The sequence below is a fragment of the Sturnira hondurensis genome, unplaced genomic scaffold (genome assembly GCF_014824575.4).
Source record: "Sturnira hondurensis isolate 20B ecotype Veracruz unplaced genomic scaffold, ASM1482457v3 Scaffold0007865, whole genome shotgun sequence".
Classification (NCBI taxonomy): Eukaryota; Metazoa; Chordata; class Mammalia; order Chiroptera; family Phyllostomidae; genus Sturnira; species Sturnira hondurensis.
In genome coordinates this window covers 3712533-3778171 of record NW_028080496.1, presented here as the reverse complement: position 1 = coordinate 3778171, position 65639 = coordinate 3712533, and the positions used below count along the sequence as shown (strand labels likewise).

The 65639-nt window shown below is 57.8% G+C and overlaps 5 protein-coding genes and 1 long non-coding RNA gene across 10 annotated transcripts; 2 read left to right on the top strand and 4 right to left on the bottom strand.

Annotated features, from left to right (window-relative positions):
• Positions 1–1382: 1382 nt before the first annotated feature.
• On the bottom strand, positions 1383–6670 carry PEX11A (peroxisomal biogenesis factor 11 alpha). 4 transcript variants are annotated; one of them, XM_037053629.1, is made up of 4 exons: positions 4376–4802; positions 3572–3687; positions 2994–3471; positions 1383–2054 (listed from the first exon to the last, which is right to left on the bottom strand). In XM_037053629.1, exon 4 carries the CDS (start codon positions 2002–2004, stop codon positions 1483–1485), a length of 522 nt encoding a protein of 173 aa, XP_036909524.1. In that variant the 5' UTR covers positions 2005–2054; positions 2994–3471; positions 3572–3687; positions 4376–4802; the 3' UTR covers positions 1383–1482. The 4 variants fall into 4 exon arrangements, with proteins under 4 accessions (XP_036909524.1, XP_036909522.1, XP_036909523.1 ...); XM_037053627.1 differs by lacking the exons at positions 2994–3471; positions 4376–4802 and adding an exon at positions 6521–6670; XM_037053628.1 differs by lacking the exon at positions 2994–3471 and having other exon boundaries at positions 1383–2183.
• Positions 6671–6976: 306 nt separating this feature from the next.
• WDR93 (WD repeat domain 93) lies at positions 6977–26075 on the top strand. 2 transcript variants are annotated; one of them, XM_037053621.1, is made up of 17 exons: positions 6977–7057; positions 8865–9204; positions 9759–9951; positions 11174–11238; positions 11553–11631; positions 13125–13240; positions 14378–14416; positions 15138–15222; positions 16633–16804; positions 17783–17853; positions 18407–18493; positions 19584–19703; positions 20602–20815; positions 22011–22074; positions 22535–22691; positions 22886–23087; positions 25740–26075. In XM_037053621.1, exons 2-17 carry the CDS (start codon positions 8905–8907, stop codon positions 25834–25836), a joined length of 2061 nt encoding a protein of 686 aa, XP_036909516.1. In that variant the 5' UTR covers positions 6977–7057; positions 8865–8904; the 3' UTR covers positions 25837–26075. The 2 variants fall into 2 exon arrangements, with proteins under 2 accessions (XP_036909516.1, XP_036909517.1); XM_037053622.1 differs by lacking the exon at positions 25740–26075 and having other exon boundaries at positions 22618–22691; positions 22886–23063.
• A 3565-nt stretch (positions 26076–29640) lies between these two features.
• MESP1 (mesoderm posterior bHLH transcription factor 1) lies at positions 29641–31093 on the bottom strand. Its single transcript, XM_037053630.1, has 2 exons — positions 30203–31093; positions 29641–29998 (listed from the first exon to the last, which is right to left on the bottom strand). Exons 1-2 carry the CDS (start codon positions 30866–30868, stop codon positions 29924–29926), a joined length of 741 nt encoding a protein of 246 aa, XP_036909525.1. The 5' UTR covers positions 30869–31093; the 3' UTR covers positions 29641–29923.
• Positions 31094–31902: 809 nt separating this feature from the next.
• Positions 31903–34745, bottom strand: LOC118991970 (uncharacterized). The gene is made up of 2 exons (XR_005067513.1): positions 34165–34745; positions 31903–32138 (listed from the first exon to the last, which is right to left on the bottom strand). It is a non-coding gene; the product is annotated as an uncharacterized LOC118991970 (long non-coding RNA).
• A 9966-nt stretch (positions 34746–44711) lies between these two features.
• Positions 44712–46728, top strand: MESP2 (mesoderm posterior bHLH transcription factor 2). Its single transcript, XM_037053620.1, has 2 exons — positions 44712–45596; positions 46115–46728. The coding sequence occupies exons 1-2, from the start codon at positions 44775–44777 to the stop codon at positions 46382–46384; spliced, it is 1092 nt and encodes a 363-aa protein (XP_036909515.1). The 5' UTR covers positions 44712–44774; the 3' UTR covers positions 46385–46728.
• A 2696-nt stretch (positions 46729–49424) lies between these two features.
• ANPEP (alanyl aminopeptidase, membrane) lies at positions 49425–65000 on the bottom strand. The gene is made up of 20 exons (XM_037053619.1): positions 64204–65000; positions 63621–63763; positions 63359–63510; positions 62828–62954; positions 62571–62725; positions 62242–62355; positions 61989–62132; positions 61768–61833; positions 61567–61632; positions 59864–60039; positions 59553–59632; positions 58267–58397; positions 58120–58175; positions 57164–57311; positions 54966–55057; positions 54416–54526; positions 54122–54289; positions 53181–53321; positions 52714–52795; positions 49425–49803 (listed from the first exon to the last, which is right to left on the bottom strand). The coding sequence occupies exons 1-20, from the start codon at positions 64800–64802 to the stop codon at positions 49654–49656; spliced, it is 2901 nt and encodes a 966-aa protein (XP_036909514.1). The 5' UTR covers positions 64803–65000; the 3' UTR covers positions 49425–49653.
• Positions 65001–65639: the final 639 nt, after the last annotated feature.

Below are 65639 nucleotides of genomic sequence, written 5' to 3'. Positions count from 1 at the left end.
GACACGCCGCTGCAGAGCCGCCTGGACTGTGTCTAGTCTGGGAAAGTGAGCCCCACCAGGCGCCTGTGGCGGACGACAGCCAACAGCTGTCGCCTCGCACCCCTCCTTGGCGACACCTCTCCTTAGCGATGGGTCAGGTGTAGCCCCGGGCTCCAGGTGTCGGGGGACCACAGCACAACCACAGTTCTCGGATGTCTGAGGAGGGCCTTTTGGTGAAAAGGGGCGGCCACAGAACAGAACTCTCTGTCCTTGCCGTGGGTGCAGATCTATCTAAGCTGAGAGCTATGGGCAATGGAGAGAGAGGCGGAGGCAGGATGGGGAGAGCAGTTTGACGACGACCCTCGGGAATCCATTCTGCGCCTGGGACACAGTAAAGCAGGAAGCACGAGGTCAGGAAGGGGAGAGAGTCCAGCAGGGAGCCTCTGACGGAAGTACAGTAATGCCCAACACATTCAGTGCTTATGGCTCCAACCTGGGCTTCCAAACGTGGGGCAGTGATGGAGAGGAAGGGGAGTCTCTGAGGGGGTGGCCTCTGCCCCGGCTCTGAGGTCCAGGACATGTGACCCATGGGGCCGTGTCTGGAGGGTGAACCTGGGCCAAAGGGCAGTGCCCCGCCTCTGGAGCCGTGGCCGAGGGCCAGACGGAGCACTGGGCTTCATGCCTGAACGCGCTGCTGCCAGGGCCGGTCCTTGGCCGAGGCGGAGGCGAGTCCAGGATGTGGGTGAGAGGGGAGCGTGGGAAAGGGCGGGCAGGGCCCCCCAGAGAAAGCCCGTCTGCTGCAGCCTCAAGGACACGGGTACCTTCCTCCCTTCCCCAGGCCCATGGGCCAGCCCCCCACCACCGCACCAGCACAGTGGACCCCAAAAGTGAGCACGGCACCCAGATATTCATTATTGAAGATCAGGTTCTCAGGCAACACCTTCAGTGGTGAGTGTGTTGGCTAGGACATCTGTTAGGAACGTCTTTGGTTTTTAAATCGCTGGTGAGTATGGAAGCTCGGAGGTGGGAAGGGATCGATTAAAAAGGAGAAAGACACCCAGGGAGGCAGGTACGGGGACACTCAAATTCTAGGTTCTTCCCACAGCTTCTAGAAGAGGCGTGTCCCCCAAATGCCCCACCACCGTCCTCTCCAAAGGCCCCCCACAGATGCCACCATCACGGACGGCCGGGGAGAGGCCAAACCCCACAGACGGGCTGCTGTAGGGGCCTCTCCCGGGCAGCAGTCTCGATGGGGTCACCTTGGGGGTCTGTCAGCCCAGGTGGTCTACCCTGAATCCTTCCTCCTCCACAGGGTGGGTCTTCTGGGCTTGCGCTACCCACTGTGCAGACTGCCTTCCTTCCAATTCTCCTCCGTTCCCACGACACATTCACAGAGACGAGAGCCAGTTTCATCTAAAAATTTAATTAGATAAAATTAATCTGTTCCAGTAGAGGATATGGAGTAAGGAAAAACAGCCCTTTAAACCTTTCATTTGCCCTGCCTCAGGGGGTCTTCAGCCTCAGGTGAGGCCAGGCCGTGGTGATGATGCCCGCTACGGAGGACACCAGCCCGCCCAGCCCGATGACGCCAGGGTTGGACTTATAGATGCCCAGCTGGTCCAAGGGAATCAGGATGTCGCCGAGGTTCTTCACCGTGTCCAGGAGCAAGGGCGGGTGCCCCCACAGGGAACGGAACAAGAGCAGGAAGAAGGACTGCAGCCATTCCGTCTCCTCGTCAGCCACGCTGTAGCCCAGGGGCTCCTGGGAGGGCGACTTCTCGCTCGCCGCCCGGTCCTGCGCCGCCTGCTCCATCCGCCAGGAGACCTCGTACAGGTCCCTGAGCAGGCTCAGCAGGAGCGAGCAGCAGTAGTGCCGCGTGGCCCACAGGTGCCACTTCTCTCGGTCGATGCCAGGGGCCAGCCCGACGCTCCTCCCCCAGAGTACGGTGTCGCAGACGAAGAAGACCACGCGGTTGAGGTGGGCGAGCGTCAGGCACACGCGGGGCACCAGGGCCGAGGCGCGCATGCTCTGCTGAGCGGCCTGCAGGGCGTGCACCGCATTGCCTAGTCTGAGCCCTGCAGGAGGAACCCACAGCGGTCGGGGGTTATTCGAGCAGCGCGCGTCAGGACGGAGGGCAGGGCCCCTGCATCAGGAATGGGGGCCGGCGGGGGTCTTCACAACAGGCTGTCACTCGAGGCTCCGTCCTCGCTCAGGAGAGGACAAAGACTCTAGGGCATGTCATGGACACCTACAATGATCCCGGAAGGCACAAAGACAGTGGCGCTTTAGCCGGGAGCCCTTAGCATTAGCATGGCCCACAGCATACTCTCCCGTGTGCACCTCGACAGCGCACCGCCCCATCTGACCATTGCGACACACACGTCTGTGGAAGAAAGGCACTATGGCCACACAAACTCCAGATGCCACATTTTTTTGGAGAGTCTGGTGCCTTACATTTTATTTATTGTACTTTCAACACACAAGATTGCTTAAAAAAAAAACCATTATCCACTTGCCAATTCTCTGGTGCAAACCCCTGACTCCATACTGCAGGAAAGACGGTAGGGTTTAGGGACAGGGTGACTCATAAAATGGACCCATGTGACTCCTGTTTGAATTGAGTCAACCATGCCAAGGCATGTCCTCATCCAAGCTGTAATTCAGTTCATCAGGGACGTATCGGCCAACTATTTATACACTGATCACACACTCAGAGTGAGCGGCACCCACCCAGAGTGAGGTGACAACTTAAGTCTCCTCTTGTCAAGCTAGGTTTCTGACTAATCCTCCAATACCACACTGGCTCACTTCTGAGCCTTCACTAGAGGAAACCGCCCTTCGGGAAGGTTCTCTTTCCTCCTCTCGCATCCGCGCCTTCAGGTCCACATCCTCTGAAACACCTCTTTTTCTTCCCCTACCAACACGTCTGCACTCAGTCTGACCGCACGACTTACACCGTGTGATCTGGGCTCTCCCACAGACTCAGGACCTCGACTACAGAGGCCGGTGCTCACCAGTAACTTCAGCACCTGACTGCTACGTTCCACGGACCTGCAGGGGCAACATCCGGCTCTCCTCGAACCTCTGGGGGGCAGGCAGGTGACCACTCCTGGAAACATGGGGTTTCCCAGTGTCCCTTCCCAGGCCGAAGGACAGAATGGGCACAAAACACTGACCCCACTTGTCACCTTCAACACCAACCCGCGCCACCACTGGTCTACCAACGTGCATCCGTACATGTCCTCTAGCGACCCCAGGAGAGAAGGAAGAGAAAGGCAGGGGGCCAGGACACAGCTGCTCTGTCCTGTAGAGAACGCGAGGGACCCCCGTGCGCGTCCCACGGGCTGTGACCAACCAGAAGTTGTGCCGAGGCAGCACATGCGCACAGAGCAGGGGGGTTGGGAGGGCTCTGCAGCGAAACACTCGACCCTTTTGGCCGGTCGTCCCACGTGGACAGACTCAGTGGTTGACTTGGTCGGCAAGCCTGGCTGCCTAGGAGAGGTGAACAACCCAGGAAGTGTTTGGTGAACTATAAAGTCCGAGGGTCCGAGCCAGCAGCCGCTGTCCCTCGGAGGGCAGGCAGGGTACTTACATTTCCGGCCAGTGCTCACACTGGACTCCAGTGTCTTGAGTTTCGTGACCACCTCCTCTTTGCCAGCTTTAGGCTCTAACAAATATCTAAGCAACATGCATGTGTACTGAGCGGCTCTGAAATGGAAAAAAAAAAAAGGAGGACAATGATTTACAAACCAAATAAAACGGGCTCACGAGGTAAGAAAAGGAGAAACCTGTCCTGCTGAAGGTGGGGTTTCCAAGGCAACGTCTCGTGCAAGCAGCTCTTGCGAGAGCAAACTCCTGCAACAGGCCCTCCACGGGGCCAAAGGGGACAGCCTGGGATGGAAATGCACACAAACGTGGCGAAGGAAAGCCGGGGGACGGGTGGAAAGCAGCCCCCGGGAGGCCTTCTGCTGGCACCGAGCAGCGGACACCGTCCCGGGGGACACACGGCACGGAAACCCCGCATGTTAAGTCAGCAAAGATTCACAGGCTTTATTTTCTCAAGTGCAGGATGATTCTGCTGGTTTCTAAAATGAACTTTCCCCCCATGGAGTTAACCAAGTGCTAATGTGACGGGAGCCACGAATGACAACCAAAGGAAAAGTCTGCGGTTGGAACACCGCTTCATGTTTCATAAGGCCCAACCACACACCGTGTCATGACGAAGTTTAGGTCGTTGTCTTCCCAAACCAACCAGTACTTTATATAAAAGGCAGACTCCTGTTTAAGAACGCTGAATGTCCTAGAAAGTGGTTATTGCCACAACTACAGATTACGAGGCCCGAACAGCAGAAACATAAGAAATGAGAGGTTTTACGTCCCCAAAGTAAACATCTACATGCATCTATAAAGCAGGTGCCAGTCTCCTACTGTCCTGTGGCTGCGTTTGACTTCTTTCACACTACAAGTATTACTCTTGTGGGGAGCAAGACCCTCTCCTCTGCCCTCAAGGTTCTTTTGGCTTCTTTGATACATCTGTACGAGACAGAGGAAACAACCACATTTAATTGCATATGTTCACTCGGGAGCTCCACAGACATGAAAGGTTCGGGCACAGAAAGGGAAACTAAGGCATATTTGGCCCTCTGAGCTGAGGATGAGGGAAGGCGCCTTGGGGCTTCAGAGGGGAGGAAGGGTGTTCTCAGGACAGTAAGATGCACAGATGGTCAAGAATTAGAAGTTTGCCCTGCCCTATAGGTTATCAAAAGTTATTCTGGTGACAACCCCCCCTTTTTTTTGAAGATTTTATTTATTTAATTTTAGAGAGAGGGGAAGGGAAGAAGAAAGAGAGGGAGAAAAACATCAATACATGGATGCCTCTTGCTTGGCCCCTCCTGGGGTCCTGGCCCATAATCCAGGCAGGTACCCTAACCGAGAATTGAACCAGGGATCCTTTGGTTCGAAGACTATTGCTCAATCCACTGGGCCATGCCAGCCAGGACTCTGGTGACAACTCTTATTAAGCACAAGGCCCCTAATTTAAATTCTTCCAGGTAGTTAACGGGGACGGGACAGAAATTCTTCTTGAGCCTGCAGGGCACTGGTTGCCTTTAGCTCAAAATCACCCACATATCACAGAGGCCCATCTTGGGGTGACTCATTCTGGACCCCTACACTCTCAATGAAAATGTAGCACATTTTCCCAAATGGTGAACTTGTTATCGGGGATGAAGTAAAAAAAATCCCCCACTTCAGAGCATGCCTGCTGGCCGGAGAGCTCAAGCTGGCCACACTCCCAGTTTGGACAAATACAAGGGATGTGTCCCAACACAAGGCCTCCTTTCCCCGAGGCCAGTCTGTTGGAGGAGCGGCAGCTTTCCCAGAGAACTGGGCTAGGGGCATGAGAGCTTTCAGATCTTGCTTCATCAGTAGATCCTAAACAACTGTTTTACTAACCAGCCTCGCTGGTAACCTTGCAGGGTAGTCTGGGTCCACTGGAATCAGAGGCTTCTGTCTGAATGAAGCTTGTACATAATGCAACCATTTTTTACACCTTTCAAATTAAGGAGAAAGGTCGCTTGGCTCGGCAGTTAAAGGTGTGGGCCCTGGAGCCAAGTGTGAACATGGAAATCTCTTAGTTCTGCTGCTTAAACCTTCTGCTTCAGTTTCTCTCTCTGTGAAACGGGGGTGGTTTGAGCAGCCTCCCCACAGGGCGGGATGGCAGGTCATGACCCACTGAAAATGTCACTGGGCCTGGGGTCAATTCCTAAAGTCTCATTACTGGCGCTATTCTCACTGGTCCGTTTGCATTAGCACTTTACACCCAGAACAGGAGGAAAGGCTGCTAAATCAAACTGTAATTTTTTTTAAAAAAAATTATTGAGCAAGAATCATCCAAAAGGAACATCGTGAACTACTTAGCATTAATGTAGCATAGTGTGTGCCTGTTGTTCATCCTGGGCTCTCACAGCGCATTTGTTTTGCATTTCGTTTTCAGGGTCACAACACCTCCTCGGAGGCAGGCAGGGTAACAACGCAACATGAGGGATGTAATTCGGTTCCGTCTCTCCATTTGCATGTCACTCCATTTGCATGTCACACGGTATTTGAAAATTGGCTTCCCAGCCACAAATGCCAATCCAAAGTGTGTTTGTTTATTTATTTATTTTCACCGAGAACATGCTTCTTTGTTGATTTTTGGAAAGGAAACATCCATCGGTTGCCTCTTGCAGGCGCCCACACCGGGGATCGAACCCGGGACCTTTCGGTTTAGGGGACGACACTCCAACTAACTGAGCTACACCTGGCCAGGGCCCGAAGTTACTTGAAAAAAGCCAAAAAAACCCTCGCTTGCAGCACGCTGGGCTGAGAATCCAGTGTCCCCGTGTTCGGTGAAGGGGACTCCGACTCGTGTGACAGGCAGTGGGCTCGCGGCGGTGGGGGCTCCCGAGCCACCCCCACCGAATTCGGGGTGAGAGGGCTGGACCCAAAGTCCTCCGGTCGGCAGACGGGAATTGCTGGGCGCCACGGGCACCCGACTCACCTGAAGAGCCGATCCCGGCCCTGGGTCTGGTTGGTGAAGCGGATGAAGGCCTCCATGGCACCCGGCCCGCCGGCAAGCGACCCACCGGGCTCGGTCGCGAGTCCTCTGGGACACCGCGGGCTCCCCGCGGGGAGGGCTGGGCTCGGGCGGCCGGAGGGGCTGGGTCTCTCTGCGGTCGCACTTCCTGGAGATCGACTTCATGGTCTTCCGGTCCGGGCCGGAAGTTGTGGTTACTGAGGCAACGCCACGCCACGCTCCGGGTGAGCAAAACCACCGCTTCCGCTCCTCAGTGCCGCCGCTACCCACGTGCCCTTGGACTCTCCCTTCATCCAGAGACTCCTAGAGGGGGTCTGCGGGGGCCGTCTCCCGGCCTCGGGAGTCCTCCGGACGTGCCGCGCCTCCCCGCAGATCCTGTGTCCCCGAGAACCCCAGGTGGGATCCTGAATGGAGATTCCCTGAAACTTCTGCTTGGGGACTGAAGGGCCTAATTATTTCCCAGGGCTGTGCCTCGTCTTCCTGGAGCTACACCAGCTGCAGGTATGGGGAAGCACGTGGTTAGAGCAGGGATAAGCCAATCCGAGGGGTGTATTTCTACCTTGGGAGCCGGGTGAAGCGGGAGAACTTCCTGTTCGGATTACGGAACACCAAATGAAGACTGTTGCTTGAGGAGATACTATATGAACAGAGTGGGGGCAAAAATAGATTACCGTGACCCTGCGCGACTGAACGTCTCCCCTGTGGGGCTAGCAGACATGGAACCCCGTCCATTCCACAGTGGCAATTTTATAACATGTACCCCCTATAGTCACAAACTAAGGTCGCCTATTTTTGTAATTGTGAGTCCCTTTGCTTAGGCCCACCCCTGACACTTGCAGGACCCGGAGGAAGCAGTACAAATAGAGGCCCACATACCGTATATTTGAATATTTAAAAGTTTCAAATCAAAATAACACATTGTTAAAAAAAAATATGTTCTGTTCTCCTACCTTGACAAATACTTTCACAATGATCTAGGAGCTGTTTCACCAAATACTGGGCCGTGGGGAGAGCTGTCCATGGTCCTTCCCCACCCCACTCTCTTCCCCTTCCTGGCTCCCTGGTATGTCACTAAGAGGGACCTGGCATACCGTTGTGGGTCCTCCAAGCCACACCCACGTTCTGCCCAGAGCCCGGCAAACAGCCACAGCCCAGGTCATCTTTCAGGTCCTGGGGTGCACACACTGGCAGCTATGGAAAAAGCTGGGAAAGAGACTTGCAAGCATCATTTGGGCAGTAAATTTCAGGGCTGTAGGTCCCCTAAACGTGTGGTCTAGACTCCAAAAGGAGGCATCTAGACTTTGGGGTGGTGGAATCTCTGGGCCCCACAAATTCACTCAACCTTTGCACGGGGAGTGCCTGGAAGACAGCCGGAAGTACTCTCCAAGTTCATATCCCAAGGCAGGGCAGTACGGCAAAAAAATAAAGAAATTGTTGAAGGCTGGCCCTGTACCCCACACCGCAGTGCTAAGCTCTGGGCCTCAGGTATTAGGTTACTGGGGGACATGAGTAAATAGGTAAGCTCAGCACAAATCAGACAGCAGTTATTGGAAGGGCTTGAAGTGCCTCTGGTTGCAGGTAAGGGAAAGGAAAAGGAGAATCAGGTCTCACTCCTCACCTGGCTGGGGCAGAGCCGTCTGCAGACAAGAACTAGGAGAAGACATGAGCAGGGGGACAGAGGGTGCATTCCTTTTGGGACAGAAAGACCATCTCTCCCTCCTCAGGAGGTGAGGACAGGCAGCAGGCTGCCAGGTTTCTTTGCTTCCATTTGTTCCTTTGTTCCTGTGCCACCACCCCCCCCCCCAGAGAAGGACTGGTCCAAGGATGAGGAAAGGCATTATGTCTTCAAGGATCTGGACCAGCAGCGGCATTCCCTGCCTTAGCCTTAGCACATCTCATCTTGGGCTGGCCAGGAAGATGTGAATGGTCAATACCTGTCTCTGCTGATGTCCTCACTAACATGAAGAGCTTATTGCAGGGCTCTGGCTGGGTAGCTCAGCTGGTTAGAGCATCGTCCTGATATGCCAAGGTTTCGGGTTTGATCCCCAGTCAGGGCACCTATACAAGAATCAACCAATGAAAACATAAATGCATGGAACGACAAATTGGTGTTTCTCTCTCTCTAATACCATGTTTTTAATTCAAAAGAAAAAAAAGTGTCTTACTAATGTGGTAACAATCCTGTCATAAATACGGAAAGCGTGAGTCTCTGGAATAAATAATCCCCATATATTATAGTGCCAGAGAAGATGATACTGTTTTCACTTCCCCATCTTCTCCAAGTACCTTTGCTTCCTTCCTTCGTCAGCTCTTCAGAGTCGCGGAGCCCATCCCGGTGCCGCCTTGTGATGTCAACCCCCCTGGCAAGTCGAGCCCAGAGGCTGAGGCTGCCCCTTCTTACACAAAAGGGACTGGAGGTGCCCCCCCCCACAGAGAAGGACTGGTCCAAGGATGAGGAAAGGCATTATGTCTTCAAGGATCCGGACCAGCAGCGGCATTCTCTGCCTCAGCCTTATCGAATGATCAACAAGCTGGTGGACCTTGTGTTTGACCGGTCGTGGGAGATCATCGAGGAGAGGGACAGGCTGCGGGAGGCCAAGCTCAGCCAGATCCAGCCCACCGTCTACCCTCCGGTTTCCCAGAGCAAGGTAGGGAGCAGCCGACCAGGAATCCCCGTGCTCACGGTTGAGTGTGAATAAATGAGAACACCTAACCCAGGAAAGGACCTCCTGCCAGGAACCTTCAGTCAATATGACAGCTGCGCTTTTGAAAGATTCTAGGCAGTCTGGGGAACATGGGTGTCCTGCCTATAACTGAGGATTATACAGAAAGTCTTATAGTCAGCAGCTGTTTGAAAGTCTTTCTGCGAGTTGTAATCACGCTCCGACTGGAGGGCGGAGACTCTCCCAGAGCCTGGGCTACAGCTCGTTTGGCCGTGCTTAGTGCAGCGAATCCACTCCTCCTTGCTCCCTGGTCCCCTTCCCCTACAAGTGGAGCGTTATGACTTCTTGATCGGTGGGCAAGACGTGTAGCTGAGCCCCGGGTCTGGGGACGGCACCGCGTCGAGGAAGGCCCCCTACACCCGTAATCCCTCTTTGAGATGTCGGCTTCTATTACTTGCAGACGGTGACCGCTGAAAAATCATTCCTTTTTCCTTTGTGGTTTTTTTTTTGTTGTTGTTCTTTGTTTGTTGTTCTCCCAGCTCGGCAGCGTACCGAATTGTATGGCTATTTCCCAAGACTATGTGTTTATTGGAGGAGCCAAAGGGTTCTCCATTTATAACCTGTACAACACCAAGCGCATGTGCGTCTGGGATAAACTGAAGGTTGGAGTCACGTCCATCTGGACTGCAGATTTGGGGAACGACATCCTTATTGCTCCTGTGGATGAAATGGGTACTTGTTCCTCATCTTCCTTTGGGCCTAATTTACATGCACCTGTAGAACTGCTGTTCAATGTCATGTCCTTCCCTGGTGTGGGCGGGGCCAGACGTGGCAAGCTCTCCCTGGTCTCGAAGTATCGTAGTAACAAGCACCCACAGAACAGTGCAATGTGCCAGGCCCTCTCCCAGCATGTCCCATAGTTGGCCCATTTAACCCTCCCAACAGCCCCAGGGTCTGAGTGCAATTCATTATCCCTGCCTCTCAGAAGAGGCAACTGAGGCGTGGAGGTTCAGTAACTCGAGGTAACACGGGAAGTAAATGGCGAAGACCATCCTGCTGCTCACATACACCAGGGCCTGCTTCTTTCCCTCGGCCTGAGGATGAACTGGGCCCCCCAGCACGCGGACGACACCACAGGGAGGGGCAGACTGTTTCCTGGACGGCACTGTCTCTGCGGAAGTGACCTGGCCTGAATGACACTTTCGGAAGGCACACTGGCAGGAGTTCAAAAAAGCCAAACAAGGGCCAGAGCGCCTCGGAAGCACCCTGCAGTCATTAAGGAGAGAGGGGAGGCCGGTCTGGGCCCAGGCAGGGGCAGCTGGGGGGCAGAGAGTGGGCGTCCCAAGGGTGTTACTGGGCTCAGTTAGACTCTCAGCCTGAAGGACCAGCTGCCTTTGTAAAGTCTGTATTATGGGGGGGGGGGGCAGGTTATGAGCATCAGGCACCTGGAGAAAGAGGCAAGAGGTCATGGTGGGTGAGGATCCCAAAGGGGAGCCTGCAGGTTCAACGGGAATTAGAATGACTGGGATTACTTACCGAATCAACAAAATCAACTGCCTGAGAAGCTTCTTGGGGACTGAGAGGTGTGGTACATAGACGAGCGAGGCCGGATCCTGTCCCTCAGAGTGTTTGAGAACTCGCTAGGGGAACAGAAAACACCCACAGGGCACAGACGACATGTGAGGCAGTGGGCTGGTGACTGAATCGGGGGCCAGAAGTCAAGGAGGGGACTGGTGTGGCCAGAGGGCTGCCAGGAGGGCCCTAGGAGGAGAGGGCAGGGCCGGGTGGCCCGAGGGGGCCAGAAGGCAGAACCGCCTGCATGTCCGAGTGTGGGCGGAGGAGGGCCCAGGGAAGAGGCCTCAGGAGGCATGAACTTGGAGGACAACATCACAAAGTCCAGTCCTCCTTCGGCTCACTTCTCCGCCTCATGCTCTTCCTCCCTTTCCCGTTTCAGGTATCATTAGACTGTTCTATATTTACAAAGACAGTCTTTTCTTCGTCAAGACTGTCAATGATGTGGTGAGTTCCTAAAGCTGGGCTCCAAGCTGTGGCAAGTCAAGTTTATGTTTTTTATGTTATTTATTTATTTTTTACTGATTTTGTTTTTTAAAGAGAGAGGAAAAAAATCCACCTATTTGTTCCTCTTATTGACCCACTCACTGGTTAATTCATGTGCCCTGACCACGCATCGAACCCACAGCCTTGGGGTATCAAGATGATGCGCTAGCCAACTGAGCTACCTGGCCAGAGCCCTTATGTCTCAGGTTTTGAAGGGATTTATGTGCCTGCATGGGAGCCACACCTTGCTCCAGCAGCCTCTGTCTCCTTTTCAGGATGACACCAACAAGCCAACACCCTGTGTCAAGATGGAGATCTCTCAGGGAGGGGACTTCGCGGCCTTCCTGCTCCAAGGCAAGGTTATCCAGAGGCTGTTACGCAAGTCCAGACCTTCAGTCTCTTCTAGATAAGAGCTCTTCCCCACCACCCCCAGCCTCTTTTGTGGAAGTAATGTGCAGAGTCGCCCTGCCTTCCCTGGGCGTCCCCAGCACCAGCACTGAGCATGGCCGTGGTGCCTCTGTCAAACTCAAGCAAATAACACTGGTACACTACTATTAACTACAGATTTTTTTTTCTTCAGATGCCAGTTTTTCTCCTAAGTTTTTGGCTCCAGGGCCCAATCCAGGATACCATACTGCATTTAGGCGCCACGTCAGCTTATCCTACTCCTGTCTGAGACCATGTCTTGGTCTTTCCTTGTTTTTCATGACCTTGAACGTCGGAAGAGCACCGGCCAGATATGTCCTGCAGTGTCCCTCAGTTTCAGTTTGTCTGAACTTTTCTCATGCCACTGGGGATAAGGACGTGGGGGGTGGCGAGACACAGAGGTAAAGGAAGGGCTCTTTTCACTGCATCACGTCAGGGGTATGTGATAGCCACGGGGCTCACCACTGCTGATGGTGACCTTGAACTTGAAGTGGCGTCTGCCAGGTTCCCCGGCTGCTGAGCCACTGTCTTTCCCTGTCCCAGCTCTGTTAGAAGCAAGCCACTGCGTCCCGACCACACTGAAGGGCAGAGGATTGAAAGGCCGCTTCCTGCAGGCCAGAGGACCACAGGATTTGGGGATCTATGTTGAGACCACCGCAGTAACTGATAAACACTTGGGGGGAGATGCTTAGAGGCTGCAAACCCCCTGTTTCGCCTCCACCTTGTGCCCACCAAGGTCAGCACGTGCCATGGGGTCTTGCCTGCTGCGGTTATCACTACGGTGACAGAACATATTTTTTTCCCAAATGCTAGCTTGATATTTAACTTTTAAATATTTAGACAAATGGTTTATGGGCCTCTATTTATGTTCTTGTCCAGGGACCTCCACTGTTAAGGGCCTGAGGAAAGAGGTGTATTTCGAAATGCTCTCTGCACCAGGGGGAGCTTTCATTCCGTAGTGGTTTCCTGGGGCTGCCTACACACAGCACCACAATCGGGTGGCCTAAAACACATATGTACATTCTCGAGGTACTGGAGGCCTGAAGTCTGAGGTCGAGGGCTCCGGGTGACCACTTGTTTTAGGAAACTTTTAGCCAGGAACCCACCCTGTGGGCAAGCAGCCCTCCTCTGGTTGTCAGGTATTCGGCATAGAAGCTGAGCATACTTCTACGACAGGATAAAGTCCCACTTTGGGCCCCTGGACCACATGGGGACTGGGCCGCTGAGTCTGGCTAGACACTGGTGGGTCAATGCAGGCAGGGGGGCTTCGGGGAGGGGCCCCGCTCTCCGGAGTGAGGCCCTGCTGCTTGGAGGTGTCTGCTGGTCTCCGTGTCAGGGGTTCTGAGAAGCCAGGCCGTTTCCCTGGGGCCCCTTGGCGCCTGCCTGCCATTGCTCAACGGTCCCTTGGTTTCCCAATGCAGGTGCTGGAGACACTTGGCTGGATGTGTACAGATTGCCCAAGGAGTCTTGGCTCAAGGAGGTGGAGCACCCCCAAGTCACCACGAATCCAAAGAAGAAAGTCAGACAGCCGCAACTGGTAGGAAGCGCCGGGGTTTTAAGTGCTACATTTCTCCCTGCCCCGGCCCCACGTCCATCCCGAACCCTCCCTCGGATTCCAAGAAGACAGGGCCTTCTGGAGGCTGTGAGAGAGGGCACACTGGCCCCCGTCTCCCAAATCGATTTGCGTTGGTTAAAATCAGGAGTTAGAACGCAGAGTCTTTGGTGGTGGGGCTCTCAGTATCTCCCACGCCTGCCCGGATTCGCCTGCCCACCCAGAGCCACAGGCAGGCAGTTCCCTGGGAGGCAGGCCGTCCAGCCCGACTTCCGAGGGCTCGCAGGCCCCTCTCTTCCCGTCCGGGCTGAAACCGTGCTGCCTCCGTCCCCCTCAGCTCCCCAGACCACGCTACGCGCAGGTTGTTTGACACACAGACATGCAGGCACTTCTCCATCGCTCTCAGAAAGCGGGAAGAAGCGCCCATCTCCCCAGCAGATGTCCTCATGGGGTGCAGTCCGGGGTCACCGGATCATTCTCCTTGGAGCTCCCACAGAATCCATTCTTTGTGCCTTTTGGGGCACCCCTCACGCACTACCTTGGTTTCAGCTGTCATGTCATGCACTAAAGCCGTCTTTTCTTAACCGCCGGATAAGTTTCTGGGTTGGTAAGACCACACCCTCCACTTCTGTTTATGAGCCAGCCCCCTGCTGTCACACTCGAGGGGTGTTTTTGGGGGGTTCACTGACGATCCAACTGAGAAGGCACCTTGGATGGGGGGTGCGTTCTCATCATAATTCAGTCTCTGTTCACCAAGGAGCAGCCAGCTCCTGCCGGTCACAGTGGTACTGTGAGTTCAGGGTTAAATCAGAGTGTCAGCATCGCAGTAGATTTTGCCAATCAGAAATAGTCGCGTCACCTTAGATTTTTGCAGTGGTCTCCCATGCAATCTTACCTCTGTTCACTCACTATTTCCCGTTCCCCCAACTACATTTTAGCATCCTAGAGAATAGGGATCATGTGTTAAAATCCTGCTGACCCGGGGACCGCCTGAGTACCGCTCCTCTGTGGCTACTCACAGGAGTATGGGGGGAGCGGGGAGAGAGAGCACCTCAGCAGACTGCAAGGGGAGGGGCATGCACACCAAGCCCACTGTGAATTAATATTTTTTTTCCTCTTCAGAACACTCTTGAGCCCACATCTCCGGATAATTCAGAAATGGTAAGAAAATTTAAAGGAAATTCCCAGATAGATTTATGTTACATGTTAGATTTTTTACTTTGACCTGAAATTTACCTGAAATATCAAATATGCTGGCAACATGTTCCACCATGGCACTGTTTTCAGATTCCCTGGCACGAAATCCTGTGCCTCGTGTCCCTGAAGATGGCTCCCACTCTTGAGGATTAGTGACCCAAGTCACGTGCCCAGCGGCGGGTGGCCAGCGGAAGGGAGGCGGGAACACAGGGTCCTCCCTGTCTGGCCCCTCCCGAAGCCCCGGGAGGGGCCCTGGCAATGTGTTCATGTGGTTGTGTATTTTTGTAAAACTGGCAAAAGTTAACATTTCTTGGCAAAAGCCCACGGTCTCTTTTTACTCACACTTCTGATGAGTTTTGCAAGATACATCCTTCCTGACCCTTTTATTCTTAATATACCTGTGCGTTTGTGTCTCACACGAGTTTCTTTTTGAGAGCATGTGCTGGGGCCCTGCCTGTTTACACGCTGACACCCTGCCTTCTAATCGGGCTGTTCTGGCCACTCACAGTTCGTGTGGTCACTGGTGTGTTCGGTGGAAATCTCCCACTGTGCTCTTCACTCTCCCTTGCCCCACGAGTTCTTCCTCCTTGTCCCTTTTTTCCTGCCTTCCTTGGAGGAAGAGTTTTAAATGGCTCGGCTTCCCCTCCTTTGTCGCCTTCCCAGAGGTGCCTTTTCCGCCTTGCAGGACCTAAGCATCGGTTTGAAGGGAGAGGTGAAGCTGAGCCCTCCGATTCCCATAGTGAAGATCAAACCGCCCAAGCCCATCACAGGTCAGTGCGGCCGAGGCCACTCTTTGTCCTTTCGCCGGCGATTCCTCCTCTCGCTCTTCCTTCGCCTTCCCCCGCACCGCCCAGCCTTTCTGTTGAGTAGCAGCCCTATCTAAATGACAAGTACAGTTCTGAAGAGGCAGGTTTGCTTTTTTTTTTTTTTAAGTCATAAGCTCTGGGACCTCATGGTACAAATTCTAGACGTTACAAGGCCGCAGGTAACGTCATTGAATTGGGAGACCAGGAGAGAGAGCCCTTTCCCGGGCGCTGGCTGGAGCCCATTCACTCCTGCTTCCCTGCCTCGGGGCGGTCCTCCCTCGCGCCACCGGGGGCTCTGCAGCTGGAAGCGACACAATGCACTGAATACAAGGACGCCCTGTTTAACCAAACACTCACTGATAGAACAAGAGCCCAGTTCCTGCAGCATCTTGTCACTGCGCTACGGAAACCACGTTTAATAAGAGAAACGGGAGTTGGCCAAGGGGCGCGGGGAACGCCCTGGGGGCGGAGCTTGCGGAGGGTCCCCTTTCAGTACTCCCGGGCGCTGGGCCGCAAAGACGCAGCGACATAGCTGTTCCTTCTGTCTAAGTAGCATAGACGGTAGGTTAAAAATAGATAGGGGGGGGGAGGGCAAGAATAGTAGGGGAAATATAGAATCTGAAGAACTTGAGACACATGGGCATAAACTAAAGGGGGGAAGGGTGGGGGAGTGGTGTGTAGGGTGGAGGGGAATGAAGGGAGGAAGAGAACAACTGTAATGGTATAATCAATAAAATATATTTTTTAAAAAAGATGCAGCTGTGAGTGCCGCACTGCGGAGTCATTTCAGGAGGCAAACAGCTGGTTACGTCCAGTCTGGTGCACTTGTAGGAAGGAACACTTTGCAACCATCAAAAATAAAGCGGGAGAGGCAAGAGACCAAGAAGAGCCCGCTCACTCCTGTCAAAGAGCCTGACGATAAGATTGGCTCCATCAAGATGTGTTATAAAGCCTTAGATATAGAGAGATTGAGTCATTGATACTGACAGAACTACAGAAATTACGACCAGATATAACCATAAATGCGTGAATAACACATAGACAGAAATATATATGTAAAATACAGAAAGATGGCTGGAGGTAGCAGACAGAAATGCAGACGAATGAAACATTTCCTTGGCCGCCTTTGCAAAGAGGAGGTGATAGGGTGGAGGGTGGGGGTTGCCGCAGGCAGCCTGTGCATCCTGAACAGGGTTGGGGGGGGGCGGAGAGGATAGAAGAGAGGCCAGCAAAGGCAAGGCGGGGCTCCCGGAAGGGTCTGGGCCTCTGGGCCAGAGTTCTGGGCAGGAGGGGGAAGGAAGAGTGGGGGAGGGAGCACCAGGCAAGAAGGGGGGACCCGATGGTTTGAGCAATTCCGGAATACTGTCAACCTAGGTACCACATTTAAGAGCCCCCTGGAAGTCTTCGCGAAGATTGAGGGCTGCTTCGGGCTGGGCTCGGGGCAGAACCACTTCATCAAGGACAGCCAGTGGGAACAGCAGGCCGCCACCTTCCACGCCAAGTACCAGAAGTTCCTGGACGGGGGCAGCGAGGAGGAGCTGGTCAGGTGTGCAGGCCTGGGTCGGCCGAGGGGCTGAGAGCTCCTTCTGGCTGGGGACGTTTTTCTGAGAACTCCCCCAGATCTTTTGAGGAGCCGTGTGGAGACTGTGTGAACCCAGCACAAAGGCTGCGTGGGTGGGTTTCGTAGGGAAGGGGGAGCGATGGTGATGACATACAGTAACAGGACAGTATCAGGCTGTCTTCTGTACGATACCAGCTCTGACAACTTTTTCCTGACCCTCTAGATGACAGAGAAGATCCCAGACTCAGAGCCACGAGTCCCTGCTAGTAACACTCACATATTCCTGCCCCGGGGTGCGCGTCATGGAGATGCTCAGTCTCACCCCGGGCGGGGGCAGGCCTGGCTCAGCCCACACTGCCAAGGCAACACCTGAGCCCCGGCCTTGGCCCTGTCTGCTGAGCCCTCAGGGCTGCCCTGCCTCCCAGGACGGCCCTGCCCCAAAGCTCTCACCCTGCTCTCAAGTGGGCCCAGTGGGTTCTGGCGCAAAGCCCTAGCAGCAGCCTCGGGCTGCGAGCTGGGTGCAGGTGGCTGTTACACCGCTGGTGACTGTCCCTCATGAGAGCGTTCATGCCACACAAAGCTACAAACCCCACACATCAGGACCCTGGGGCTTTTAAAAAGAGAAAGAGAGAGAAAGCCAATTTTTCCGCACAGCACTGGTTGTACTGACCCCGCAATAGATAGTGTCTGGCAAATGGCCCGACTTGGTCATTATGGGGTCTTCCCCAAGGCCAGGTGTGGCTCCTCCCGGCCTGGAGAGACCCCTGCAGCTCCACCCGCCCTGGCCTCACGCCCCAGGGCTGGCACACAGAATGCCATTCGCGTCGTGGCCCCACACCCACTGGTGGGTAGTCCACACCCACTGGTGGACTACCCACTTCTGGTCCTAGTCCCAGGCAGCCAGCCCCACCCCCCGGCCCGGGGGTCTGACAGGGCTCTGACCAGGGTCCCTTTCTCCCCTAGTATGGCCACGTTCCACTTCCTCCTTCCCAGCTGTGTCATTATGATGCCAGCGGAGCTCAAGGGCCCCTCAGGTAAGTGAATGTGAGCAGGCGGCTGTCCTGTCCTGGGCCCCTGTCCAGCCACCTTGGGGGACGGCCTCAGCAAGCCCTCCTAGAGGTGCTCTGCACAGCGAACCCTTGAGCCCTTGTGCGGGGTGGGGGGTGGTGGCAAGGAGGACACCCGCAGCACCAGCTGAATCCCAGATGCCCTTGAGAATGGGCGCTGGCTCCATCTCCAGGGAGTGACCTGCCGCAGAGGAGAGGTGGTCCCTGTCCCACCAGGCTGCTCCGAGACATGCATCCATTTGGAAGAAGATGTCACTCAGAACACATGCACACACCCAATCTAGAAGCTGTGAAAGTGGCCGAGGGCAGTTGTGACAAGGGTTCCTTCCCAGGAAGGTGACTGGGCCTCCTGGGGGTGCCCAGCACCCCCTCCCCGGGAAGCTCACCCTTGCATTGGGTGCTGCCCATTCGAACAAACCACTTTTTTATTTCGAACCCACTTCCCATGGGCGCACACTGTCTGCACAAACCGAAGGCCACCTCGACTCCTACATGATGGCCTTCCCCCCCCTGTCCCCAGGGATACCCTGTGTCCTTGGCGTGCACTGGACAGGCCATCACAACTTCTTCTTCTACTCACTGAACAGGACCCAGAGGGACAAAGTTGGTAGGTGTCCTTCCCCAGGCAGCTGAGAGCCCGTGGCTGACACATCAGTGTGGCTTTAAGGGACCCCAGTCGTGTGTGGTGGCGGTGCTGTGACCCAGGTCTCTGTCCCCAGCTGTCGTGTCCCTTAAAGATTCCAGGTCAATAGGGACAAAGCCCAGCCAGGCCCCTAGGGTTCCTCAGGCAGCTGAGGCCGAAGGAGGTGGGCTTGGCCACAGAAGAGCAGGCCCTTTCTCCGGCCTGCGGTCTGCGTGGTCTCACGCCAGTCACCTGATGTCCCAATCCCCCCTCCCCCCGTCAGTCTCCCCCTTCCTGCCTTCTCCTCTGAAGCAGGGAGCTAATGAACTGCGCCGTCCCCACCCACTGCACGTGTCTGCTTTCATGGTGAATGGCAAACCAGAGTCCCTCTGTGTGGGAAAGCTCTTGGACGTGGAGAGGCACTTAGGAAATGTGGGTGGTGGCTGTTGGTTGGTTTTTCACAAACTTTCGGAGGCAGTTACCAGAGCAAGTTGACTTTGTGACAGCCCCTTGAGCTGCCCCCTCACAAGGCCGCCCTGCAGCGCGCACAGAGGAGGCCGCCTGGCTTCTTCCTCCGCCTCCGTCTGCTGACTTGTAAACAGGCAGCTGACAGGATGCAACTGACAGGACTCACCTCCTAGGACCCTTGTGAGAATGAAATGAAGTGACTGGAGAAAAAGTGCTCCCCGAGCGTGAACTGGGGGGACCCAANGGTTTTTCACAAACTTTCGGAGGCAGTTACCAGAGCAAGTTGACTTTGTGACAGCCCCTTGAGCTGCCCCCTCACAAGGCCGCCTGGCTTCTTCCTCCGCCTCTGTCTGCTGACTTGTAAACAGGCAGCTGACAGGATGCAACTGACAGGACTCACCTCCTAGGACCCTTGTGAGAATGAAATGAAGTGACTGGAGAAAAAGTGCTCCCCGAGCGTGAACTGGGGGGACCCAACCTGTGGGTCTGAGGCGACAGACAGCACCGCATGGGCAGATGTCCAGGGCTGTGCAGGGGGAGGTGACGCGAGGTGCGGGTTCCGGTGGTGGGGGCAGCCCCCCTCCGTGAGTGGTGTTCTCCCCGACAGAGCCCGAGAGTGTGTGGCCCTGCGCCGCGCCCATCGCCCTGTCTCAGCTCAGCGACTGCGGCTCCTACCTGGTGCTGGCCTGCGAGGACGGCGTGCTCACGCTGTGGGACCTGGCCAAAGGTGAGCCCCGCCCCGGCCCCCGTGCCCGGCAGCGCACCACCGCGCACTGGGGCTCCGGAGGCGCGAGGTTCCGCAGGCGCCAGGCTGCCTGGGAGTCACTCTGTTCTCAGGGCCTTCCAGCGCAGCCTAGCCCCTTCCTCCCCCACCCGCGCTCACAACAAGCCAGTCTCCCCCTTCCTGCTCTTCCAGCCCCACCCCGACAGCGGGAACCTCCTTGCTATTGAAGCCAAGGGACCTATCAAGTGATCGCTTTGGGACCAGCAGCTGTTCTGGGTGGGGGGCACCTTGGTGGGACCCCAGGACCCTTGGTCCAGCTTTGTGGGCACTGAAAGTCCATGGGATCCATTCACCCCAAATTGATCAGCCTCTGAGGGAGCATCTTCCGCGCACTGAGCCTCTGAAACTGCTGTGAATGAATCGGTGGATTGTCATTGGAGAACCGGTGGCCTTCCTCCCTGGTGTCACGACCAGAGAGCGGAGCTGGCCCTTCTCAGGGAGCCGCTGCCGAGTGGGCGGGGTGCCTCCCCCACCGGTGCCGTTTCCCTCTCAAGGAGTCAGCGGTTGTCTCAAACAAGGGGACCTTCTCCCCACGGCGCTAGTGGCCCCCCAGAAAATCACTGGTCCCACGCACGGCAGTTTGATAAAGTGAAAACTATTTCAAGGACAGAAGAAGGATCCTAATTCCACAACTCGTTCTCATTTTTCTGGAGAGGGATACGCTCTTGACGCAGCCCTTCCAGGGGTTTGGTTCTCCCCACCCAGCTGCTCTCCACGCCAGGAAGGGCCCCCTGAAGGGGGCGCTGGCGTCTGTGCTCCCCCGCCTCCCCCCCTCCACGTGCGCTGCACCCGGCAGCCCCCTTTCCGACCCGACCTGAGGGGTGTGTGGTGCCCCCTGCAGGGTCCCTGCTCGGCGTGGTCGCTCTTCCTGAGGGGTGTTTCTGCCAAAGCATCCATTTCCTGAAGCACTTCCTCGTCCACGGAGGACGGAACGTGTATCCCGAGGGTCCGGTGGAGTCCCAAGTGACCTGTGTGGTGCTGTGCACAGACGGCTCTCTCCACCTCGTGGCCTCCAGCGGGGCCCAGGAGCCCGCCACCCACACGCTGATTGACAGGTGGGTGGCTTTGCGGGAAAGACGGGGAAAGTGTCCGGGAGACGCTGGCCGGCTCTGTCTCCGCAGTCCCTGCTCTCCTGACCCCACCGGTCTTCGACTCCAGAGCCTGTGCAGTCCCCCTCACAAACTGGCAGCGCGGCCCAGACGCCAGCCTTCACACCCCACAGGGCCGAGAGGATGGTCATTTCTGCCAAAATAGCCTGTTACCAGCTTCCCCCTGGGCCTCTGTCTGTCTTGTTAAAACTGTGAAATAGTTTATGCATGCAAACGACCTCTACAGCAAGTGTGTATGTAGTGTCTGTGTGTGCGTATGGGCGTGTGAGGAGAGAGCTGGAGGGAGATGGGCAGAGAGACGAGACACATGCCCGAGCAGCCATCGGCAAGTTTAAGAAGCAGGTCACCTCCAACCCAGCTGAGGCCTGTGCACTTCTCCCCATCACAGCCTCCTCTCCTCTTCCAAGGGGACCACCACCTGCCCCAGGGTGACACGGGTTAAGAGAACAGTCACTGCTTAGCCCTGATTCTGCAGGTCTGCGATGGGGGCTGGATGGTTGGCACTGGCCTCACTCACGTGGCTGGTGGCCCGCGGCCCAGGCACTGGTTTGCATCCTGGTGGCCTTGCCTACAGGGTGTGGCAGCCGCCTTGCCTTCCCAGCCTGTGCCATAGCCACACCTGCATGGCCACACCTGCGTGGCCACACCTGCATTTCAGCAGTGCAAAGACAGACTCTACCTTCTGGTGGGAGGTACTGCCAAGCAGCTATTTTTTTTCAAACCCACAACACTGTCTTCCTGAATTCATTCCTCGGCTTTGCTTGAAGAAGGAGCACGTCCACAGGCCTGCGTCTCCTAGCAGCACGCTGTCCGCTTTGACGTGGAGAGAGCAGGCGAGCCACGTGGTCGTCTCTGCACTCTCCGTGTTTTAAAGCGGTTCATCTCGCCATGTGCTTTGTGACACTGTTCCACAGAGTCCCCTGTGGAGACGTCCTCTACTCCGGCCCTCATCTCTCTGTTGCGCTGGGTTCTGTTTGGCCCCGAGCGCTCACATCCACTCTCTGATGACGGAGGTTTGGGCCACGGCAGCTGCAAACAGCCTTCTGAACACCTCCTGGTGCTCGTGTACCAGAGTTCACCCGGGGTGAGTGCCGGGAGAGGACAGCACTGGGTGGACATCTGTGGGTCTTGTTTCCTGCAGGCCGGCGAAGCACCCAGATGAAGCCGTCTGTGCCGTGGCCCCGGTCCCACCCTTACCTGGCATGGTAGGCTCCCCGTGCTCTCCTGATGGGGCGGCGTGAGCAGGGGGTGTAGGTGTGGCAGGGAGGAAGTCTGACAGAGGGAGGGAGGGGAACAGCGTGGCAGCTGGAGGGGTATGTGGGGCTAGGGAGGGTATTTGAGATTGGGGTGAGTTCCAATGTGCGTCTGCAGCAGGGGGTTAGGAGGGGCCGAGCACTGAGCAGGGCCCCTCAGGAGGTGGAGGAAGGGCATGGGCCCAAATGTAGACCCTGGCCACCAGACGGCCAGCCCTGCAGGAGAGGAGCTGGGGGGACGGGACGGAGTCACCAGGGCAGACGCCACACCCCTGCCACTGTCCCAGACAGGGTCCAGGGTCTGGGCGCTCAAGAGCACCCAAGTTTCACTTCCAATGGCCAGCTGCTGCTCTGATTCCACACCGGGCGGTGACCAGGTAGCGAAGTGCCCCCTCGCCATCTGTGTTCCCAGGTGCTGGTCTTCTCCAAGAACGGCTCCGTGCACCTGCTGGACGTGGCTAGGCCCCAGATGGTCTGTGCCTTTGCTCCCCTCAGGCCCTTCCACCTGGAGGCGCCCTGGAGGCCGGTGTTCGTCGTGTCTGCGCACCACCCGTACTTCCTGCTCCGAGGTAGGGAATGCTTCCCTGCCTTACTTCCTCAGTCCCCTCGGCCAGGCAGGCTTCTCCCTGCTCCTGCAGACCCAGTGGGCCCCTCCCAGCTCGGCCCTGGGATCCAGCCTTGATTAGCAGAGAGCAGCCCCCAGGGCCGAGCAACCACAGGCCAGAACCCTCAGACAGAACTTGGTGCTCTCGTCTCATCTCAGGAGACCGTCCGAATCAGACGGAGGCCACCCACGAGGCCAAGGACATCCCCAAATCTGTCTTCTATTTTCATTTCACTGCCTACCCGCTCCTGGAGGACATCATTAGGAACAGCAGTGTTCCTCAGGCTGACCAGCCGGACACCGTGGCCTTGCCCCAGGCGCTGCCCTTGGAGGAGAGATGCGAGAGCTTCCTCCGGAAGAGGTGGGTCCTGGGTCTCTTTAATGCCCCCCTCACACTCCGGTTCCCCTTCCGACTGGCAGAAAAGGAGGAATGAGTTCAGGCGGCTGGCCGAGGAGAGCCTCATCTGGGTTGTCACACACAACCGTCTGTAGCAGGGGCTGACAAGCCAGGGCCTGCGGACCACATCCAGCCCCAGCCCACGGCCTGTGTGGGCGAAGGAAGCTTCCCCGGAATGCAGTCGGGCCTGGCCCCTCCCCAGTTCACACAGCCTGCCCCCCACCCCACGCACTGCTGCACGCTGAGCCACAGAGGGAACAGCCGCACCAGAGCCCACAGGACCCACGGAGCCCGTGTCCAAGCACATTTCCTTTCCTCCACCCTCCATGCATTCCGAGTGTCAGGCACTTGCTTCCTCCCCGCTGAGCACGGTGCCGGTGATGCGAGTACTCAGGCCCCTGCGCAAGGCTTCGAGGGCAGGACTGCCCCTGTAACAGAGTGATTCCCCGCTAGAAAAAGTGATGTTCATTATTGCTGATACATTCTACCTACGCTCTCAGGCATTTGGAGAACAGGGTGATACAACACAGCAAATTTACTTACCCCGTAATCCCAGCACCACCATTAATGAGTCAGTGCCTGTCCTGGTAGGTGTCTTCCTCGGGTGGCTACATAGTTGAGATCATGCCTCGTGTTCACTTTTGAGGAGGAGACAGTCCCTTCTGCTGTGACTGTCTGCAGTCTCTCGCACCACCCTGCTCCCAAGTGTCTCTCCTCCCTCGCACCCCAGCTTAGCACCCAGGTCCCCGACCCAGCCTTCCTGGAGGCACCCAGTGCCAGCAGGGTGGGAAAACTGGCCCCTGGGAACACTGCAGGGAGGAGGGCTGGAGCCAGCGGGGCTGAGCAGGTGGGCACCTGGGGACAGGGGCACGGCTCGGGGTTACCCGCACGGCGGGTGTTCAGGGAAGTGCTCCTGGGTCCTGGGACACAGCAGGAGCTGGGGGCGGCGGGACGGGGAGGCACTGTGTGGTTGCAGCAGCTGTGCCTGAATCAGACCTAATCACGGTGTTCCAATCACAGCCCTGGCTGAGACCCACCTTCCGAATGGGCCCCTGGGGATAAGCCAGGAAACACCACGATTCGAAGGCTTTCCTGTTTCAGTGGCACGGAGGCTGCGGTCTGGGGCTTTGCAACAGAGTTCAGCGAACCCCCCACACTCACAGCCTAGACCTGTCATTACCATCTGCCTCTCCCCGCTGACCACACGCCTCCATGTGGACCCCAAAGATGTCAGTCCTGCCTTACTTTTTTCTAGTTATAGCCTGAGGCTGAAATCTCTCCACTGGCCCTAAAATGAGGTGGTAACATTTCGTCACCGTTAAACCAGGCGATGGGTCCGTGTGCCAGTGGAGCCCGAGGCACAGGCCTGCAGCCGGAGCCTGCCCCGGGCTTTCGTAAGCAGCAGCCTGAAACGAAGCCCAAAGGAGGCGGGCTGGTGTCAAGGGTGCCGACACCCTCCTGCCGCCCCCCCCCCTACCCCCCGCCTGGCTTCTGCTCCATCCCGCCTGGGCCTCTAGGGCACCATTTCCATCTGGTGCTACGCCCCGTCTGTTTTAGCATTGGCTGTCTCTGGCCAGACCAAACTTTGACCATGAGCGAGAAGTCTCAGGACACTAGGAAGCACACAGAAACAGTTGCCTGTCTGTCTGTCTGTCTCCCTTTGTTCCCTGTAGGACACGGGCCAAGCACAGTCCAGGTTCTACCTGCCCAGCTTTTGGCCATAAGCAGGCTTCTCGGTGGGGCAATAGACTTGGGGCTCCCAGGTCACATGGCCCCCCAGGCGAGGGGCTGTGTGGACACCCCTTTGTTACTGTCCTTGGGGAGGAGACAGTGGGCACCGCCTAACTTGCCATTGCTTCCCTGAGAAACAAAGGGGCGGCTCCCTAAACACCACCTGCAGATGCGCAGACCCCAAACACGCTAACAGCAGGTTCCTGGAAATCTAAGGTTGTGTGGGGGTGCCGGGGAGCGTGGACGGGGTGGTCTGCAGCTGTCTCGTGCATGTGAGGTGGAGGTGAGCATGCATTCGTTTGTTACTCAAACAAACAAAAAAATTCACCTTCTTACATTTTCCCCCACTCCCTTATTTTTTAAAAGACCTCATCCCCTGGGAGCCCTCCCTCCCCAGGCGACGGGTGTAACCTGCCCTCCTGCAGTTGGTCTCTGTGGCACTGAGAAGCTGCCCGTCCCAAATGCACTCTCTCTCTTTCTGTGTCACCCGTGCCCACTGGGGACAGGGGCAGGCTGCTGTGGTCACGTAGGTGTTCTTGCGCCACAGCCTGTCACTGGCAGATGCTCAAGAGACACTTGTGAAAGGGCGAGCTGGCTCCCTGACACGGGCTCCTCGCACAGGCTTCAGCCCCTGAGTTCCCTGTGCCGGCTGCCGCTCTGTGACCCGTGGTGGGGAATGCCCCCCATTCCCTCAGTCCGGGTGTTTGGGGGCCTGCTGTGCCCCCGGCTGAATCCCGAGGACACAGACGAAGCACACCTGTGTCATTTGGAGAGTTCCTGCTACATAGAGCACAGGGTGGTGGAGGTCCGCCCCGGGGACCTGGGGGCCGGGTGGCGGGCGCCGCACAGAGCAGGCTCTTCTCACCTCCAACCGCGCGGCCCCAGGTCTCAGAAGCTGGAGCACCAGGCGAAGGAGCAGGAGCACTGGACCCGGCTGCGGAGGTACTCCTTGCTCCTCCAGAGAGAGAACCTCAAGAAGTGAGGCGGCCACTGCCCCGGGCTCCCCAGGAGGTCTCCGCTGCAGGCAGGCCCCGCCCCAGGACGCCCCGAGGTGAAGAGACGCGGCGACCAAGGGCTGCGGCTCAGGAGGTCCCCGGGCCTGGAATTGCAGACAGTGACCCCCACAGACAGGCACTGTTTGGGGGGTTCAACCGCTCTGCCCCTTGTCTGAGCCCCCAGCTGGACAGATGGGTCACCCAGATAAACAGCGAGATTGTTTCCCGACCCCAGGGTGGCTGTGCTGTGTAACCGGCTGGGTGTGGGCGAAGCATCCCTCAACGTCCCGGGCCTTGTGAGGAGGACCTCCTACCTGACGGGCCCGCGACGGCCACTTTGTTCGGAGGAGCAGGACACCAGCCCACCCCGGCCGCTGTGTGGCCCCTTCTCTCTCCGCTCACTTCGCCTCCCTCTCTGCGCGGCCCCACAACCTTTACGGAATCGCTCTGGAGAGGCTGCGGCCCAGACTGGTTGAGGGGCTCCCTGAGGTCACACAGGTGTGCGAGGCAGAGGTGCCAGGTGAGGTGGCAGGTGCCGCACCACTACTGCCCCGGCCCGCTGCCCCGGGAACCCTAGAGAAGACCCAGGAGAGGGGCAGAGAGAGACGTCTTTCTCTTCTCCGGAAACTGCCCTTCCCAGGAAAACCAGGCTGGATGGAGGGTCCCAGCAGCTCAAGGGCTACGCCCGCCTCTCTGAGGACACCGTGTGGCGCGTTCGAGAACTGCAGGGCTTTGATGGATCCCAGCCTCCAGGATAACCTGCCCACGGACAGCTGGCTGCACACAGAGTTTGTGATGGCAGCTGCTTTTGTGTCTCTTCTCCTGGGTCACACATTTGCTCCTTGTTGGCGGGGCACCGCCCTCATGGCGCTGGCACCGACTAGCTGGATGCCCCCTGGATGAACGTCCACAACTGAGACGTTCCCATTCCTCTGATTCCCACCCAGGTTTACAGTGTGACCCTGGCACATCCTTGAGTTCGAGCAGCTTAGCTGCCCCCCCCAGGCGCCGCCCCATCCCCCAGCGCCAGCGTCTACCCAGCACAGCTGTCTCAACCCAAATGCGTACAGTTGAGGCGCAGAAGCACGACCCCTGCCCGCATGCACACGGAGCCATACTGTACACCTGAGACACGCCACGCGCGTACACGCGTGCCTGTCTGCCAGGGTTGTCCTCCAGGGCAGAGCGGTCACCTCCCACCCACAGCTGTCCCCGACCCCATGGCCGTGTACTGGTTCTGTGAAAATCTCGATTCCCACATCCTGGTTGGGAAGAGAGCGCGCACCTCCCCACCTCGTCCCGACAACTTGAACTTAGATGGGGAATTTTGTGTCCTAGGCCCATAGTGACTGCTCGAACGAAGCGCGTCTGTTTCTCCCTCACGTGAGCTCACACCCGTGCAGTCCGGCAGTGACCAGAGTCAGCAGGCTGGCCCCGTGGGTGCCCGGAGTGCTGAGCTGTCCCTCTCTCCCACCGTCCACCCCTCTGCAGACCAGGGCACCCTGCTAGGGCTGCAAGGGAGGTGACATGCCAGGCAGGACCCTCTGTCCTTGGGACAGGCTGGTGTTCAGCTGCCCTGAGTGGCCGTGCACCGGGGAGTGAGCACAGGGGCTCGGGGTCACACCTGGGCCCAGTCCCCAGGCTGCCTCTGAGCATTTATACAAGCGCACACCAGTCACCCTCCTCCTTACTCCACGTGGCCATCCTGAAGATGGTGCGTTAGCTGGGGCTCACCACACAGGTTAGCGGAGAGGTGAGAGGGAGCACGTGTCCCTGGCTCACCTACCTGGACACTGGTGACTCTCCTGTCCCTTTGAGTGGCCATGCAGAGTTTCCACTGAGAACCATGGGGCTGGCCCAGGAAGGGGTGGGGACGAGGAGCAGTGGGAGGTGACTCTTCTCATCTCCAGTCCTCCTTATTAGCAGAGACCTGTTAATGGAAATCACACCCAAGTGCTAATAAACGGTGGGAGGCCCCAGCTCTGACATGGAGGGGGGGCCCTCCGAAGAGGAGGGGCTGGCCAACAAGCCCCACTTACCTGTGAAAAGACTTGCTAATCACTTTAATTCCCCCCCCTAAACCACGGGGCCTTTGCCATGCAAACAGATTTTCTAACCCTGCTTAGGTTCCTGGAGAAAACTTCCCATCTACCCGCTTCAGGGTCCTGGGAGGGGAGAGTGACAATGGGGTGGAGGCCCAGGAAAGTGGGGCCATCAGTGAAGGTGCAAGGTCCCACCTCCACCCCAGGGCCTCTGCTTTGGGACCCCACTCTCCAAAGCTGAAGGTGGCCAGGGTGCACCTGAAGCGCAGGGCAGCGAGGCCCATCCCACTATGAACTACCGCCCCTCCCTGGGAAGGATCCTGGAGGTGGGTTCAAAACACACCCATTGGCGTGAACCGAGAAATAAACTGTGGTCTATAAATACAATGGAATACTCCTGGGGAAAAAAGATAGAAGAAACCAATGCACTGATATACAGACAATATGAATGAACCTTGAAAACCTTATGCTAAGTGGAAAAAGCCAAACACAAAAGGCCCCATATACATGGTATGAACTTTTCACATGAAATATTTGTAACAGGCAAATGTATAGCCAGGAAGTAGGAGAGTGAGCTGGGGTTGGGGGTGCAGGAGTAGAGTGGTGGGGAGTGACTGCCAATGAAAATGGCTTCCTTTGATTTTACTGGGGTAACATTGCTTCATTAAATTCTATTAAGTTTCAGAGGGTTTCCTTTTGGGAGGCGACAAAAATGCTCTAAAATGAGTAGTGATGGTTGTATGACTGTATGAACCTACGAAAACCATGCAAATATACTTTAAAGGGCTGTACATTTTATCTCCATAAACTTATTAAAACAAAACAAAACAAATACAAGCAAGGCCTGTGTTTCAAGCAGCCCAGGGGGACTAGGGGGCAGAACTAGGAATCCCCAGAGGCCGACCACCCTTGGACAGAAAGAATATGTCCCCTTGCCCACCTCACCCACCAGGCCTGGGTGCTCACAAGGGCCCCCCCAAACTCAGGCCAGGCTCCTGGGCTCAAGGCCCCTCTCCCCACACATCCCTCTCCTAATCTGAGCCCAGTCAGTGTAGACAGGAGTGTGCAGCTGGGCCTGGTTCTAGGTCAGCAGTGCGGACCTGGTTGCAGCCCCAGGGGCCTGTCACTTCCTCTGGGCCTCCGGGAGTCTCATTTCTGTAAACTCAGGATTGCTGCACTGACGTTATTTGATGTCCTTAAACCACCTGGGAGGGAACCCTGAGGGAAGGGAGATGGGACAACCCTAGGGTGCAGGCCAGGATGCACCAGCACAAGGGGAACCAGGACTCGGGACAGAGAAATGGCCCCTTGGAGGTGGTGGTGTCTCTTCCACCTCAGAACGAATGGAGCTGATGAATCCTACCAGGGCCAGAGTGTTGGTCCTTGGCTTAGGCTTCTGCAACATGGTTATTTGGGTATAAAATATGTAAAGGATCCGATACAATAAGTATCGATGGAGATGTACTTTCTGGAGATACTTTGATTTTTTTCCAGCCCCACAACAGGTTCAAAGAAAGGAGAGACAGACTCCATTTTCTGCCACTTTCCCCCATGAAGCACCTTCTGGTTCCAGGCTGACCCAGCTGAACAGGCGGTGCTGGCCGGGTGAGGTGGAGCCTGGGGGCAAAGTGAAAACTAGCCTTGTGCTCCGGGGACTGGAGACTGCAAGAAGCCCTCCCAACTCCCCTATAGCCTTCTCTGGAGGAGAGGGAGGGCGCTTCGCGTCCCCGCAAAGAAGGAAGAACTTGCCAATCGACACAGCAGTTTATTCACAAATAAATAAATACATACTAAACAGAGCTTCCTGACTGACTCAAAGTGTCTGCTCTGTGGGTCCCACGGCGGGAGGGGCTGGGGTGGGTCGTCCTGGGGGCATAGGTTCTCATCCGAGGGGAGGCCCGAGTCAGGTTAGCTGGTGCCCGCGGCCACTGCAGGGGGTCTCAGAGGAACCCCTTCGAAGGTGCTGAGGTCAACAAGAACGCAGTGCTCACAGACCAGGCACTCCTTGTTCGTCAGGCATCACATCAACTACTCAGGCCAGTGGCCACTCCAAGGGCGCGAGGGGCATCCAGGTGTCCAGTTGGGGCAGCACGTGGCCCGGAAAGAGCTGAGGGGAAGAGGGAACAGCGTGGCTCTCAGCGCTCGTGGGCTCCACTCTTGGGGCGGAGGGCTGTCGCCTGTGCATCCTCTCCCTCCCCGCACCGCTTCGGGACCCCGGGCACACCGGCTGTAAGGCTCTGGAGAGCGCTGGGGAGGCTAGGGCGCAGACAGTGGGGACGCCCCCACGACGGCGGAGGCAGGAGATACTAACCGGAGACGAGGGGTCCGGCCCCGACGCCAACCCTTCTGGGCATGCCGCCTGGTCGTAAAGCACCGGCGCGGGCACCGCTGGGGCTCCGGGGCAAGCGGGCGGGGACCCCCAGGACCCCGACGCGGGGACAGCTGAGCCGGAGCCCGGCCCGCGCGCCTGCGCCTGCGCAGGACCGCAGTCGAGGCAGAGGGGGCAGCCCCGAGGGAGCGCCGCGTCGCCGCGTCCCCGGCGCTGCAGGCTCTCCTCGCTGAGGCCCAGCACGGCCGACAGGTGGCCAATGTAGCGGATGGCCAGGCGCAGCGTCTCGATCTTGGTCAGGCTCTGGCCGGCGGGCGCCACGGACGGGGGCAGGAAGCGGCGCAGCTCGTGCAGCGCGCGGGCGAGCGTGCGCATGCGCAGCTTCTCGCGCTCACTGGCGCTCTGCCGCTGCCCGACGCCCAGGCGGCTGCTCCGGGCGCCGCGCCTCCTGGCGCGAGGGGCTGCGTGGGCGCCGGGCTGCCCGGGGCTTGGCCCTGGGCTGCCGACCGGGGCGCTGCCCCAGGAGTTCGGGGACGAGGCAGGGGAGCAGCTGCAGCCGATGTCGGAAGGCGGAGGCGGCTGAGCTGCGCTCCAGCACGCGGGCAGCACCCAGGGCTCGGAGAGCGGTGGGCACAGGGACTGGGCCATGGCAGCGGCGGTGCGTCTCGAGACTGGCAGCGCGACAGCTTTATCCCCGAAGCCACAGCTTTATCCCAAGCCCGAGGTGTGAAGTGGCCTCTTCCAGGCCACATCAGCACTTCAAAGCGCCTAGGGGCCTGGAGGGGGCGGGGCCTGACCCTTTGAACCAACGCAGTGGTGTTGGGGGAAGAAGGTGCTGACCGGTTGCCCGCACCAGGTTGGTCTCACCTGAGCCGTTGCATGGGCACCTGGGCACCATCAGTGCCTGTGCGCAGACCTGGGTGTTGGGCCAGCTCAGCAGGTAAAGGAAGAGGGGTCACAGACCCCTAAGGCCAGTGCCTAGGTTTGGGGCTGCCTTCACCTGTTGGGGGCCTTATGCAAATAATTGGATTTTCTTGCACCTTCATTTCTAATTTGTATAATGGGATCCTCCGGCCCTGCTGCAGCAGATCTGTGGAATCAACTAGAGCCCAGGAGGGAAGTCCTGGTTCCCGACAGAGGTGAGGGGAACAGTAATCTGTCCGCTGAGGCAGGCTGGTCCTGGACACACCCTGCCAATGGGTGGTGAGCTGGAGGAACCGAGGTGAGCAGGCTATCTCAGGGCCCTCAAAAGCTGGCCGGATCTGGTCAGGCTGCTGGACCACCTGAGCTGAGTGAGGGGTGAGCCTGCTGGCCTCCAGGACACCCACAGCCTGGCAGCATCAGGGGCTTGGCCTGTTGCCACCACTGGCCTCTAGCTGGTGTTTGTCTCTTTGGGGCAGGCTTTCCCAACAAAATGGAAATGACACAGAAAGAGCATTTGACAACATTCAACACCTCCTTCATGAAAAAATTCTCAGCAAACTAGGAATAGAGGGGAACGTTTTCAACCTGGTAAAAGGCACCTACAAAGAACTTACAGCTGACATGTGACATAGGAAAAGACTGAAAGACCTAATATTGAGGAATGGGCAAGGATGTCCGCTGCTACCCATACCTTCCTATTCAGCATTGTCCTGGAGGGTCTGGCTTATGCACTAAGAAAAAACAAAAGGCATATGGACTGAAAAGGAAGAAATAAAATTGTCTCTATTTACAGACCATATGACTGTCACAGAGAATTTCTATTGCCTGCCTGGCCCCTCACGGTGGAGCTTGGGCCCCATCCTAACAGCTACTTCACATGTGATGCTCTCTAGCCGGACTGTGCAGCACCTGGTGTCTGGCTTTGGGTCTTCAGAAGTGCCAGGGTCTGATGTGCATCTTCCATGCTTCCAGTCCCGTGAGACTGAGGGGTGAGCTGGTGGGAAAGAAAGTAAAACAGCCTGACCCCTCTCCGCTGGCATCTCTGCCACAACCGCCCCTCCCCTGTTTCTTTTATCTTGTGTGCACAGGACCTCCTCTAAGTCCATCTGCACCCCGTCCTCAGAGTCTGTCCCAGCAGCCCCAGGGCGCTCATGCCCACAGTCACACTGAGGACAGGCAGTGCCAACCCACCCTGGGTGCACAGCGTAGGACCCACCCGCTCCCACGAGAGCCTGGGCTCCCAGCCTGCGGCTGCAGCAGGGTCTCCCTCTTGCCGGCCCTGGCTGGTGGATGCCTTCTTGGGGCTGCAGATTGAAGCCAAGAATCTGGCACTGGAGCCCAGTGATGGCCCCTTCATTCCTACTGGACTCAGGAGAACAAGTGATTGGGGCTTGGCGGATGGTGCTGTGCTCGGCAAGGGAGGGCGTGCCGGGTAAAGGCCGCACAGGCAGAAATGGGGTCTCTGAGGGTCTGGGCACCATGTTGCCAACCCAAGTATCAAAAAGCCCCTCCATTCCCACAGACTAGTGGTCGTGCCCTCCACTAGTTTGTTGGCAACAATGCTCCGAAGTGAATTGTATTTTGTTGTGTACAAAACCAACCAGACTTGCTTGGACAGGACCACCCTGCAAGCGCAGCTCTGGCCCCTGAGGGTCTCAGGTCTGGGACCAAACAGCTAACATTCGCTGAGCCCTTACAGGGGAGGCACCGAGAGCTCCATCTGGAGCAGGAGCGGGCACCCTGAACAATGTGTCACAAGAGGGCCTCTGGTGTCAGGGCTCAGGGAAAGTTAAAAAGACCAGGAGCAAGTGTAGAGACAAAGAGCCCATAAGAATGGCATGAAAGAGGCGGGGTTTTCAACCCTAAAGGCTGACAAATTGGAGATGCGGCTGGGAGTCCCTCCCTCCCCTGGTGCCCCAGGGGTCTCTGGACCCAGACTGCACAAAGGCTATAGTTGGTGGGCCTGAAGCAGCCAAGTCGGGGCAGAGGAGGAACCTCAACCTGGAGCCTGGGTTCTACCACCTCCTGCCCACCAGCCTCCCTCTTCCTTTTCCCCAGCCTCCCTCAGCTTTGATCTCCTTATCGCAGGACTCTCTGGTGGCTTCATCTGGGCGCTGAGTTAATGAGTTCTCCAGGCAGCAGGGCTCGCACACCCTCCTGCTGGGGGGAGGCCTTCACACCTAGGGGCCTGTGTTTTGACAAGTGCCGAGCCGGTGGCCGCTGCTCCCCTGCCCGAGCCGCTGCCTTCGCCTGCCAGAGTGTAAGGCTGGGAAACGAGGCCTGGGGGCAGCCCCACTGAGCAGAGGTGCGAGTTCAGTGGGGTCCTTGGCCAGCAAGGTGCGGGGAGGCAGGCTGGCAGGACTGGGCAGCACCCCAGAAGGCTGGGGAATAGGCCTCAGTCTTCCCTCGAGGAACCAGCCGGTCTCCTCGGGCCAAGCTTGGGTCTGGGGTGCTGCCCCCTCCCACTTCCAAGCCCCAGTGCCCTCATTTCCCACCAGCCTCTCTGACACAGGAGTGCTAATCAAAGGTGCTATGTCAATACGCCCCTAGCAGCCCTAAGCCCTGTGTCTGCTGGAGCCAGGGCCCCGGGGGAAGGAAGCGGCTCCTGCACTGCCAGCCTGCTTAGCATCAGCAGTCATGTCTCCTGGGAAGCCCCTAATTTGGGGGTCCCCTATTGCCAGGGGTCTTCCCACCACCCCTGCACCAGCCTGAGAGGCAAGCCCATTCAGGGGGTGATTGTTATTTATGAAGCCCCCATCTTCAAACAGCCTAGGACACTCCCTGGAGTGTGGAGTCCCTGTCTTGCCATGTCCTGCCTGGGTCACTCACTCTTGTCTCTGGGCCCCAGGGTGAGTGACACTGACCTTGCTGGCATGGTGAGGACCAAATCACACCCCCAGACACACTTGGTGCATGCCCACCCGCAGGCCCACGGCTGCCACCTGGGGCCTGGCGCTGTGCTGGCACTCGGCTGGGTCACAGCGCACAGCCATGCTGTGATGCAGGTGTTCTCGACTCACTTGGTAGCTGAGGACACAGAGTGGAGAGAGGCCGCCCCGTGTCATATGGCTGGAAGGGGCTGAGCTGGGTCCACCCGGCTCTGTCTGGGGAGGACTCCAGTGGCTCCCATCCTGCAGGAGGGCAGCCCCGAGAGTGAGGGTGCCGGGCTGGGGGTCCGCAAGCCCCCATGGAACCTTGCTCCATGTCCAAGGGACCCGCACAGATGGAAAAAGAAAAAGGTCCCCAGGTCCACCCTGCACCCAAGGACGCAGCCGCAGAGCCTGGGTCTGAAAAGGACAATGTCCCGGAATCAGGACACTTGGCCACGTCTGAGAGACTGTAGCTATGGCGAACACCCCAGTGCCAATAGTGAAAGAGGCCCTGGGAGTGCCTGCCCCTCCCCCAGATCCTAAGCACCCCCTGGGTCGCAGACAGATGAGGAGGAGCTTGGGCTGGAGAGGGGGCTGCAGCTGTCTGGAGCCCAGAGCAGTCAGGGGCCCAGCACTGAGGACCCCACCGCCTCCATCACCTGCCCCCCTCCCCAGCAGCCTCCCAGTTACAGCCTGAGGCTCCCAGGGAGTCCCTGCTCTTGGGGCTCAGCCCCTCTTCTCACACCTCTGGCTCCAGGAGCCACTGAGTTGGCAAGCCATATGGAATAGATTATTCTGGAACCACGATAATCTGATTATCTTGGCCATGGATCAGCTGGATATGCAGCCAGTGGAAGTCACAGGCGGCAGAGGGGTGCCTGGGAGGGAGGGGCTGGGGAGGAAGGAGGGAGATTGGGCGGATTCTGGGAAAGGATCAAGAGAAGTGCCAAGCCCTGGGAGGCCCCGGAGTGGGGCTGAGAAGCAGGGCCGGCAGGCCGCACCACTCTCCTTAGGGAGCCCTGCGCTGCCCCTCTGCTTCATCTGGGTGCGTGGAGGGCGTCTACGCTTTTATGGTGAAAGGCGGGGAAACGGAGGCATCAACTGGACTTCGGTTTCTCCAACTGCAACATGGAGCAGGGACTCCCGACTGCCTGCTGAGATGTCCTGGGGTCTCTGCACGCCTCGCTGAGAAGACGTCTGTGCTGAGAAGGCGTCTGTCTCCAGCCACGGTGCTGACCCAAGTTATGCACAGAGGATACAGTGGAGATGGGTACGGGATACACCCAGTGCCCTTGCATTCCCAGCCACAGACAGCAGAGGGCGCTGCCCAGCCGCCTGGGATCTTGGGATCTGAAAAGGGGCAGCCCTACCTCTAACCGGACAGAGGCCTTTGCCTGCAGCCAGGGGTGGGAGTGGTGGGCACAGGCGCCAAGTGCATGTGTCAGAGACGCTGGGCCGGCTTAAGAAGTGGGTGAAGCTGGCTCAGTGACCCCGACAGGCCACTTGCCTTCTCTGGACCCCAGCTTGCTCCTCTGTCCACTGGGAAAAACACACTTCTGTGTGCAGGGAGGCGGAGCGAGGCGGAGCCTAGCCTTGCCCAGTGTGGCTCGGTTGGTTGGAGTGTCATCCTGCAAACCAAAAGGTTGTGGGTTCGATTCCTGGTCAGTGTGTACAAGGAGGCAACCAATCGATGTATCTCTCTCACATCGATGTTTCTCACTCTCTTTCTCTTGCTAAAAGGTGTGAAAAAATGTCCTCAGATGAGGATAAAACAATTTTTTAAACGAAAAAGATGGAGTCTAGAGGAGTGGGGAGGAGGGGGCTGGCTCAGGAGGGCTGGGGACGAGCAGGGTGCAGGTCCCTCTCCCCTGCCCTATACACGGCCGTGGGAGGAAGGCTGAACACAGGCAAACCACAGGCTGTCCGAAACTCTAGGCAGGGGACACCTTGAGGCCTGTGCCCCTGCCAGCTCCCTGGTGAGGATCTGCAGGCCCAGCTGAGCTGCCAGCTTGGGGGGCATCCAGCACCGTGGCCACACACACACACACACACACACAGCCGCCCCGGGCCACTCCGGGAAGCACAGGCAGGACACACAGGTTTCGGCCCCTCCCACCCCCGCCCCTGCACTCCTCGTGACTGCTGGCCACAGCTTGACTAGTCCTGCAGGAGGGGGAGGTGGTGTGCAGGGCCAGCCCAGGGTACTGGCTCAAAACCCTAGCCTGGGCTCCCACACTACGTCACCGAGTGGGTGAGTCAGGCCCTCAGCCAGCCCCAGGCCTTCCTTCCCAAGGGCAGGGGGAGGAGGGCACCCCTCCCCATCTGCCCAGATGTACCTGACTTCAGACCGAACGAAGAGCAGAGCGGGGCCCCTAGACTGAGCTGGAATGCTCGGGCAGGGCCTAGGGGAGCAAGGAGCCTCTGGGCGGCCTCCTTTGCCAGAGGCTGGGGACGGGGCTGTGCCTGGACTACGTGGGGAACAGCTAGAGGAAGTAGTTGCCCAGATAATAAATCGAACAGGAGAGGGTCTTACATGATCAGTACCGACCATGGGCCGGAAACTGAGGACCGGATGAACTCAGTCCTTGGCTCGGGAGGGCCCCCCACCAGGGGAAATCCGGGGTGCAGCCCTTGGCCTGAGACGAGGGAGTTTTCTGCCCCTTGGAGGGCGTGCCCCAGGCCAGGCCCTGGGCACGCCTGGTCAGCGCCTGGCACAAATGGTCACACTCGTGAGGCACCCTAGGTGGACCATGCTGCTCGCTGCCCACAACCAGGGCCCCACCTCCAGGGCTCCCTGCGGCTGGCCTGAGGCCTCCACACACCCTCCGCCCAGCTGCCCCCCTGGCGGGAATTCATCCCCAGCAGAAAAGACTGAAGGCCCAGAAGACATGCTGCTGAATGACAGAACCAGCTGCAGAGAAAGCCACGCGGCATGACACCACTGATGTCAGCAGAGACATGAGAAAACAGTCGCACAAGAAACTGGCAGAGCCATCAAATGACATCCTGCACCCTGTCAAAGCTCAGACTGAGTCCTCGACACTCACCGAATCCACAGGAGTGTACCTGGGCTCATTCAGGAGGGGGCAGCTCTGGGTTCCAGGGGTGGTCAAGGAGGACTTTAATCTTAGTTTTACCTATAATGTTTATATATTTTTTAAAAGATTTTATTTATTTATCTTTAAAGGGGAAGAGAAGGAGAGAAGGAGAGAAATATCAATGTATGGTTGCCTCTCTGAGTCCCCTACTGGGAACTGGCCTGCAACCCAGGCATGTGCCCTGACCGGGAATCGAACCGGCGACCTTTCGGTTTGTGGGACGATACCCAACCCACTGAGCCACACCAGTCAGGAGGAACTTTTTCATGAATTACAAGTATAAGGATGTGCCTGTGTGGGAAACTTTACGGCACGTCAGTGTATACTAGAGAACCTATTACTAAACTGTTACTTCCACAGCACAGGGTACGAGGCAGACCTTCAAAACCTCATTCAGGTGCACAGTGACTGACACAGAAAAGAACCTTAGCATGTCAGAGAGAGAAACTGGTCGTGTGCTCTTTAACTACCCAAAGGAATTGAACACACGGTCGAGAAGAGACACCTACAAGACAACGTTCGTATCAGCCTTAGTCCCTGGTGGTCAGCAGTAACCGAAAGGTGGAAACAACCCAGGTGTTCATGGACAGATGAACGGATGAACCAATGTGGCCTGCCAGCACAGTGGAATATTACTCAGCTGTGAAAAGGGACGCCGTGTGGACACAGCTGCACCACGGACAAAACACAAAAACATCACTCTAAATGAAACAAGCCGGATGGTGGACAAACACTGCATGCTCCACTCACGGGAAGCACCTGCAAGTCAGATTCATGACACGGAAGCCGTAGAGGTTCCCAGGGGCTGGGGGAGGTGGGGAAGGGGGAGCCGTTTAATGGGGTACCGAGCTTCTACTGGAGGTGATCACAAATTTTGGAAATACAAGTGGTGATGGTCACACCCATTGAGAATGTAATTAATGCCACCAAATCGCACACTTAAAATGGTTAAGATGGGAAGTTTTAACGATTCATATGCCTATAAAAGCACAGTTTTAAGAACTATAGATGCAATACACAAAAACGGAATTGTACTGCAATAGGAGTGGGTGCCACTCCCCCCTCCTTCCTGGGGGCTGCAGGACTGCTGATGGTCCCCGCTCCCCAGCAGGGCAGCAGGCAGGACGTGTGGGATCCCACGTGCTGAACACGCGGTGCTAAACCTAGCCATCTGGGCAAGGAGACCCATTTCGCAGATGCCACGGCTGAGGCCCGGGGGACTGAGCCCAGGCATGCTGGCTCCAGGCCTGAGCAGCCCCTCCCAGGCCCATGGGGCCCGTGCAGCCCCTCGCACACCAGCCTCCTCAGCCCAGCCTCCTTGTCAGAGGGAGAGCAGGGTCCCTCTCCACACCCTGGCTTGCTGGGCAGCTTTCTGGGTGCCTGTGGCCACCGCCCACCCCCCAGTGCTTCCAGTGGCCACAGCCCTCCCACCTTCCTCCACATTCTCTCCCCTCCCACCACGCAGCCAGGCCTCCAGTCGCCCTTGCCCTGATGTGACCACCTTCTTCTGGCCCCAGCCCCTCACCTTCCACCCCCTTGCCCTCCTCAGAATCCCTGTGGGCTTGCTGCCTCCCTGAGGCCACGCCCCTCACCCAGCTGAGTGTCCTGCTCCCACCTGCTGGTCCACAGGCTCTCCACCCCTCCCTACCCCCGCCTGGGGCCACAGCCTGCTGGCATCACCCTGGGCCTCCCCACTTCCAGCCTTGGGCTCACACCTTTGCCCACTGCCAGGAATGTCACACCTGCACCTCAGCCTGGAGGAAAACCCACACTTTCAGGTTCCTCCTTTGTCCCTGCAACCTGCCCTGAAGACTAGTCAGGGGGCACCTCTGTGGCCCATGGGCTCCCACCCACTATGGACTCCAGCCAATCTGCTTCCCCTTCTCCTCCTCCAGCTCCAGCTCCCTGAGGGCAGCGAACTTGTGCCCCTGGGGCTGTGGCCCCAGGTTCAGGTGGCATTTCCCAGTGCTGTGGTACTTGGCCTTTGTGGGTTCAAATCCTGGCTCCGAGGGGCTTTAGGCAAAGGCCTAGACCTCTTTGGGCCTGGCTTCCCCACCTTGGCGAGGGGGAGAACAGCAGGCTGAGGCCCAGATTCGAGCCCTGCATGGCCACGCAGGGATGCACGGGGCACTCACGCTGTGGAAGGGCTGGAAGGCCAGGTCAGGGAGCCCCAGTTCCAGCAGCAACTCTGTGACCTTGTGCTGCTGGCCGTCAGTCTCTGGGCCTCTCAGCCTGTGCCCAGAGTCCGGCGCCAGTGCCTGGGCCAGGACAGGACTGTCCACGCAAGCCGACTCAGGGCTTTGGGAGTGAAGAGCCGTGAGGGACCCTTCCTCCCTCGCCCTCCCAGGGACACAGAATGTGCCTTTGTCCTGGGGCCCCCAGGGCGAAGACCTGCAGCCCCCCCACCCCTACCCCAGAAGCGCATTCCAGGGAGTGGAGGGGGCCTGCTGCCCGGCTGTTTTGGAGGCCCCTGCACACCCTCGTTCCCAAGTCGACACCTTCCGCCCCAGGGGAGGCGGCCTTGTGTCAGCAGGCAGAGTGGAGGTGTGAAGGCAGCCACATTGGCCAAGGGGGTGGCTGGGCTGGCCTGCACTGCTGGCTGGTAATGAGAATACCACATGGGCCTTGCCGCCCCCCGCACTGCCGACTGCCCTCCTGCCGTCCCTCCCACGTTCCACTGCCTGCCTCCCCGCCCCCCCCCCCCCCCCCCCAGGGCCTGGAAGAAAAAGCAGACGCATGGGGCAGAGGCCAGGCTGTAACCTGGGACAGCCTTGGAGCCTTAGCCCTGCTCCCCAGGCCCTGCCCACCCGGGGTAGGAGCAGGTGCAGAACTGCAGGGGGAGGCAGCGAACAAATGGGGAGCCCACGCCAGCCCACCAAGAGCAGGCCTGGCCAGAGCCACTGCCCACCCATGGCCCCAGAGAGCACAGGGCGGGATGCCCCTCATCTGACTGCAGTCACAGGCACGTCCTGGGAAGCCGGTGGGGGGTGACAGGCCCGAGGCCCTGGCATCCCCACCTATGTAACAGGCACGGTGATGAGGGCACTGCAGGCCTCACGGTGCCAGGCTACACCTAAGGCTGGGGTGGCCTTGGGGTTCCTGCCCTGGTAGAGGCCCAGCTGGGCCACCACTTCAGGCACAGAGAGCAGAGCTGTGAGTGATCTGAGTGCAGAAGCAACTGCGAGGCCTCACTGTTGTCCCCACGTGGCCCCCTCAGCAAGACCACCTGGAGCCCAGAGGCAGCGTCTCCCAGCCTCGTCCTGATTCTTGGCTGCAGTTCTGCAAGTCCCCTGGGATGGGCGGGCCCAGCTCCTTGTTCGGTGGAGCTTGTCAGGGCTGCCAGAGGCTGGGACAGCCTCTCACTGCAGTGGACACAGTGCACACCCTTGGGCACCTCCAGGAACAGGCCTCTCACTCCCGAGACAGCACCTCCGACCTTAGCAAGTTCTTCAGACTCTCCTTGGAGTGTTCTGGACATGACATCACACCTCCTAATTGTTCTCTGTTTGGACAAAACAGCCCTGAGTCCTTTAGCTATGTCTCTAGGGGCCCGGCTTCAACCCCCCGTGACTGGCCTCCCTCCCCTGAGTCTGTCCCCATCCCCCATAAGTTGTGGCCCACAGATGGGACCACATTCTCTGGGTGAGGCCCGCCCTGCCTGGGGAATAAGAGACCAGACTCCATGGCAGAAGACCTTGTTGGCCATGAATGGGAAGGGGGTCCCATCTGTTTCTCACACCCTGGGTTTCTGGGAGGGGGAATGCTGTGCCCCTGCCGAATGTGCTGCTGGTCACACGATGCCCCAGACCCTGAACTTGGAGGGAGGACACACAGGGCCCCGTTGATTCCACCCTATTCAATGTGATGGGTTCTCCCAGCCTGTTGGGATCTCTTCAGATCCCGGCTCTTACCCAGTTCCCCTCTTGGGTTTGCATCTTACCTGACATTAGATCAGTTCCTATCTTCACGCTGCTGCCCATCACAAGCCTGGGGGCACAGCTGGGGACACAGCACAAGGGGCTTTCCTCTGGTGGACATTCACCCATTCATCTGTGACAAAAATGATTCTGTCATGAAGTCACTCACCTAGCTCTCTTGGCACCGTTTGTTCACAAGGATGCCTAGGGACTTCTTTATTTAGTGGGCAGGAATTGTGTCTGGCTGCTTGCTCAGAGCGAATACCCCAAATGACTATAACTTAAGATGGTAATTTATTTTCCCTCACATGAAAGAAACATCAGGGGTAGACAGTCCTGGGTGAGTGTGGCACTTCCACATCACTGCTTCCTGGGCTTCTTTCTGCTCCACCCTCCTCAGTGACTTCCACCCTTGAGACTGCCTCAGGATCACAAAATGGTTGCTGAGGCGATAACCATCACATCTGTCTTCCAGGTAGAAAGCCCTGCTTTAAAGAGCTTTTCTAGAAGCTCCATCCAATACTTCCACTTTCATTGGCCATTACATCTGCAAGAGAGTCTTGGAACCGTGGAGTTTTTTTTCAGCTGGGCACACAAACATCCACAGGCGCCTGGTACTAAGGAAGAAAGAAGTATAGAGGCTACACAGAACACATGCTGTGCAGACAGGCGGAAGTCCCGGCCACACTCGTGAACATTCTCCTGACCACGTTCCCTAGATCCAGACACCCTCTATCTCCTCAGGTGGTAAAGGGTGGGGCTGAGACTCTAAAACCCAGGTCTGTGTGACCCCACAGCCCGGCCCAGGGAAGGATGCACTTTGGCTTCCTCCCAGTGAGTACGGCTGGCAGACAGTGTGCCCTGGGGCTGCAGAGCCTGGGTTTGAGGTCCAGTGAGGAGCTAGGGGCCAGAGCAAACCAAGCCAGGGCCCCATCCTCCAGAACTTAGGCTGGGACATCCCAGTCAAAGGCCCGAGCTCTAGGGCCAGCCCAAACCCAGACAGAAGGTCAGGCTGGCCATCCTAGAGAAGAAACCGCACCCCGGCTCTGTGATGGGGGCCTTCCATTATTCACCGAACCCTTTCATAGCCAACCCCTCCAGCTGCCTTTGATGGGTCGGGGTGGGGCAGGAGAGAGGAGGCATACTTCTGGGAGTCGGGAACCTCCCTGGAGATCATAAGGTTACTTTACCTCCCCGGCGCAAACCTAGCTGCCTGAGCACCAGGCAGTGCTGTCTGGCCAAAACTAAAAACGTGCGCAAGGTGCATCAACAAGAAATGGGCTTGGATGTGAGCGTGCACGTGGAATATTACACAGCAGTCAAAAAGGACCGGTTGGAAAGCTCAAAGTCATCAGCACACAAATCTGAAATTTCAAAATCCAGACCCAGAAATACACCCATGAAACTGGGTGAATTTTATTTACAACAGTCAACTCCATGTATACAATAAACTCCTGGCTAGTATCATTTGTCAGGGCTTTACAGTATTGAGCTCTAGGTAGGCAAATGATTTACTTGTGTTTGCCAAGATTTCCATCTCAAACCTGCAGGACTGAATATCTTTGAAGTCTACACTGCCCTCAGGAAAAAGTAGTTCTTTTTTTAACCCTTGGTTTAAACCCTTTTAAGTCACGAAATGTTGCGTGACTAAGTGCTTCTTTCCAGAGAGAGTCGGTCTGAAATCAGGCGTGGCTGACTGACTCCACCTTCTCTTTGGGTTGTGGGTAAATTAGTTCCCTCCGCTCATGTACAGCAGCTACAAGAAACCCAAGGACAGTTACTCCAGGCCAGCATCACTTCATCTCGACGTCCCTGTGGTCAGCAGAGCCATCTCCGCTACAGTGTATTTTAAAACAAGTCCTGAAGAGAAAGCGATGGGATTTCATCACGGAAGGTGTCTGTGCACTGCCTGCCACTTGTCCCCATAGTTCCAAGGATCCTCTATGACCGAAATGGGTGAACGCTGAAATCAACCACGATCCACGATGAGGGAAGTCCGTCAGTCCTGAGACGGAATGTTCTGGAACAGGCTGCTGAATGAAACAGGAGCAAGTCACAGACTGGTACATGCAATGTGCCACCGTGTCACTGCCTCTCCACTGTTCATCTTCTGAGGATGGGTGCTGATGCAGGTGAGTGCAGGGCTCAGGTCTGGAGGCGAGGTCTGACAATCCTGTAACAACAGCTGTCACCTTGAGGGGGCGCCAGCATTCTCTCTCCCGCTTCCACGTCTAGCAAAGAGAATGTATTCCTTAGGTAATCTATATAACCGAAAATTCAGTTTTAAAAGCAGCCATAAAATACCACAAGGCCATTGACAATCGGCTCACCTATTCCTGACCCCTAGGGAACACCTCTCGAAGTCCCACCTCCAGAATGCCACCTGCCTCGCTCCCTACCCTAGTCTTGCACTGGGTTCCAGGCCCCGTGGTGACCTCTGCACCTATGTGACCAGAGCTCCAGCATCACCCGCCCTCCTGAGGCCTTTCACCTCTGAGTCAGGCCTGCTTTTGAAAAGATCACAAAGACCATAGACGCCTTTTTAAAGCTGTAATCACTGCTGAGGGGCGAGAGGTTTTACTTCATAAGCTTTACTCTGTCCCAAGTTCATGCTCTGAGACTGGGACACAGACATATAATTATTATCCATGTTTTATAGCACAGGAGGCTCAGACAGGGGAAGGGCACACAGCCGGTGAGTGGCGGGCTCCCCTAATGATACAATGGCCTGCTCACTCCACTCTCGCACAAAACCGAAGCCTCATGAAAGAAGAGGACAGAGCTAGCTTGTTCACTCTGGTGTGACCGACACCTACCAGTTGCTAAATAAAAATAAATTAAATGAATAATGCCTACAAGCATCTTGAAATGTAAGTACCTTCTTTATGAAATGATAGCACCAGAAATATGTAGCTCCCTTGCCAAGTCCACACTAAGTGGGTCTGTGGAGGGTTCCACTTGGTACTGGGAACCCTCTAAAGTGCTGGTATTTTGTATTATTGCTGAGAATGCAGAAACTTGAGCCTCAGAGGAGTTAAGTCACTTGCCCAAAGTCACACAGCAAGTAAAGAGGATCTGACTCTGGACAGTTTGTGTAGGGGGGCCACTCTGTTCTGCTTTTCAGGAACAGAAACTAACTGTGGGCAGTGAGAGGCCTTTTTCCATGTCACTCAGCAAATCAGCAAGCACAGGTTCCGAAGAACCCAGGAGGGGTCCACCTGTGGGCTCCCCACTCCCCATCCCTGATGGGGGGGTCCCCCGGGTGTGTCTTAGAGGCATACTTGTAGGCCCTGGGTTACTGGGTACAGCCCCCCACCCCCGGGGGGACTGGTGATGAGAGAGGCGGCCCCTCTATGCAGCGGCCCATGAGTCAATTCAGGGACAGTTTGGGCACCTGGGACGATGGCAATGCCCAGCGTTACAGGGCTCCGGGCACTCACTCTGAGCAGTGGGCGGGGTGGGTGGGTACCCGGTGAGAAGCTTAGCAGCTCCATCCAGATGCGAATTGTCCCTCCCACACTTCCCGGGCTACAGGGGCCTCCATTAGAGCCCCCGAGGAGTCAGAATCCACACCTCTGCAAATGGGCCCTCTTTCCCAGGGCCCCCCTGCCCAGACCTTCCCTGGGCTCTGTGGGTTTTGACACCTCTCTGTAACCTGGCGGGGGGCCACCTCGCACCTTTGGTCCAGATAAAAGCTCAGGCCCGGAGGTGGCCGGTCCAGCATCCCGGAGCCTGCGGCCCGGCCATGGCCCAGTCCCCTGCTCTCTGCACCCTCGACCACTGGATCTTACCCCAGGGCTGGGGTTGGGCCGGACAATCGGACTCCACGTCCCCGGCCTCTTCCTCGGATTCGTCGGGCTCGTGCCCCTGCGACGGCGCCCGCGGCCCCTCGCAGGCCGCACCTCCGGGCCGCGGCGCTCCAGCGCCAGAGGCCGCCCAGACGGCGCCGGGACGCTCGCGGTCGGGACCCGCCGTCGGGCAGCGGCAGAGCGCCAGCGAGCGCGAGAAGCTGCGCATGCGCACGCTCGCCCGCGCGCTGCACGAGCTGCGCCGCTTCCTGCCGCCGTCCGTGGCGCCCGCCGGCCAAAGCCTGACCAAGATCGAGACGCTGCGCCTGGCCATCCGCTACATCGGCCACCTGTCGGCCGTGCTGGGCCTCAGCGAGGAGAGCCTGCAGCGCCGGCGCCTGCGCCACAGCGACGCGGCGCTCCCTCGGGGCTGCCCACTCTGCCCCGACGGCGGCCCTGCACAGGCGCCCGGGCCGGATCTGGGCTTAGCTGCCCCCGTCGCCGGGTCTTGGGGGTCTCCGCCCGTCTGTCCCGGAGCTCCAGCGATGCCCGAACGCTTGAGAAGCAGGGTCCCCGACGTGGGTCCCTGGGTCTCACCCCCTTACTGCTCCGGGATGCAGTCTCTTCCTCAAGTGTCCCAAGGAAGTGCCCCCGACGCTGCCCTTTGGACGTCGACCCCAGCGGGTTCCGGAACGCAGACACCCCCAGAGCCAGGGACTCAGGCCACGTCCTGGGCGCCGCCCCCAGCTGACCCAGAGCCTTCTGCTGCAATGTATCAGGTACCGTCCCCCAGGCTTCCCTTGGGAAGGGACGTGGTGGGTAGGCTCTAGTCAGCAGACGATTCCGTATTTTTTTTAGATCCCCATGATCTAATCCAGCCCTGGTTGGGGGTGGAGTGGGCGCTGACCTCCATGGGGAAAGAGGTGGGGCCCTGGACAGGTAAGGCCCCACCACTACCTAGAAGGCATCACCCCCTGTGGATGAGGGAGGCGCCCTCAGACTTGCCCCTTCCACCCTGGCCTCTGGAGGTGGCAGAGGCCAGGGTCCAAGTGCTCCAAAAAGGGCCGGGGGGTGGGGAAGCCTCGTGGTCCCAGAGTTAGGAACTTCCAGAGCAATGGCCTATGAGCTGAGGACGTTTGCTCCTTCAAGCCTCAGTTATTCCTGAAGCCCAAGAATGAATGACTCATGGTCCATGAAGTAGCATGTTAATAACCAAAATGTATTGAATGTTTACTGTGTTGCCAATACCATCCTTGACACTGTCCATGGATTCACTGCTCTTGTCTGTCTTGCACAGGGTGTTCCTGAGTCTCCGGAGCCCTATCTGTTGCCAGAAACCCCGCCCCTCCTGCCGGGCCCAGCATGCCAGAGACTCCAGCCTCAGGCCCCGTGGGGATGCTGGAGCCACAGTGCAGAGGTGCTGCCCAGCTCCCACGACCAGGGGCCAGGCCCCGCCTTCCAGTTCAGCGATGAAACCCCTCTCCAGAGCTCAGGCCTGCAGCTCAGTGGCTGCCCTGAACTTTGGCAAGAAGATTTGGAGGGGGGCCACCTGAGCATCTTCTACTAAGGGCCTTGCCTGTCCCCTTCTCAACGAGGAATCAGGCCTGTAGTGTGGGTGCCCTCCTCATTTGGGACGTTAGTGGTTTTCAGGCTTCCCCGTAGCCAAGGGCCCCTTTCCTGAGTGATGTTTTTCACGCAAGCAGTGTTCGAAGCGGGCAGTCAGAGGCCTCCCTGGCTGGAGTTGGGGCTGACAGGGCACCCCTCCCCCCCGCCCCTGGACCCGCTCCAGAACAGCCAATGCCCTGAAGAGCCAAGTTGACAGCTGGGGCTGATGGGGGGGGGGGTAAGTTGGGGGAGTAGGGGAAGGGCAGAAGTCTATATGCTTTGATTTTGTTTCTTAAAAAAAAAAAACAACAAAATTTTGCTTTGGTCTGTTTTTTTCTATCAACTGGAGTTCTTATGGCCCCTGTGAAAGGAAGAATGTCCCCATCCTGCGGGCAACAGATCATGCCCTGCCAAAGTGGACATGGGCCCTCCCTTGCCAGTCTGATCCTATGTGTGGTCTCCTCCACCTGGCCTGCTGTGCACAGTGGCCAGCGGGGCTGACGCTTGGACCCCTGCACTTGCCTCATGCACCCAATCCTGTCGCCCCTCTCCATCGTTTTGGGAACATTCCTGCTGACGCACAGGGCTCATTCACAATGGCCTGAAATTGTTTTCCAAGGATTCCTGTGAGTGGCCCCAGGTACTAGGCCAGTGGGTTCCGTTGCCTGGGGTGCCCTAACAGAAGACCGCAGATTGGGTGGCTTCACAACAGAAATGTGTTTTCTCACAGTTCTGGAGGCTAGAAGTTCAACATCAAGGTAGCAGCAGGTTTGGTTTCTTTGAGTCCCGTCTCCTTGGCTTGCAGATGGCTACCTTCTCACTGTGCTCTCACGTGGGCACTCCTTGGTGTGTGTGTGTATGTGTGTGGGGGTCTTCATCTTTTCTTCCTATAAGAACTCCAGTCAGTGGACTAGGGCAGCGTTAGTCTCACAGGTCCCCTCAAGAGGCGTTCCTCTAGGAGGTGGCCAGAGATTCGTCCCAGATGCTCCTGCAGTCAGGGGAGCAGGGCCCAGGGGAACGGGACTAACCACCAGCCCCATCCTCATCCTCTCGGACGGAAGGCTCAGCTCTGCCCCTGGAGAGCGGCCCCCCCCGCCTTGCCCCCGTCCATCCGGTGCGTGGCTGCGTCCCAGGCATGCTGCCCTTGGCTGCACCTCTCTGCTAAGTGACTGGCAGGGGACAAGAGGAACTGACACCCGTGCCTGGGCTGGGGTGACCGGTCTGCCCACACCTTCCCGGGGCCCCCAGTCATCCTCCGAGTCTGGATGTTTGCTAAGCGCCTCATCTAGGCTTTTCAGTGGAGTGTAGGGCAGCCTCCCGAGGAGCCTCGGGGAGGCTGGGGAGGTGGGAGGGGGCACTGCACCGGGGCTGCTGCTTGCTGGCCCTGAGACCCTCCCTTCCCCCCGCGGTGTGGGGCTGGACGGGAGTGAGCAGGGGGCCCCTGCTCTGAGTGTGGCCTTGAGCTGGTTCTGAAGGAAGGTATGGGGCCCTTCGAGTCCTTGCCTCAGCCTAGGAGCTGGCTTCCCCCAGGCGCACGGGGCCTCCTGAGAGCCAGGGCGGCGAGGTGTCAGGCAGCCTGAGCATGCAGCCTGTGACTGTCACGGACCCTGTCCCTGGTCCACATGGAGACAGGCCCCACTCTTGCAGAGGCAGGACAGCCAGACTCCGATCTCCTCCCAGCTCTGCAGAGTTCTGACCTAATCTTCCTTTCCAGAGCCAGAGTTTCCTTATCAGCAAAGCCTAGATAAAGGCTGTCCTTATCTCTTAGGATGCTGAGAACCCAGGAGACATGCCCATAGACACTGAGCTCAGTGCCAGGCACGGAGACTGGGGTCCTGGCCGGCTCTTCTCCCTGGGGACACTGGATGGCAGAGCTGACCCCTCCCCCAGTGGGGACCACCCGAGGGGCCCTATGCTCTGGTCAAGTGCCAGCCACTGCTGCTGGGCACTGGAGACAGGAAGGATGGGCCCAGTGGGGACCTGATTGGTGGAGGGACCCTGCCCCACCCTGGCTGGCCCCGCCCCACCCTTTGAAGTGCAGACCCCCATGGAGAACAGGGGCAGCCTTCCTCCCAGAGGGGAGAGGCAGTGAGGGGAAGGGGCCGGTGGGGCCTTGAAGCCAGACATGGGACCATAGTGATAGCCAGCTCTTCTTACTTGCCAGCCAAGTGGTAGGATGTGACTCCTTCCTTCCCCTCACCAACCCTAGGATCAAGCATCCCCACCATGCCGGTGATGACACCAAAGCCCAGGGGTTTCAGTCACTTGTCCAGGAAACAGTGGCTGAGCCATGACCTGAAGCCAGGCCTCAGGACTCCAGGGCCCAGCAGCCAGAACCCTGCAGACCCTCGGTCAGTGGCCCAGCTTCCTCTGTCCCACCAGCCCAGTGCTCAGCTGGGGCCCAGGGGTGGTTCCTACTGCCGAGGTGTCTGCCAGGAAATTCCCAGCAAGTCCGACATGGGCCATGGAGCCCGTGGGTCCCAGACTGTCCCCTCCCAAGGTGATCAAGGAGACCCCTGCCTTTTTCAGGATGCTGCTCTTGAAAACAGCCAGGTCACAAACGGACATCACCTCCACCCACCAGGGGCCCAGGGGTGGTGGCAGGGAAGAGCACAGTGTCTCAGGCCTGCTGCGGGAAGGCAGGCGAAACGGGCGCTTGGGCAGACGACACACGCAAGCGTTCTGCAGGAAGGACCGGCAGGGGGACCCCTCCTGCCCAGGCCCCCAGAACCCAGAGTGCTGCCCAGATTCCCACCTTCCCTCCAGCCCATCTCCCCAGCTGCGGTCAGATGCACTCCTGCTCTGGTTTGGTAATGAGCCTGGAAGCTCATCTAAAAATCCTTTATCCACATTTTCTCTTTGAAAAAATATACAGATTTGGTGCCTTGTTGAGTCCCCAGGTTCAGGGTCTTCATGGGAAGGCAAGAGAGGGCGCAGGGCGGCTCCCCAAGGCCGTCCGTAGTCCACCAAGGGCCTCTGCTCCTCTGGCCCTAGAGCCGGGCTTCCCTGAGGTCAGCCCCAGGGCCCCGAGTGCTGCTGGCACGAGGGGCGGGGGCGGGAGGTGCCTGGACGGCCTGGCCATCGGGAGCTGGGTTGGCACCACGAGCAGAGTGGGGAGGACGTGGCTTAAGGCTTCGTTCAGGAGTGTGGGGCCCCACAGGGGGCCGCCGGGACAGAAGAATGGGGGGGCCTCTCCCGTGCAGGCCAGGCGACCGCACGGACTGGGGGCCACTAGCTGTTCTGTGCGAACCACTGCTCTACCACGGCCTTGTTCTCCTTCACCCACTTGATGTTGGCTCTGGTCTTCTCCAGGGCTTGCTCCAGGGCCCGCGTGGCGGTGCCGAAGCCTGTGTCCGCATTATCCGCCTTGAACTGCTCCAGCTGCCAGGAAGAGGAAGGAAGACTCTCAGCCCAGGCTGGGGAGGGGAGCCCCATCCTGTGTCCCCTGACTCCAGGGCGGGGCCTGGATTCTGGGGACCGCGGCCTGTTCTCCCCGACAGCGCTCCACCCCCTGCCCCCGGAGCCAAGAGCTCAAAGATGATAGTGCCTCCAGGTTTAAACCTGGCTGCTTGGTGTAGTCAGCCCTCAGGGCGTGGTTCTGCATGGAGCTGACTTGGGTTTTTAACTCAGTTACAGTCTCAACCCAATCAAGGGAGGGACAGAGGGACAAATCAGACATGAACCACAGGGAACAACCAACCACACTCCACATGTGGCCATTTCCATACCATAATGCAAATGGCCCAGTTGTTCTAACAAATAAATGGTATTTTTTAAAGGAGATTTTACAGCCCTGGCTGGTGTAGCTCAGTGGATTGAGCACGGGCCTGCGAACCAGAGGATCTCGGTTCGATTCCCGGTCAGGGCACATGCCTGGGTTGCAGGCTAGTTCCCAGCAGGGGACTCACAAGAGGCAACCATACATTGATATTTCTCTCCTTCTCTCCTTCCCTTCCCCTCTAAAGATAAGTAAATAAAATCTTTAAAAAAAAATTAAAAAAAGGAGATTTTACAGATTAAAAGGTGTACTAGAGGTTGGAGGCAAGGCAATTAGACAAGAAAGGAAGAAGTAAAACTATCTCTACTTGCAGATGTCATGATTTGCATATAGAAAATCCGAAGAAATCTACAAAAAATCATATTCACATTCATGAGTTCAGCAAGGTTGCAGGACATGAGCGGTGTGTAAAAACCAATTGTATTTCTGCACACCAGCAATGAAGAATCCTAACATAAAATTCAGAAAGCAGCTTCATTTACAGCAGCATCGAAAAGAATAAAATCCTCGGGAATAACTTTGACAAGAGAAGTATGAGACTGCTATGTGAAAACTATAAATCATTGCCAAAAGAAATGAAGAAGAGCCCTGGCAGTGTGGCTCAGTGGATTGGGTGCCAGCTTGCGATCCAAAGGGTCACTGGTTCGATTCCCAGTCAGGGCGCAGGCCTGGGTTGAAGGCCAGGTCCCTAGTAGGGGGCGTGTGAAAGGCAGCCACACATGGATGTTTCTCTCCCTCTCTTTCTCCTTCCCTTCCCAGCTCTCTAAAAATAAATAAAATCTTTTAAAAAAATGAAGGAGACCTAAGTCCAAGGAAAAAACACCCAAATAAATCTGTGTCAAAAGACTGGAAGGTGTCAGCGTGGCAGTAGTCCCCAAACCGATCTACAGATGACACACAATCTATATCAAAGCACCAATGCCCCCCTTTTGCGGAGAGTGACATGCAACCCTAAAATTCACAAAGAAAGTCAAGGGGCCCAGAAGAGCCAAACAGTCTTGAAAAAGGACCAAGTGGGAGGACTCATGTTCCTGATTTCCAAAGTGACTACAAAGCTGCAGTAACCAAGACAGAGTGGTGTTGGCATGCGGATGGACAGACAGACTGATGACGTAGAAGCCAGAGTCCGGTTGATCCCGTGAAAGAGAACTGAGAGTCGGTGGGTTTGCAAAGAGGGTGGCAAGGCCGTTTGGCGGGGGAGAGAACGGCATTTCTCGGCAAACGGCGCTGGAACAACTCGGACCCCTGCCCAACACCACACGCAAAATTAAGGGAACGGCGACCAAAGTCCTCAAAGTAAGACTGAAAATGAAAAAGCACTTAGTGAAACACCCAGGTGTCAACCTCTGTGACTTTGGATTAGGCCACAGTTTCTTAGATGTGGCCCCTGAAGCACAAGCCACAACAGCATCAAAAGCAGAGAACGGGGCTTCATCAAAATGACAAACTTATGTGTCAAAAGACACTACTGGGGTGACGTGAGTATAAGGGGACTAAATGGTGATGGAAAAAATACAATAAAGATTTAGTTAAAATTGAAAAAAAAAAAAAAAGGACCCGACTGGCCCTCGCTGGGCAGCTCAGCTGGTGGGAGCCGCGCCCGGATACCCAAGGTTGCAGGTTCGATCCCCAGTCAGGGCACATACAAGAAGCAACCAATGAATGCATCAATGAGGGGAACAACAAACACATGTTTCAAAGGAAGGAATGATACATGCCACAACATGGATGGGCCTTGAGAACACTACGCTAAGTGAAGGAAACCAGACACCGATTATGAGTCTTTTGTATGAGATATGCAAACCAATGGAGACAGAAAGTAGGTTCATGGTTGCCTGGGGCTGGGAAACAGGGGACAGGGAGGGACTGCCAGTGGGTGCAGGGTTCCTTTCGGGTGTGACGAAAATGTTCTAGAATTAGATGGTAATGGTTGCCCAACCTTGCAAATATACTAAAAGCCACTTCACGTGGTGAATTTTATGAGATATAAACTCTATCTCAAACTAAAAAAAGAAAGACAAATCAACCTAAATCAATGAGTTCACGTTGGCTTCTAATTCAAACAAAACATATCCATGGAAAAAAGAATGAAAAAAACAACAGCTTAGAATCTGAGAACAGGCTGACTATACGAAGAGTATAAATTTTTTTAGATTTGCTAACGACAGTGAAATTATGTTTTAAAAATGCCTGTGTTTTAGATAGGACTGAAGTAATTGGAAGTGGCATTATATAATAGCAGTTATTTGCCTGGAAATTACCCACCCCCCAAAAAGTGTCCGGAAGGCATGGGTAACTAGCTGTTCAGTCTGGGTGATGGGTGCATAGAGGTTCCTAACGTCACCCTTTTTGCCCGTGCAAGAATTCCAAGGCAAACTTTTCTGACCGAATGGACACCCAGCTTCCTCTGAGTGTACAGGAAGCCTGACAACAGCGAGCCCATGCTCCCTGGGACAGCGCTAGGTGGCCACCCCCTTAGATTGGGGGTAACCCCAGGGTCGGGGGCTCCTTACCATTTGTAGCTCCTCCTCAGTGGAGAACCGCTGAGTGATCGCCTGGATGACTCTGGAGAAAGAGAAGGAGCCTCCACCGTAGCTGCAGGGCAGGGGGAGACAGGAGCAGTCAGGACGGTGGGAACTAATGCGCGCGCCTCACAACTGCCCTGTGATTGGCCCATCTTGTATCACAACCGCCCTGTGATTGGTCCATCTTGCAGATGCGATGACAAGGCGCACCCACGGAGACTGGAACACAGGTTTCACCGCGGTGTCCTTGCTTCCATCTCTCCAGAGATCACTTCCACAGTCAGACTTTTCCTTTCCTCCGAGTGGGGGAAGGGATGGCCCATCCCCCACCTGGTCTTTCCATTCCTGAGGGCCCCCCGCCCATGCAGGTCCTACCCCACCTCTCCCAAAGCTGCGCGGTTCTGGGCACAGAGACCCCTCCTAGGCCACCCCAAGCACGTTCTCAGAGGACTCACTCCACAAAGAGCTTCTTCCAGTTCGCCTGGACAAAATTCCAGGCCAGAGTTTGCCCCAGGACGTTGCTGGCGATGCTGTTGATGCTAGAGGTGGCGTCCTGCTTCCGGATGAGGGTGGAGTTCAGGGTGTAACGCAAGTACCTGTGGGGGCAAGATGTTTGCTGGTGACCTCCTACCAGGGCCCCAGTCCGATGATCCGACAGAGAAGCCCAGTTGACAGAGGGTCCTTCCCGCCCCCCGATCCGCTCCTGCACTCTTGGACAGCCCTTTGGCATGCTGGGGGCTGAAGACCCTGCTGTCCTGTCTCCCTCTTATGGATGGGACACTGAGTGCCCTAAGCAGGGTCACTGGCTATGCCACGTGTCATGTCTGACATTGCCCTGGCATGTGACAACCATCTGATGGTGAAGGAAGAGAGGAAGGAGGACCAGAGCCCCAAGCCCTGCACCAGGTAGGGTGGCCACTACTGTGTTTGACACTGAGGGTGGCCCTTCATTACTGGGGTCCAGGAAATGGCATACGAGGCACCCAGTCAGAGCCAGGAGCCCTCATCAAGGGCTCGGGGGGCACCCAGCTGGACCTCCAGAAGGACTGAGGTCCTGGGGGGCCACTGCCCTTCAGAGAGACAGGGAAAGTGAGCCATTGTCAAGTAAAGGCTGAGATGCCATGGCAATTCAAAGCACAGGACATGAGTCCAGACCTGGGTTCGAATCTGAACTCTACCACTCATTGAAGTTTCCGGATCTTAGGCAAGTTGCTGTGCTTCTCTGATCCTCGGTGCCCTCGGCTGTAAAACAGGAGCACCCCACCCCACTGCTTGGCTTTGTGAGAACCCCAAGAATGAGAGTGTAGAGGCACCTGTGAGACTGGCTCTTTCTCGCCCACCTCCGCATCCTGGTTGTGCTGGGGGCACTTGTCCCGCCCTGCTGGCCCATCCTCACCTGTCCAGGATCCACACCTGCTTGCTGCAGGCCAGGGCTGCTCGCAGCTTGTCGGCTTCATTTACTAGCGTGGCTTTTTGGAACTGCTCCCAGGCGAAGTTCCACTCCTCCTCACCACCCTGGGCAATAGCGTGGCAGTAGACGGTGGACCGCAGGTTGGGGTGGATCCTGGTGTGTGGGGAGGGGGAGTCAGCGGTGGAGCAGCAGCAGGTAGGGTGGGATCAGGGCCTGGTGAGGGCAGGGCTGTGGGCTTGAGGGATGAAGGAAGGCTGGGGAGGAGCCGGGGACACTCACGGGTTGCTCTTGGGGTTCGTCATCCACTGGTGGTAAAGTTGGGACACCAGGTTCTGGCAATCAGAGATCCCACTGGAGCAGGCGGTGCTGATGGCGTTCACCTCGTTGTACCTGCCCCAGGGAGGGCACTGGGTCAGCTGCCGGGCCCAGACTCTGGCCCAGACCCTGCAGCTGACCCACGGCTGCAGCCCACCCAGTCCTCTGGGTCCCCCTTGGCTCTGTGCCTTGGACAGCCAGGGGACCACAGGGGCTGGCACAGGGTCCAGTCCCAGCTCCCACACCCAGAATCTCAACACCTGGGTTGGGGAGAGGGCCTCAGAGTTTCAGTTTGGTCCTTCGTGCCAAGAGGCCAGATGGACCCACAGCCCACACACAGAGACTCTGGCCAGGCCTCCTGCTCCCAGGCAGGGTCACTCCCTGCCTGATGGTCCTAGTCCTGCCAGGAGCTGGGAGAGACAGAGGGGGACACTGCCCGGGGGCTGCTCTGGCTCCCCAGGTCAGGGTGGCTGGGCGCCCCATGACTTCTAGACCCAGAAGAGGTCATACTCACTGCTCCATCAGTGTTTCTGGGCGCTGAGTCCAGTCTCTGGTGATGTTTCTAAAATAGTCGAAGAGGGGCGTGACCTGCTTCCTCAGGTAGTTCTGAGGAACAGAAAATACAAATAGCTTAGAAGCAGAGACACAAGCCTGACTCGCTTGGAGCCTCAAGGAGCCTGTGAGGTGGGTGCACAGGACGGACAGGGCCACGGATGGCCCCAAGGGGCGGGGCTCAGACAGGGCTCGGGGGCGGGGCCAAGCCAACCCACCGAGTGTCACCGTCCCTTAAAGTACGATTGCTGGATTGGTGTGTTTCCTCCTCCCGTTTTCCTTTTCTACCTGAGGCACCACGATTCTGCACACTGTACCTTTTTACCCAGCATTGTACCGTAAGCCCCACCCCGTGTTATCAAAATTCTTTGCAGGTCCTGGGTGGGTAGCCTCGAAGGTTAGAGTACCACCTTCATACGCCAAGGTTGCCCGTTTGGTCTCTAGTCAGGCAATAAATAAGGAGAACAACAAATCGACATTTCTTTCTTTCTTTTCCTCTCTCTCAAATCTACATTTTTAAAGGCATTAAAAAACCTTAAACATTAAAAAAAAAAAAACACCAAAAGCTTCGGAAAAGCCTGTGATGAGTATCTTGCAAGAGTTCCGAGATGCTGGGGCCAGGAACGTCCCTCGGAAGTTGACAGATACGACCGAGGAAATGAGCGCAACCCACAGAGGAGCGTGATGGGCAGACCCCGGAGGGCAGAACAAAAAGCCGAGACGCTGGAAAACGGGAGAGGAAGAAGACGGGAGGACCAGTCCAAAAAAAAAGAAAAGAAGAAAGGAGAGGAAGAACGTCTAAAGGAGCAATGCGAGCGTGTCCAGACCGCAAGAACAGAAGGATGAGACAGGCGCCCTGGGATTGAGAGGAGAGCCCACCGCCCGCGCCCTGAAGGGAAAACTGGCCCTGTTCAGAGACCCGGAAAAAAGAACGGCTCTGAGTTTCCCATCAGAGAGGAAACGTCAGTGCAGCGGGATCGGACACTCTGGAGGAATAATTTCCCACGTGGAAACTCTAGACCCAGGCGAGCTTTCATTCCGGCGTGAGGGCGGAATGGGCATTTCAGACAATCTACCTCACAATATCCACCTCTTCTGCAAGGGGCTCTCCCCCTGCCTTCCCACCCCTCGCCCCGTGTGACAGAAAACCCAAGGAAGACCCCCTAGAGGCTCAGAGACGGGAGAGCCCCCAGCAGGAGAGCTGAGTGGGGTTCTAGAAGAAAGCAGGAGTGTCTCAGGAGACTGGAACCACACTGCCGTATTATCTGGTGCATTTACATAAGAAGGAGAAAAAAAGGAAATACACACGGGCGTCCTCCGCGTGGCTCAGTAAGTAATTGCAGCGATGTTCGAGGCTGCCTAAAACGCTGACCCAAGAGTGTGATGGAACCACATTTACAAGATGAGCTGTGTCCAAGGCAGGCAGGTTTAATGAGCTACGATGAGGTAAAACCTCATTTACCATAAATACCTCATTTATCATAATAGGAACTTAATCATGTGAAAATTGTTTAATTAAAAACAGAGATCTCTGCAAGTATGATGCATTGGCGATGAAACATCCCATCAAATGGATATCCTGTCCCCGAACCCTGACTGGGGACATTCAGGTGTTTCTGGTTCTCTGGTCCTTCATTACCAACCAGTCCACCCTGTACACGCAGTGCTCTCTGCTGGTCTCCCTGGTGGGAGTCTGAGTGGGCCCCGGATTTAAGGCAGTGCATACCTGCATCTCCCTCTTCTACCTCGCAGGTGGGTGGGCTACACAGGTACCGGCATACTTAACGCACATTGGGGTCACCGGGGCATGGAGGGTCCCCACAGGCATGTACCTGGGTAAGGACAGCTACCCTGCCCCCAGTACAGTGGCTTTTTCTGAAAGTGCTGACTTTCAGAACCGCACACTCTGCGGGAAGTTCGGGTCCTTCCCTTGCCCTTCTCAATTGGCTCGCCTCCCCAATCCCTCCAGCTCTCACCACTCTGCGGAGCTCATGCTAGCAAAGAGCCCTGAGCGGTGGCACCCTGGAGGCTCTTGCCACCGCAGGCAGGAGTAAGCTCCACCAACTTCCCAACGGTGCCTGTGCCCTGTGAAAGCAGCGGCCGAAACCCCCCTACCCCTCCCCTGCGCCCTGGCGCCCTCCCGGCCACGCCCCTCCGCACCTGCATGTGGACATAGGCGGTGGAGCGGTCCAGCATGAGCTTGAAGTAGTTCAGGCTGCTCAGGGCGGCCTCCCAGGGCAGGTATTCCTTCTCTTCAATCAGGAAGAGGGTGTTGTCCAGGGCCAGGGTGACATTGACCATGCGGGAACTGGGGACGAGCAGAGGGGCTCAAGTAAGCACCCCCGCCCAGTCCTCTCTGGAACCCAGCCTCTTCCTGGAGCTTGAGGCCCCAGAGCCCCAGCTGAGCTAGCTGCAGTGCTCGCTGGGCTGCGGAATGTGAGTGCCTGGTGGCTCCACACCCAAGGCCGGCCCTGGGCGGGACCTCACCCACTGCCCATCGCAATCCTTTGCTTATTACCCCCATTTCACAGATGAGGAAACTGAGGCTCGGAGAGGCAAAGTGACTTGCCTAAGGCCATAGAACACAGCTTAGATTCAAAAGGACACATAAGAAAGCTTGTGTTCTTTCCTCTTTCCAATCCCTTCCCTGATTTGCCAGGCCCTCTGAGTCTCTCTTCCTCCCCCTCAGGCTGTCTGCGAACATGGAGTTCATAAATGCCCGCATCCGCTGGTGACATCAGTTCATCCGCACTGCGTGTTGCCTGTCCTGTCCTTCCCAGACGCCCTGGCACCTAGCACAGAGACCTGGCACACACCCTTCAGGAAAAGCTTGGTGCTGTGGAGTGCAGTGTGACTGTGGCATTGGGAGGGCCTCAGTCTGGCCGTTCCTGGGTGGGGCACATGGCCTCAGGGAGGGCCACCAAACTCTTGAGTCTCAGGTTCCTTATCTGGGAAACGGGGGCTGAGGGCGGGGCGCTCGGGGCCCAGGGAGCCTGCTGCGCTGGGCCTGGCTCCGGGTGCGAACGGCTGCTTCTAGCTCTGCCAACCCACCTGTTTGATTGAGTCAGCAGGCCCTCCTGGCAGGGCCAGTCCGGGCCTGAGGGGGGCACGCTCACCTGGCCAGATCGAAGGCATCGTGGATGATCTGGGCCCGATTGAGGACAGGGATGGCCTGGAAGGGGTCGCAGAGGGTGTGAACTCAGGGTGTGACCTTGGGCTGGGCCTGGGGTGGGGGACAGGTCGGGTGGCAGACAGACACCCACCGACAGGTTTCTCTGCAGCTGACCCCGAATCTTCCTCCAGTTGTCTTCGTCGTAGTTCACCTGGTAATAGTCCGTCACGTTGATGTTCAGGAGGACCCAGTCGTCAGCTTCGGTTTTGAACTGCTCGATGACTGTGGGGAAGAGACCAGAGCTGGGGAAGGGGGCTGCTCAGAGACCCCTCGCTGTCCCTCGACCTTCCTCTCTCCAGGCCTCAGCAAGAGCAGCCTCCTGCAACCTGGCGGCGGCGGCAGCTGGCCCACAAGCCTCTGGGGCGATGCCAGGGAGGGGAGGAGATGGGGTGTCGAGCGGGCTGCCCAGCCCACCTCTGGCGACCTCAGACAAGCCACATGCCGTGTTGAACCTCAGTGCCCGGCCTGCCTCCCACGGCCTGCATGTGCCTGGGCCAGTCCCCATTCTCTCACGGCCAGTCCACCAGTCAGCACCCCGGCGCTGGCCATCAGGTAGGTGGTGCTTGGCACCCCCACCCCTGCTCGCTCTTTCACCCTTCCGTCCTCTCTCCTGGCAGCCAGAGGGGACCCTTCCACACCTGCAGGTCAAACCCAAGCATCTGCCCACTCCCCACCTGCTCTAAGGATGCAGGGTTTCCCGTACCCTGCGGGGACCTCTACTCAGTCCCCACGTTCGCTGTTGCCTCTGTGCCTTACACTTGCTATTTCCTCTGCCCGGAATGCTTTTCTCTAGCACCGTAAGCCTAACTAACTGCTGCTTTTCCTCTAAGACTCAGGTCACCTCCTCCAGGAAGTCTTCCTTGACCTCTCCATGAAGTTGAACCTCCCCTACCCCCAGCTCCTGGCCCCTGTGCCCAAGCAGCCCAGAGGCCATGCACGCCTCTGCTAAAGCACCCCGAACAGATCTGGAAAGTTTTTAACTGCCAGTCTTCCTTCCCTTCATCGGCAGCCTCGCCCTGGACAGGGGACAATTTGCCTCGACCGTGGTTTCCTCCATGCCTGGCAGGGTGGGGCTGCTCATGCCATGTGCCAGGTACTGTTTAAAATGTTTCATGTGGATTGTCTCCTTTACTCCTCACAGAATCCCACGGGGAAGCTACTGTTCTTGGCCCCATTTTATAGATGAAAAAGTCGGGACCAAACAGGGATGGGAACTTGCCCAGGGTCCCAGAGCTGGGCAGCGGCAGCGGCAGAGGTTACAACCGAAGCCGTCGGCTCAATTGGGGAGTGGAACGAGGCTTTGTCGCCCCCAGCACAGGGGCCAGGAGCTGGGGGGGTGGGGTGAGACTGCTGTCCGTGAGGGCTGGGCGGAGTTACCTTTGGAGTCTTCCTCCAGCCAGATTTCCTGCTTCTGGTCGCCACCTTTCAGAGATGAGATGTGGATGATCCACTGGTAGCTGCAACAATAGACCCGAGGTCCGACAGTGTGAGGCGGCAGGTGGCGGCGGCTGCTGGCGAAGAGCAGCCCCATCTGGGCTCCCACTTCTTGCCCGACTCTGGCACCAGGCACCTCCACCCCCTGGCCCTGGAGGGAGAGCCTGTCTAGAGCCCCCCGGGGCTGGGGCCACAGCAGGCCTGGCCCTCAGAACCCTCGGCGGGACGCCTGCCCCAGGACCCCATCTGCTCACTTGAATGGTGAGGGGCGGGTGGGCTTGGACTGGGGGTCCAGAAGGAAGTACTGCTGGGAGATGGTCCCTGTCTTGGTGTCCACGGTGACGAGGGGGAAGCCCATCTGCAGGACCCAGCGTTCCATGATGGTGCTCACGTTTTTAGGCAGCTCGATCTTCTTCTGATTGTCCACAGCCTGGAAGAGGATGGCCAGGTGAGGAGAAGCCAGGGTCACAATCAGGGCAAGGGGGAGAGGCGGGAGCACCCAGATGGGGGCCTGGGGACAGGCTTCGGGGGTGCCCATTCCTGTGCTCATAGGTCCTTTTGATCTTTTTCCACGTATATGCATTGCTTTTTTAAAAAGATTTAATTTATTTTACAGATGGAGAAGGAAGGGAGAAAGAGAGGGAAAGAAATGTCGGTGTGCAAGACAAATAGGGATTGGTTACCCCTATCTCGCCCGCCCCCATCTGGGGACCCAGTCTGCACCCCAGACATGTGCCCTGAGGGGGAATCGAACCGGTGACCTTTCGGGTCTCAGGCCAGCGCTCAGTCCACTGAGCCACACCAGCCAGGGCTGCACTGGTTTTGTAATAACAAAAAAACCTCCAATCATGTCTGTTAACAGCTGAGAAAATGAAAACAAGATCAGGGCGAGAAAGCAGACAGAAGAGCATGTTAGAGGGTGCATGCAGGCTGAGAAGGGGGGAGCTCTGGGGACTGCAGAAAGGGGGGCTCAGGGGCAGAGGGAACAGGAGGGAGGGATGAAGTTGGAGGGGCGTCTGGCACGGAGAAGGGCTCGGCTTTGCAAGACAGGAGAGAGACCGAGGCAGGGAAAGGCAGGCAGTGGAGGTGGAGGGGAGGGACGGAGCCAATTGGGGAGGAAGGGGAGACGGGGGAGGTGGGCCAGGCTCAAGGCAGATGGAACCTGGGTGGGAGGTTGGCCAAGAGGACACGGGAGCCCAGCTGTGGTCTGTGACAAAGCCCTGGGTCTCCGCTCTCTGGTCAGACTGGCCTTGGAGCCTGGGCGCCTGGGGACTGGAGGGACATAATGGCAACAGTGGGGGAGCAACTGGGCGGGGAAGCCTTGGGCATGGGGCTCTGGAGGGGTCACCCCAGTTGGGCTGAGGAGAGGGAGGGGGACGCTGTGAGGAGGAAGGAGATGGGAGATGAGAGAGAGCAAGCGGGCACACCTAGCCTAGAAGAGGTGGGGGGGAGGGGGAGGAAGGGAACGGACAGAAGGGCTGCCCAACAGACAGGGGTGCTCTGGGATGCAAGGTGATAGGAATGCAAGGTGGGGCCGGCTGGGAGGGGCCCGGCTTGTGCCGAGGGTGCTGGGGTGCAAAGTCGTGCCTGGGTGGGGCCTGGAGGGCACAGGGCAGCCAGGCCTGCTGAGCAGGGTGGAGGGCTGGCTCCAAAGTCCCTGGTCGAGGAGGGCTTGGGCATGGGAGCTGTGAGGGCCCATTTCCTCAGCGCTGAGAGGAGGGTACTCCAGGGGCCCCCAATACAGAGCTCCCTACGGTGGAGGCAGGTTGCCTGCTGGGGTTTCTCCAACAACCGCCTTCCAGGGGCCATCCCATGTGACCAACCTCGGCTCCAAAGGACCGGCCGGGGCTGCCAGACAATGGCACTGGGCACATCCCCTTACACAGGTGCTTCCGCCGGGGACTGCTAGCATCTCAGAACCCCCACAGAATGGCTCCTGGGGCTGGCTGTTACCCACCTTCTGCAGGTGCCCCCACAGGTCCTGGTAGGTGGCACTGTTGTAGGCAAAGGCGCTGAGATAGGACTGTGGAAAGACAGGCCGTGGTGAGGGCAAAGCCGGTGTCCCAGGCCCTACCTCTGCGGCGGGCTGGGCTTGGGGACCCGGGGCAGGGGCTGGAGGAGACCACCCCCCCACCCCCAGCTGGCCAAGCGCACTCACCGCCAGGCCCGTCTTGAACAGGTCCTCAGTCAGGAAGCTGGAGAGCATCCTGAGGACAGCGGCCCCCTGGGGGGAGGGACAGGGGCTCAGAAAGCTGTGCTCAACTGGCAGGACCCTGTGGCTGCAGCAGGCCAGGCCAGTGGCTCCCGGCCTGCAGGCCGAGTCCCCACTGCCCTCCAGACACCTCCCCCCGCCCACGTCTCTGCACGTGGGGGCAGCACCTTGCTGTAGGTGATGGTGTCGAACAGCTCATTGATCTGGGCGGGCGTGGTGACCTCCTCGGCGGGAGTGGTCAGCGGGTGGGAGGAGGCCAGGGCGTCTATAGCCATCACGCTGTACACCTCATTCTGCACGATCAAGTCTTTCTGCAAATCCCCAGTGGCCATTAGTAGACTGTTCCGGGAGTGGTGACCCACCTTGGCCTCACCCCGACCCCGGCTCCCCCACCCCAGGGCCCCAGCACAGCTGGCTCACCAGGTTCCACGTGGGCTCGGCGTAGTCGGCACCCAGGTACTCCACGTAGGAGGCAAAGCCCTCGTTCAGCCACAGGTCGTTCCACCAGGCCAACGTCACCAGGTTCCCAAACCACTGTGGGAGCAGGGAGTCAGCCGGCCAGTGCCTCTGGCCCTGCAGCCCCCCACCGTCCCAGGAGCCATCCTTCGGGAGTGCCATTGGGTGCCAGGCCCCGTGCCCGTGACTCCAGCATCGTGACAGCCCCCCCAATCCCCCCTTTGCCCTTGTCCTTTCTCAGCCGCAGGGGCCTGTGCTGGCGCCTCCTCCTGCACTGCCCGTGTGCGGGGTACCTGGTGGGCCAGCTCGTGGGCGATCACGGTGACCACCCGCTCCTTGTTGTTGATGGAGGAGTCCAGGGGGTCAAACAGCAGGGAGTTCTCCCGGTAGGTGACCAGCCCCCAGTTCTCCATGGCGCCGGCATTGAAGTCAGGCAAGCCGATCTGGTCTGGGGAGGCCAGGCGGTCGGCGGGGCGGCCTCTGCGTGTGGAGCCCTCCCCGCCACTGCCCTTGCCTCACTCCACGTGAGGCCCCCGACCCCCTCACTCACCGGACTTTTCGAGGGGGTAGGCGGTGGCATAATGACCGGCGAAGAATTTTAGGATGGGGCCGGTCACATTCAGGGCGTAGGCGCTGTGACCTGCCTGGGTGGCGCTGGGCCGCGCCCAGATCCGAATCTGCAAAGAGGACAGAGGAGGGTCAGGGCCCCTGACAGGTCCCAGCGCCTGGACGAGGTCGCGCCTGCAGCCCAGGCGGCAACAGAGAGGCCTGGGGGTTTCTGAGGGGCTGGGCGTCCTGGTGCAGAACCTTTGAGGAGTAACGGTCGAGGGTCATAACTACCATCTGTCTGCCTGGCACCCACGGGTCGGGAACCCCATTCGTGACGAGGAACCCATTTTTCATATGCAGAAACTGAGGGTCAGGGAACTCGCCTCGGAGGACTCTGAGCTGGGGCTCATACGCAGTGGCCCGACCACGCAGGGGCCGGGCTGGAACGAAGATAGACAGGAACACCCACCCCCACCGGCCCCGCCCCGGGTGAGACCAGTCCCGGTGGGTACGGGTGGGCCCAGCCTCGTACCAGAACATTGTTGTTGGGTGACATCTCCTCCTCGCGCTCGACAGACGTGAACTCGCTCACGATGTAGGCCAGCAGGTATGTGGACATGACAGGGGTGGGGTGGAACTGCGTCTCCATCCAGGTGGGGTCGCCCTCCAACGGGACGCTGGAGCCTGGGCGTGAAGCGGGCTGCAGGCGTGAGGGCAGGCACCCTCTCTCCGGCCCTGCACCCCAGCCCCGGGGAACCTTGGGGTGCTGGCTGCCCCGGGACGGACTGGCTCACCTTGGGGCAGCATGTTGGACAGGGCCTTGAAGTTATTGGGGTGGACCAGGGTGATGTTGAACTGGGCTTTCATGGACGGCTCGTCGAAGCAGGGGAAGGATTTCCGGGCATCTGTAGGTTCCATCTGCGTGGTGGCCAGCACCCTGCCCAAGCCAGAGCGTTAGAGGCTTTGCTGGCAGAATGCCTGCGCCCATGGTGGTGGTGGTGGGGGGTGGCTTCAGGGTGTGGCTGGGTTTGCAGGGGAAGGGGGCACGGAAGGCTGGCCTGGCCTAGTCCTCCCTGCCTCACCCGGGCAGCATCTGGGCCCCGACCGGCCAGCTGACTCTGGGAGACCGGAGCTCCTTCTGGACTCGGGGTCAAAGTCCTGGCAGGCTCCAACGCCGTATGGGCAGGGAGACCAACTGTCTCCACTCTGAGCCTCGGTTTTCCTGCCTAAACAAGGGGCATTTTTCTCACCGAAGTTGGGGAAGGAGGCCCTCCAGGAAAGGGTTTGCCTTCTGGGCAGCTGCTCTCCGCGAGAGGCAGGCGAAGCCACGGGCCAGCGAGGGCTCGAGCCTGCCGGGCGCAGCCCGCCCCGACTCACTTTTTCTCGTTGCCGTCCATGTACTCGCTGCGGTAGAAGCCTCCCAGGTCGTCGGACAGCTCGCCCTCGAACTGGCTGTCCATCTCGTACAGGCCGCCTGCCTGCAGCTGGCCCTTCAGGTGCACCACCAGGTACTCCGTGACCTCGACCAGCTCGGTCCTGTCGATGGCAGGGACCGGGGCGCCCCCCACGCCCCGCAGGGTCACCAAGTGCTGCTCCGGGGTCTTAACGTACTTGAGCTTCTTGCTGTGGATGATGATGACGTCGGTGGCCTCCTTGCACTTGAAGCGGACAGTGCTGGAGCCCTCGAAGATGTACAGGCCGTCCTTGTTAGGGGTGAGGTAGGGCCTCAGCTTCACCTTGTAGGACTCGGGCTCCAGTGTTCGGGGGAGGCGGTATCGATTCCATGGCTTGCTCGGGTCCAAGGTGGTGGCCGTGGTGGTGCTGGGGCTGGTGGGGTTCGGGACCGGGTTCCCGGTGTCCTTGCTCTTCTCCTGGGAGTATACCACGGACAGGGCAATGATGGTGGCCACGGCCCCCACACACAGGATGATGCCCAGGATGCCTAGGGGCTTGGAAATGTAGAAGCCCTTGGCCATGGCGAGGGCACGGCACTGGGCAGGCTCAGGGCAGGCAGGAGACCGGGCAGCCTGGGGCCACGCTTATATCGCAGAGGGGAGGAGCCCCGCAGCCCTCAGACTGGGCAAAGATTAACCAGGGCTCAGAGAGGCGAAGGTCACTGTGCTGCACAGGGACGCGCTCTGTCCAGGCTCCCGTGAGGACACCCAGAAGCAGTGCACCTGCTAGAATAAAACGGTGTCTGGTTACATGCGGCTGGCTGCCCTGGAGCCCGCCTGCCCGGGGCCGGAGGGTTGAAGGATCGTCGCTGGGAGGGGCAGCCCGAGTGGCACTCTCTGTGTGAAGGCCGAATGGTGGGGCCAGAAGCAGGCGGATCCAGGTTCGAGTGAGGGAAGGACTTCCCAGGGGCAAGAGGTGGGAGACTCGGAGAAGGGAAGAGCCGGTTTCTGGGTCAGGAACACGCCAGGTCTCCGCTGTGGTCGGGACCTGGAAGGAGCTCGGGCTCCTGGGCGCCCTTGCTGCCGGCCTCCCCTGCATTCCTCCAGAGCCAAACGGGCTCCCAGGTGCACCAGTCCCGCCCCTCCCCCATCAGCTCCCTGAGTAGAATGAAATGAGCTCTTCTGCCTTTTTAAGAGAGGAAGCTGGCAGAGGCTTAACCTCTTGACCAGCCGTGACCCTGGTTGGGTAGGCAGCTTTACCTTTCTGCGACCTCTTTCCTCCTAACGATAGCTTTTACCTCTCTTGTTTGGCAGAACCCCCAAATCACCCCTCCTTTCTTACTCGGAGCTCACCCACTGCTTCTTTTCCTGCCCTTGGCGGAGAGGAAGATACTACCTATCATAATAAAATATGTTCTC

What these genes read in the sequence shown, in the direction of transcription:
- ANPEP (XM_037053619.1), bottom strand. Translation starts at nt 64,802, where the DNA reads ATGGCCAAGGGCTTCTACATTTCCAAGCCCCTAGGCATCCTGGGCATC. An exon ending in CCGAGCCCACGTGGAACCTG is followed by an intron (nt 62,133 to 62,241) that starts GTGAGCCAGCTG and finishes GGGGATTTGCAG; the next exon opens with AAAGACTTGATCGTGCAGAA. An exon ending in TGTGGGGGCACCTGCAGAAG is followed by an intron (nt 60,040 to 61,566) that starts GTGGGTAACAGC and finishes ATCCTCTTCCAG; the next exon opens with GCTGTGGACAATCAGAAGAA.
- MESP2 (XM_037053620.1), top strand. Translation starts at nt 44,775, where the DNA reads ATGGCCCAGTCCCCTGCTCTCTGCACCCTCGACCACTGGATCTTACCC. An exon ending in CTTCTGCTGCAATGTATCAG is followed by an intron (nt 45,597 to 46,114) that starts GTACCGTCCCCC and finishes TGTCTTGCACAG; the next exon opens with GGTGTTCCTGAGTCTCCGGA.
- MESP1 (XM_037053630.1), bottom strand. Translation starts at nt 30,868, where the DNA reads ATGGCCCAGTCCCTGTGCCCACCGCTCTCCGAGCCCTGGGTGCTGCCC. An exon ending in GGCCGGACCCCTCGTCTCCG is followed by an intron (nt 29,999 to 30,202) that starts GTTAGTATCTCC and finishes TCTTCCCCTCAG; the next exon opens with CTCTTTCCGGGCCACGTGCT.
- WDR93 (XM_037053621.1), top strand. Translation starts at nt 8,905, where the DNA reads ATGTCAACCCCCCTGGCAAGTCGAGCCCAGAGGCTGAGGCTGCCCCTT. An exon ending in GACCCAGAGGGACAAAGTTG is followed by an intron (nt 18,494 to 19,583) that starts GTAGGTGTCCTT and finishes TCTCCCCGACAG; the next exon opens with AGCCCGAGAGTGTGTGGCCC. An exon ending in GAGAGCTTCCTCCGGAAGAG is followed by an intron (nt 23,088 to 25,739) that starts GTGGGTCCTGGG and finishes GCGCGGCCCCAG; the next exon opens with GTCTCAGAAGCTGGAGCACC.
- PEX11A (XM_037053626.1), bottom strand. Translation starts at nt 4,512, where the DNA reads ATGTATCAAAGAAGCCAAAAGAACCTTGAGGGCAGAGGAGAGGGTCTT. An exon ending in CACCTGCTTTATAGATGCAT is followed by an intron (nt 3,688 to 4,375) that starts GTAGATGTTTAC and finishes TTTCCATTTCAG; the next exon opens with AGCCGCTCAGTACACATGCA. An exon ending in TGTGAGCACTGGCCGGAAAT is followed by an intron (nt 2,055 to 3,571) that starts GTAAGTACCCTG and finishes TTCCTCCTGCAG; the next exon opens with GGCTCAGACTAGGCAATGCG.